This window comes from Erythrolamprus reginae, chromosome 6, assembly GCF_031021105.1.
Source record: "Erythrolamprus reginae isolate rEryReg1 chromosome 6, rEryReg1.hap1, whole genome shotgun sequence".
Lineage (NCBI taxonomy): Eukaryota > Metazoa > Chordata > Lepidosauria > Squamata > Dipsadidae > Erythrolamprus > Erythrolamprus reginae.
The window spans coordinates 95,589,178-95,659,923 of NC_091955.1; the positions used below are offsets into that span (position 1 = coordinate 95,589,178).

A 70,746-nucleotide genomic window follows, 5' to 3' on the forward strand; every position below is an offset into this window, starting at 1 on the left:
GGGGAATGGCAGGAAACTGGCTGGGCCTTCGTGCCACTCTCAAATTTCCTGGGAAATTTTTCCCGGCTCGGGTTCTTAAGTAGAAAATGGCAAAAAAATCTTGAACACCCGGTTCTTATCTAGAAAAGTTCTTAAGTAGAGGCATTCTTAGATAGAGGTACCACTGCTTATCTAGAAAAGTTCTTAAGTAGAGGCATTCTTAGGTAGAGGTACCACTGCTTATCTAGAAAAGTTCTTAAGTAGAGGCGTTCTTATATAGAGGTACCACTGCTTATCTAGAAAAGTTCTTAAGTAGAGGCGTTCTTAGGCAGAGGTACCACTGCTTATCTAGAAAAGTTCTTAAGTAGAGGCGTTCTTAGGTAGAGGTACCACTGCTTATCTAGAAAAGTTCTTAAGTAGAGGCGTTCTTAGGTAGAGGTACCACTGCTTATCTAGAAAAGTTCTTAAGTAGAGGCATTCTTAGGTAGAGGTACCACTGCTTATCTAGAAAAGTTCTTAAGTAGAGGCGTTCTTAGGTAGAGGTACCACTGCTTATCTAGAAAAGTTCTTAAGTAGAGGCGTTCTTAGGTAGAGGTACCACTGCTTATCTAGAAAAGTTCTTAAGTAGAGGCGTTCTTAGATAGAGGTACCACTGCTTATCTAGAAAAGTTCTTAAGTAGAGGCGTTCTTAGGTAGAGGTACCACTGCTTATCTAGAAAAGTTCTTAAGTAGAGGCGTTCTTAGGTAGAGGTACCACTGCTTATCTAGAAAAGTTCTTAAGCAGAGGCGTTCTTAGATAGAGGTACCACTGCTTATCTAGAAAAGTTCTTAAGCAGAGGCATTCTTAGGTAGAGGTACCACTGCTTATCTAGAAAAGTTCTTAAGTAGAGGCATTCTTAGATAGAGGTACCACTGCTTATCTAGAAAAGTTCTTAAGTAGAGGCATTCTTAGGTAGAGGTACCACTGTACTGCTGTGATCGTGTTTGCGGCCTTCCCAACTGGCTTCTGACAAGCGTAGCGGATGGGGGGAAATGGGATACAACCTTGCGACTCGCTTAACAACAGTAATGATTCTCTCTGATGCTCTCTGAGCAGCGTTGTATTGTTTATTTTGTTTTATTTATTTCTTTTGTCCAATAAACAATAATGCACAATGAGGGTTATAGAGGATATAATCAGGTGGAATGTAGTAAAGGGGAAATAGAGGAGAAAATAAAGGAGTGAAATATAACTATGAGAGAATAGCAGAAAAAGATAAAGGTATAGAAGAGGAGATATAGGAGAGACAATTGGACAGGGGACGGAAGGCACTCTGGTGCACTTATGTACGCCCCTTACTGACCTCTTAGGAACTTGGTGAGGTCAACCGTGGACAGTCTAAGGGTAAAGTGTTGGGGGTTAGAGGATGATACTACAGAGTCCGGTAATGACAACTCGATTACTAAGGTCGTATTTTTTACAGTCAATTTTGGAGCGGTTAATATTAAGCTTGTAACTGTTGTGGGCTCTTGTGTTGTTGTGGTTGAAGCTGAAGTAGTCTTTGACAAGCAGGACATTTCAGCGTATGTTCTTGTGGGCAATACTTAGATCATGTTTGAGGCGTCTTAGTTCTAAGCTTTCTAGACCCAGGATTGTAAGTCTAGTCTCGTAGGGTGTTCTGTTACGGGTAGAGGAGTGAAGGGCTCTTCTGGTGAAGTATTTCTGGTGAAGTAAGGTCTTTGTCTTTCTCTCCTTCAGGGAAAGGCAGGGGCTCTTGGGAGCAAAGGCAGCAAGGTAAGCCTCAGCGTTCCAAAACAGCATCCGAGAAATCAACCAGAGTCGAAGGCTTTGCCGCCTTCAACGTCCCAATTTATTAACAGGGCCACATTAGCACAACCGGAGAAACCCGAATCTAAAGCTACGAGGGTGTCTCCCCCTGGGTTGGAGTTCAGTTCCTTGCATCAAGTGTTGGTTATGACCTATAAAGCCCTTCATGGCACCGGACCAGATTATCTCAGGGACCGCCTTCTGCTGCACGAATCCCAGCGACCAGTTAAGTGGGTCTTTTCCAGGTCTCGTCAACTAAACAATGTCACTTGGCGGGATCCAGGGGAAGAGCCTTCTCTGTGGCGGCCCCGGCCTTCTGGAACCAACTCCCCCCCAGAGATCAGAATTGCCCCCACCCTCCTTGCCTTTCGAAAGTTGCTTAAAACCCACCTCTGCCGTCAGGCATGGGGGAATTGAGATATTCTTTCCCCCTAGGCCTTTACAATTTTATGCATGGTATGTCTGTATGTATGTTTGGTTTTTTATATTATAATGGGTTTTAATTGTTTTTAGTATTGGACTATTGTTACACGCTGTCTTATTATTGCTGTTAGCCGCCCCGAGTCTCCGGAGACAGGCGGCATACAAATCCAATAAATAAAATAAATAATAATAAAAATCTCCTCCAGAGGTGGATTCTTATCACCGGCGCTACCGGTGCGCGAAGACAGTTTTTGCCCTCCGCAGGCTCCTAGAAAGGCCCTGAAGCCTGGGGAGAGCAAAAAATGGAGATGGCATTGTTTCCAGGAGTGTGGGGGGGACACACACGCATGCATGGGGACCCCACGTGGACTTTTGGTTGTGAGCACCAGCTCCCTGCATTCTCCCCCTACCACCGTCACTGCACTAGCATATAAAGCAGTGGTTCTCAATTGTAAAAATATGTCCCAAGGCGCCAGAATAGAAGCTCTAGTTCCTAACAAAATGGGAAATTTGTCTTTTCCCATGGTCTTAGGTGACCCCTGTGAAACGGTCGTTCGACCCCCAAATGGGTCCTGACCTCCAGGTTGAGAATCACTGATATAAAGAGAGCAAATCCCACTCCCTTCTAGCACTGATGATGTTATCTAGTTTGGTAATAAAACGTTTGCAAGTAAAAGGGCCCTGTCTGCAGAGATTCTGAGAAGCTGTAATTAGTAAGTCTGTGAAACCGGAGAATTCTTCTCTCACGAAGGAATGCACCCATCGCTTTGATCTTTGGCAGCAGCCTCGCTGCAGAACTATTATCTCTTAATTCCCCTCACTGAGAAATTGCCACGATTATCTCACATGCATGACTTTGGCTTGTAAAAAATGAGATTTTTTAATCTAAGCAGATTGATTTGAAATATCAGTGATTAGATTAGATTAGATTTATTGGATGTATATGCCGCCCCTCTCCGCAAACTCGTGCGTGGATTTCTATTTTGTTTTCAAGTTGCACAGGGTTGGGATAGAACAACATCTGGGAATTCTGGGTATTTCTTTGCATAACTCCATATTTTCTGGCTGCTTTGCAGGGTGAGAGCGGTCTCGGCAAACTGGGTCCCAGAGGCTACCAGGGTTTTCCTGGCCCACAGGTAGGATGAGCGGCTCACCAGGTTCTCCGCCTTCTGTTCCTCCAGGTTCTGTTTTGAACGTCTTGAAAATTTAACTCAGGCCCAGATCTTCAGCTTGGGTGTATGCTGGAGGGGCTGGCCGAGAACCAAAGTGGGTGGGGCCAGAAACCTCAGGAAGTGAGGCCAAAGAACCAAAGTGTGGGGGGGGCAAGTAATAAAGAGGGTGGAGTCACAACCAAAGTGGGTGGCATCAAAAATAAGAGTGGGTGAAGCCAAGAACCAAAGTGGATGGAGTCCATAAATTAAATGGAGATGGCCAAGAGCCCAAGTGATTGTGTGTGTGTGTGTGTGTGAGAGAGAGAGAGAAAATGATGAGGGTGGGGCCAAAAATCAAAGTGGGTGGGGCTAGAAACCACAGTAGGTAGGGAATTCTGGGAGCGAATCTTCAGAGGAGCGGCATACAAATCTAATAGATTATTATTATTATTGTTGTTGTTATTGTTGTTGTTGTTGTTGTTATTATTATTATTATTATTATTATTATTATTATTATTATTATCTGAAGTCCACCCATCTTCAAGTAGCCAAGTTCGAAAAACTTTGGACCAGTAGTGGGTTGCTACCACTACGGTAGAGGAGGGTGCACCAGTAGCGATCGCTCCGTGTGCAGCTTCAGTTCAAAAACATGCATGCGCGCTCCTCCGATGGATGCAAGACAACCCCCTATATGGACAGGAAGAAGTGGGTGTAAACGAGACATAGAAAATTCTATATAAGATGATTCTTGTAGTTAGGTACCTTTACCTTCTAAGGTTCACGGATATTTTTCCCGTGACTTCTCTTGGTCCCTGTATGATACTGTATGTCATGCTGGAATCTTTGAAATCTTTATGTTATGTTTGATATATGTTTCTATGATATATATATATCATGTGGTTAATAAAGCTTTTTAGCTTTTATTCTCTTGGTCTGGGGAATTTTTCTTACATTTTTGCTTTTGCGCATGTGCAGGAAACAAAATCATGCGAGGGGACGTGCGCAGAAGCAAAAAAAAAAAATCACTTAAATCTCGCACGCATGCATGTCCCCTAGTGAGATTTTGCTTTCTGTGCTTGCACAGAAGCAAAAACATTGGGACGCACATGTGCGCATGCACGAGAACCGAAGCTGCGTGCGCAGCGCACCAATAGCAGTGGTCATGGGAATCCGCCCCTTCATTGGACTGAATAGATCTTCTCCCGGGATCCTTTTCTCTCACACCTTACATTTTCCTCTCGGACAACAAATTTTGCAGAACGTTGTTGTGTCGCTTTGCGCAAACCACGAGTGCATTCTTGTGACAGTTTTGTGTCCAGTGGTGCTCTCCCTCTCCAGATGCCACTATGACGGCTCAGATTAAAATTCTCCTCTTCTTCCTAACCCTCCGAATCCAGCCCCTCTTGCAACCTCCGTAGAAATGAATATTAAATAATGGAGGCCTCTGGATACGTATCCAAACAGCGGGGGGGTTTCGGGCCCGGCTCACACCCAGCGCTGAGCGAAGGTGTTTAAAAATTAGCAAGCCAAATATCTTTATTTCTCTCGGCGCTTTGAATACGATGGCATATAAATAGGGCATTAAAGAATAATGGGCGAAAAGGCGGCCGGGGAGAGCAACTTTAGGCCGCCTGCAGAATTTAAATTTGACAGGACGGTATTAAAATATGAGATTAATTCATTAGAAGTTCAAACAGAGTGAGTCAAGGTTGCGGCGAGCTTGTCTGAAGGGAAATAAATTGCCGCGGCCTTTTGCTGAAGCGTTTTAATTCACAACTTCGGAGTTCCGTTCATTTATTTATGCTCTTAGTTCTGGGCCTTATTGTTTTTATAAATAACCCAAGGCGACGAACAAATGCCTTATTTGTTTTGTTTTATTTTATTTTGTTTATTTATTTATTTTTGTTTGTTTGTTTCTTTGTTTCTTTGTTTCTTTATTTCTTTATTTGTTTATTTGTTTGTTTGTTTGTTTCTTTATTTCTTTATTTCTTTATTCCTTTATTCCTTTATTTCTTTATTTCTTTATTCCTTTATTCCTTTATTTCTTTATTCCTTTATTTCTTTATTTCTTTATTTCTTTATTTCTTTATTCCTTTATTCCTTTATTTCTTTATTCCTTTATTTCTTTATTTCTTTATTTCTTTATTTCTTTATTTGATTCGACTTCAACGCCGCCCAATCCCGAAGGACTCAGAGCTGCTTCCAACAATATAAAATACCAAACCCCCCCCCCCCCATATTTTCCTCACAACAACAACAACAACCCTGTGAGGTGAGTTGGGCTGAGAGAAAGAAAGAGAGAGACTGGCTCAGAGTTGCTCAGCTGGCTCTCGTGCCTAAGCTGGGACTCGAACTTGCTGCCCAAGGCGACGAACACCCACCCACCACATCTTCCTATTCCCCTCGGACCAACTGTGACCACGAGATCTTTTTCTGCCACCAATCTTCTATGTTTCTATGTTTTCTATGCATACTTTTGTCGGATGGCTGTTCTGTTTCTATTCCTGCGTAGCTTCTGCTCCGGCAATCTCACGCTACTCACAAGAGCCTACAAAACTTTTGCCAGACCCATCCTTGAATACAGCTCATCTGTCTGGAACCCATACCACATCTCGGACATCAACACCCTTGAAAACGTCCAAAGATATTTCACCAGAAGAGCCCTTCACTCCTCCACTCAAAACAGAAGACCCTACGAAAATAAACTAACAATCCTGGGCCTAGAAAGCCTAGAACTGCGGCGCCTAAAACACGATTTGAGTATTGCCCACAAGATCATATGCTGCAACGTCCTACCGGTCAATGACCACTTCAGCTTCAACCGCAACAACACAAGGGCACGCAACAGATTCAAACTTAATATTAACCGCTCCAAACTTGACTGTAAAAAATATGACTTTAACAATCGAGTTGTCAAAGCATGGAGCTCATTACAGGACTCAATAGTGTCAACCCCCAACCCCCAACACTTCTCCCTTAGACTCTCCACGATTGACCTCTCCAGGTTCCTAAGAGGCCAGTAAGGGGCGTACATAAGTGCACCAGTGTGCCTTTCGTCCCTTGTCCAATTGTCTTTCCTTTATCTCATATATCATATATATTTTCTTCCTTTCATATATCTTCTCCTCTATTTTATATTTTTCTTTATATATATTACCTCATGTCTGTTCTCTTCTATGTATTGTGTATTGGACAAAATAAATAAATAAATAAATAAATAAATTCACTTTCATCCTCATAGCTTCTTTCACATCTCTTAAATCAGGGAAATTAACAGCTCCTGAGTTTACAATTCCAGAGGCTGACAGGGAACACCCACGACATTGCTTAGCCACAGAAATTTGGTGTTCGGTTGCATTAAATCGAGGACTAGTTAAAAGCAGTGTTCCCCAAGGTAGTGTACTGGGACCAATGCTCTTCATTCTCTACATCAATGACCTTTGGGATTACATCACAAGCAACTGTGTCCTCTTCGCCGACGATGTAAAACTCTTCAACACCACCGATAACACAACTACTCTCCAAAAAGACCTTGACGCTGTTTCTGAGTGGTCTAACACATGGCAACTCCAAATCTCAACTAGCAAATGCTCTGTCCTACACATTGGGAAGAAGAATCTGAACTCCAAATACGAACTGAATAATCAAATTATCACAGATAACCCCCACTCGGTTAAAGACCTTGGTATATTAATAACAAAAGATGTAAGTGCCAAAGCCCACTGCAACAATATAGCCAAGAAGGCTTCAAGAGTTGTAAACCTAATCCTACGTAGCTTCTGCTCTGGCAATCTCTCACTACTTAACAGAGCTTACAAAACTTTTGCCAGACCCATCCTTGAATACAGCTCATCTGTTTGGAACCCATATCGCATCTCAGACATTAACACCCTTGAAAATGTCCAAAGATACTTCACCAGAAGAGCCCTTCACTCCTCCACTCGAAACAGAAGACCCTATGAAAATAGGCTAACAATCCTGGGCCTAGAAAGCCTGGAACTACGGCGGCTAAAACGTGATTTGAGTATTGCCCACAAGATCATATGCTGCAACGTCCTACCGGTCAATGACTACTTCAGCTTCAACCGCAACAACACAAGAGCACACAACAGATTCAAACTTAATATTAACCGCTCCAAACTTGACTGTAAAAAATATGACTTCAGTAACCAAGTTGTCGAAGCATGGAACTCATTACCGGACTCCATAGTGTCATCCCCAAACCCCCAACACTTTACCCTTAGATTATCTACGGTTGATCTATCCAGATTCCTAAGAGGTCAGTAAGGGGCGAGTACAAGTGCCCTAGAGTGCCTTCCGTCCCCTGTCCTATTGCTCTCCTATATCTCCTACACCTTTCTTCTATTCCTATATCTCTTCTTCTATTCTTTAATTGATATGTTCTATTACTATAACTTCTCTTTCTATTCTTTCTTAGATATATTTTACTATGAGTATCTCCTCTATAAGCTTCATCATGTATTTTACTATGTGTATATAGATATATACTCACTAAAACCCTCATTGTGTATTGGACAAAATAAATAAATTAAATAAATAAAAATAAATAGTCTATAAAATTTTGGGGGACGTCACATATTTAGAACCACTAATGCCAATGTTACTTCTTTTGAACAGGGCGAAGAAGGAACTGTCGGTCTTCGGGGGCCTCTGGGCATGACGGTAAGCTTGCCTGGAAAATTCTGGAGCCCATCAACACACTGAAAGGAGGAGCCAAAGCATGCGAGGCCCTGTCTTAATTATTTTACATTTTATACATGGATTGTTCAATTGAATAATGTATTCTTTTTTAATTTTTTAAATGTTTTGGCACCATTGCTTTTAGCGTGCTGTAAGCCACCCAGTTTCGTGCGATAGACAGCATGATAGGCAGCGTAGAAAATAAAACGAATGAAACAATAAAATGTAAAATATAATATAAATAAATAAATAAAATAAAATAAGGGAATAAAATAAAAGAAATTCAATGAAACATAAAAGAATAAAAAGTAAAACAATTAAAATAAATAAAATATATAAAAGAAAATAAATAAAAGAATGTAAAATAAAAAAGAATAAAATAAAATAAAAGAATAAAAGAAAATAACAGAATGTAATATAAAATAAAATAGATTTTGTTCCTTTCTTTTCCAGGGAGAGAAAGGCCCTGGTGGTTTAAAAGGAGAGAAGGTAAGAAGAACAAAATTTAAACATGCATAAAAGCAAACTTTTATTTTTCTGATTATTTTTATTTGTTTATTTATTTATTCATTCATTCATTCATTCATTCATATATTTATTTATTTATTAGATTTGTATGCTGCCCCTCTCCGTAGACTCAGGGCGGCTCACAACACAATAAAACAGTTCATAACAAATCTAATAATTTAAAATTTAAAATATTTTAAAAACCCCATTATTAAGCAGACATACATGCAAACATACCATACATAAATTGTATAGGCCCGCGGGAGACATCTCAGTTCCCCCATGCCTGACGACAAATGTGGGTTTTGAGGAGTTTACGAAAGGCAAGGAGGGTGGGGGCAGTTCTAATCTCTGGGGGGAGCTGGTTCCAGAGAGTCGGGGCCGCCACAGAGAAGGCTCTTCCCCATTGTTGAGTTGACGGAACCCGGAGAAGGCCCACTTTTTGATATTCCTAGAACCACCAGTTCTATTGGGTTGTAGCCAGGGGCGGGCCAACATTCCCGGCCTTATCGGAATGGGCTGGGAGCGTGCGCGCACTAATAATAATAATAATAATAATAATTATTATTATTATTATTATTATTATTATTATTTATTAGATTTGTATGCCGCCCCTCTCCGAAGACTCGGGGCGGCTCACAACAAGCGATAAAACAATATTGTACAGGCACAAATCTAATATTAAGAAAAAACTAAAAACCCTATCAATTTAAAAAACCAAACAGCACATACATACCAAACATAAATCATAATAAGCCTGGGGGAAAGGTGTCTCAAATCCCCCATGCCTGGCGGTATAGATGGGTCTTAAGTAGTTTACGGAAGACAAGGAGGGTGGGAGCAGTTCTAATCTCCGGGGGGAGTTGATTCCAGAGGGCCGGGGCCACCACAGAGAAGGCTCTTCCCCTGGGGCCCGCCAGATGACATTGTTTAGTCGACGGGACCCGGAGAAGGCCAACTCTGTGGGACCTTATCGGCCGCTGGGATTCGTGCGGTAGTAGGTGGTTCCGGAGGTATTCTGGTCCAATGCCATGTAGGGCTTTAAAGGTCATGACCAACACTTTGAATTGTGACCGGAAACTGATCGGCAGCCAATGCAGGCCACGGAGTGTTGTAGAAACATGGGCGAATCTGGGAAGCCCCACGATGGCTCTCGCTGCTGCGTTCTGCACGATCTGAAGTTTCCGAACACTTTTCAGAGGTAGCCCCATGTAGAGAGCATTGCAGTAATCGAACCTCGAGGTGATGAGGGCATGAGTGACTGTGAGCAATGACTCCCTGTCCAAATAGGGCCGCAACTGGTGCACCAGGCGAACCTGGGCAAACGCCCTCCTCGCCACAGCCGAAAGATGATGTTCCAATGTCAGCTGTGGGTCGAGGAGGACGCCCAAGTTGCGCACCCTCTCTGAGGGGGTCAGTAGTTCCCCCCCCCCCAGGGTAATGGACGGACAGATGGAATTGTCCTTGGGAGGCAACACCCACAGCCACTCCGTCTTGTCTGGATTGAGTTTGAGTTTGTTGACACCCATCCAGTCCCCAACAGTCTCCAGGCACCGGCACATCACTTCCACTGCTTCGCTGACTGGACATGGGGTGGAGATGTACAACTGGGTATCATCAGCCCAACAGCCGAATCTCTCACGAGGACACACGTGTATGACATTTCCGGGGGGGGGGGGGGGGGGGTTGTTTCTGTGCATATATACATTACCTTACAACCATTAAGATTTAAGATATCACATTTTCCCTTTCTTATCATATTTTTAATGAATTTTGACCACGTGGCCACGGGATTGTTGCCATGATTGAAAGTGTGAAATACAGACTCCTAAGTCACTTTTTTTCAGTGCTGTTGTTAACGTCGAATGGTCACTAAATGAATTGTTGTAGTAAGTCAAGGAGGACCTGTAAATACCTGAGTAATGAAACTGACACCCATCCATCATTCATTTTCAGGGTGACGTTGGTGTTCCTGGTCTCAAAGGAGAGAAAGTAAGGGGGGAAGGGTCCAATTTGGGGTGGGCTGGAGTTTTTTTTTTAAAGAGGGGGGCTATATATTATATATTTACTATATGTATAGCCAATATAACTCTCATTGTGCAATGGACAAAATCAATCAATAGAATAAATAAATAAAATGTTTCTCTTGTATATTGAACCCCAGGGAGATCCGATCACAATCTTTGGGCCTCAAGGCTACAAAGGCCACAAAGGAGATCCGGTAAGTTGTGTTGACTTGATTGTTGTTGGGAATAAAATATTTGACTTCTTTAAAGTTGAGATGGGGAGCATTTGGAGGAGGGGGTAATGTTCTGTTCCTTTCCCGATTAGGAACATCTTATATGGGCGTCCGATGTAGGTGAAAGGCACCAGAGCACGTAGCCAGAATGAGACCGGTCCAATATGTTCATTGATATGTTCCTATATCTTCTATTCTATTCTTTCTTAGATATATTTTACTATGAGTATCTCCTCTATAACCTTCATCATGTATTTTACTATGTGTATACCCACTAAAACCCTCATTGTGTATTGGACAAAATCAATCAATCAATAAAAATAAATGTTAGAAGAAACAAGCAACTTGGGCGTCCTCCTCGATCCACAGCTCACATTAGAGAACCATCGTTCAGCTGTGGCGAGGGGGGCGTTTGCCCAGGTTCGCCTGGTGCACCAGTTGCGGCCCTATCTGGACCGGGACTCACTGCTCACAGTCACTCATGCCCTCATCACCTCGAGGCTTGACTACTGTAATGCTCTCTACATGGGGCTACCTTTGAAGAGTGTTCGTAAACTCCAGATCGTGCAGAATGCAGCTGCGAGAGCAATCATGGGCTCCCCCAGATATGTCCATGTCACACCAACACTCCGCAGTCTGCATTGGTTGCCGATCAGTTTCTGGTCACAATTCAAAGTGTTGGTTATGACCTATAAAGCCCTTCATGGCATCGGACCAGAATATCTCTGGGACTGCCTTCTGCCGCACGAATCCCAGCGACCGGTTAGGTCCCACAGAGTGGGCCTTCTCCGGGTCCCGTCGACTAAGGAATGTCATTTGGCGGGACCCAGGAGAAGAGCCTTCTCTGTGGCAGCCCTGGCCCTCTGGAACCAGCTCCCCCCAGATATCAGAGTTGCCCCCACACTCCTTGCCTTTCGCAAGCTCCTTAAAACCCACCTCTGTCGTCAGGCATGGGGGAATTGAAATTTCCCTTCCCCCTAGGCTTATAGAATTTATACATGGTATGCTTGTATGTATGAGTGGTTCTTTAAATTGGAGTTTTTTAGATTATTTTTAATATTAGATTTGTTTACATTGTCTTTTTATACTGTTGTTAGCCGCCCCGAGTCTTCGGAGAGGGGCGGCATACAAATCTAGTAAGTAAGTAAGTAAGTAAGTAAGTAAGTAAGTAAGTAAGTAAGTAAGTAAGTAAGTAAATAAATAAATAAATAAAAAGCTTTACAGATAGAAGATAATATGTGTAGCTCGGGCGGAACTGTGGCAGTGATGGCGAAACCTTTTTTGCCCGGGTGCCAAAAGGGCCTATGCTCATGCCCACACCCATAATGTGCAATGGCCTCCCTCTGCACATGCGCACCCAACCCCTGCCTTTTTATTTAGGGGGAACGGGGTCCTTCTGGCTTTGATGGCGACAAGGGCGAGAAAGGGGAAGATGGGCCGTTTGGAGAAAAGGTATCTCTGTCTCTTTAATTTTGGGGGAGGATGGGAAAAGTTATGTCTCTGTCCAAGTGAAAAGCTGTGATCAAAATTTCCTAAGTGGCACAGCAGTGGCACATTCTACCTGTTAGATATGTGAGTCTTTGCACTAACAGAACTTAGTAGAGTTGTTGACTTTTTAAACATTTTCAGCACCACTCCAGCTCAGCTTAAATAGAACAGCGAACAGACTTCTGAAAGTCTGACTTGTTCGAAGTGTATAAAATCCTGCATGGGATAGAAAAGGTGGATAGAGAAAAATTATTTTCTCTATCACACAATACTAGGACGAGGGGGCCCTCCCTAAAGCTCATAGGTAAGAAAGTGACGACAAATAAAGGAAAATATTTCTTCACTCAGAGGGTCCTTGGCTGATGGAATTCCCTTCCAGAAGAGGTCGCGACAGATGTCAGCCTTGATAGCTTCAAGGCAGGATGAGACAGATTCATGGATGCCAAGTGTATCCATGGTGGTTATTGAAACGGATGTCCATGTGCCGCCTCTGTGTTGGTTGAGGCAGGCAGGGTTCCCTTGGGTCCCATTTGTTGGGGGTCAAGGGAAAGGGAGGGTTTTGCCTTCTCTTCCTGCTCAAGATCCCCATGGACAATTGGTGGGCCACTGGGTGACACAGAATGCTGGACTCGATGGGCTTTGGCCTGATTCAGCAGGGCTCTTCTTAGGTTCTTATGAAAGCTCCTTTTGTACTGTGGCTCTCAGAGCGCCAACCAATCACAATGATTAACTTCCTACTCAAAAAAGGCCTCTTGTATTTAGCCAATCAGGCTTCAGCATCAGCCTTCCTGGCTGGTCATAAGTTGAGGACTTTGCATTTCTGGTGGGGTTGTAAGTCGAGGGCTTAACACTCCCCTCCTAATCAAAATATAGGCAGTCCTCAACTTACGACCACGACTGGCAACAGAATGTCCATTTCCATGGATGAAAAATTATCTTTATTTTTGTCTTTTTCCACTAGGGGATGAAGGGAGATCCTGGGGCCAAAGGAATCATGGGGTTTTTTGGCAGAAGAGGACCGGTGGGGCAGAAGGTCAGTGAAACAACCCCGATATTCGGATGAAATACATTTAGACTGGCAAGTTCGTGATGCTCTTTGGGACATTTAAAATTCTCCCTGTAATTTTGTTTTCCTGGGCAGGGAGAAATTGGAGAACTAGGCTTGGTGGGATTTGCTGTAAGTTGAAAGTCATCTTATTCCTCCCTCCCTCTTTCCTCCCTCCCTCCCTCCTTCCTTCCTTCCTTCCATTGATTTTACCGTAAGTTGGGTGTCTATTCATTCGTTCGTTCTTTCGTTCATTATTTTGGATTTATTATAAGTTGGGTATCATCTTATTCATTCATTCATTTATTCAATATTTTGGATTTATTATGTTGGAAATCATTCCGTCCTTCCTTCCTTCCCTTCTCCCTCCCTCCTTCCTCTCTTCCTTTTCCTTCCTTCCTTCTCCCTCCTTCCTTTCCTTTCTTCCATTGATTTTCCTCTAAGTTGGGTCTCATCTTATTTATTTATTCATTCATTCAATATTCTGGATTTATTGTGTTGGGAGTCATCTTATTCCTTCCTTCCTTCCTTCCTTCCTTCTTTCCTCCCTCCCTCCCTCCCTCTTCCTTCCATTGATTTTGTTGTCAGTTGCAATCTTGCAATCACAACTGCAGTGATTTATTTAACCACTAGTGGAAGAAATGGAACAAATTTCACTAACCAATTGTCTTGATTAACCACAGAAATGTTAGGACCCCGGTGATGGTTGTAAAGTCCTTCCCCCTAGGCCATTACAAGCTATAATAAGGGTCTTTAGTTGTTTTATTATTGGATTGTCACATGCTGTTTTTATCATTGTTGTTAGCCGCCCCGAGTCTACGGAGAGGGGCGGCATACAAATTAAATAAATAAATAAATGAAAGAAAGAAAGAAAGAAAGAAAGAAAGAAAGAAAGAAAGAAAATTGAGGACCAACTGTATTTCTTTCTCCCGTGCCATACTCGGCTGCCTTTTCTGCTTCATTGATGATGTCCTGTTTGCTCTTTCCAGCCCTTGATCAATCATCCCCTTTTTCCTAAATGACCTTTATTGAGGCTTTCTGCATCTTCATTTTATTTATTTTTGGTGCACTTAAAAGGCCAATATCAGAGGATAAATATTACCAGCTGCTTGCCTGGCTAGGCCCCGGGCCTTGTTTGTTAAGGGAGAGGCAGATTTCCGCAGCTATCGGTGTGCTAAGCTTTCATTCCAGCAAGATTTTACTTCTGCGCATGTGGGGGGGAGGGGAGGCGCACAGGTGCGAGATTTTGACAGGTAATGTGGCAAAAGAAAGAAACAGCCCTTGGGGAAAAGGAATCCTCAATCTGAGTATTGCATTGGCAGTTCTGTGTTAGCAAAAACTTCAGAAGAGAAGGATTTAGGGGTCGTGATTTCTGACAGTCTCAAAATGGGTGAGCAGTGTGGTCGGGCAGTAGGAAAAGCAAGTAGGATGCTTGGCTGCATAGCTAGAGGTATAACAAGCAGGAAGAGGGAGATTGTGATCTCCTTATATAGAGTGCTGGAGAGACCACATTTGGAATGCTGTGTTCAGTTCTGGAGACCTCACCTACAAAAAGATATTGATAAAATTGAACGGGTCCAAAGACGGGCTACAAGAATGGTGGAAGGTCTTAAACATAAAACGTATCAGGAAAGACTTCATGAACTCCATCTGTATAGTCTGGAGGACAGAAGGAAAAGGGGGGACATGATAGAAACATTTAAATATGTTAAAGGGTTAAATAAGGTTCAGGAGGGAAGTGTTTTCAATAGGAAAGTGAACACAAGAACAAGGGGACACAATCTGAGGTTAGTTGGGGGAAAGATCAAAAGCAACATGAGAGAATATTATTTTACTGGAAGAGTAGTAGATCCTTGGAACAAACTTCCAGCAGATGTGGTTGGTAAATCCACAGTCACTGAATTTAAACATGCCTGGGATAAACATATATCCATCCTAAGATAAAATACAGGAAATAGTATAAGGGCAGACTAGATGGCCAGGAGGTCTTTTTCTGCCGTCAGATTTCTATGTTTCTATGTAACCCCAAATTGCCAAAATCTTGCACGCATGTCCCCTCGCGAGGTTTTGCTTCCAGCGCATGCACAGAAGCAAAACCACACTGAGATGCGCGCACCAATATTGGGTTGCTACATGGACGGGGGGGAAACACCGTTCCGGTAGTGAAAATGGAGCTGCGCATCACCGGTGGGCAGGCGGGCGCAGGCACATTGGAACAAGATTTGGTTCCTGCGGATGTGCAGGAAGCCAATCGCTATGTGAGGACATGCGGGCGTGTGAGATTTCAGTGATTTTTGCCACAATTTTTTGCTTTTGCGCATGCGTGGCAGCAAAATAGAAACATAGAAACATAGAAGATTGATGGCAGAAAAAGACCTCATGTTCCATCTAGTCTGCCCTTATACTATTTTCTGTATGTTATCTTAGGATGGATCTATGTTTATCCCAGGCATGTTTGAATTCAGTTACTGTGGATTTACCAACCACATCTGCTGGAAGTTTGTTGTACTACTCTTTCAGTAAAATAATATTTTCTCACGTTGCTTTTGATCTTTCCCCCAACTAACTTCAGATTGTGTCCCCTTGTTCTTGGGTTCACTTTCCTATTGAAAACACTTCCCTCCTGAACCTTATTTAACCCTTTAACATATTTAAATGTTTCGATCATGTCCCCCTTTGGTGAAAATGATCAAAAACGTATGTTTGCACCTCTTCTCACACAAGATTTGGCTTCTTGAACATGCTTCACACATGAGCAGCCTGCCCGCTCCATTGTGCCATGAGCAGCACCTCCGTCGCGAGCGGGCTGCCCGCTGCCCTCCCCCCTGCGCCGCCGCCCGATTGCCGTGAGCAGCCTGCTCAAACCTTACTTTGTGCCTTGTGCCTCCTTCATGGGCACCAGGAACATGGGCCATGATGCAGGGAGCAGGCCAGGTGGCCCCAAACTCTGGCCACGTGGCCTGCTCTGTGCTATCCCGTGTCGCAGGCCTTCCAAGAGTGAGATGCCCGCGGAGCGGGAGAGCAGAGGGAAGGTCACGCAGCCAGTTCGTGCACATCGCGCGAACATCCTTCCGGCAGCGAGATTTGGGTAAAAATTGCCGATCTCTTTTGCTTACCGGAATTGTACTAGTTGTATTTTATTTTATTTTATTTTATTTTATTTTATTTTATTTTTATTTATTTTATTTTTATTTATTTATTTATTATTTTATTTATTTTATTATTTCATTTCATTTCATTTCAATTTATTTTATTTTATTTTATTTTATTAATTTATTTATCTATTTATTTATTAGATTTGTATGCCGCCCCTCTCCGAAGACTTGGGGCGGCTATATATGTGCACGGCGCTCCATTTCCACTACCAGAGCGGCGTGTCGTCCCCCCCCCCCCCCAATTCTGGGCAGGGCTGATCCCTGGATAGGAAACTGTGCATTGGTAGTACCAGCCAGATTGCGCAATTTGCGCATGACTGCTCCAGTGGCAGTCCTATGGGCGGTCCTATGAGTAATTTTTGCGAGGGGGCATGCGCACGCGAGAGGTTTTGGTTGCCATTTTGACTTTTTTGACCCTCTTCCTGTGGATCCCCCAGGAGAATTGCAAAACGGGGCAAATCTGCGAGTGTTTTTTTAATAGTTCGGGCACATCTGTGTTGGTTTTTCCTCAAACGTCTCCCTGCAATGCAAGCATCACTTAAAATAATAAAGAAAGATAACTTGCTACTTATCTTGTTCTAAAGAGAGAGAGAGAGAATAAAACAGAAGGCAATAAATATCTTTTTCTCGCCTAACAAATTGCTGAAAATTGATGTGCTATTAGGGGCTGTTGATTCACCGCGTAATCTGCCTGAGCGAACATCTACACCTGCCCTTTCCGCTCATTTACCTTGGAAAGAGGTGGCGGGGGCTGTCATCGGATTTTTAATTCCAAAGGAAAGGAATGGATCACGTGAAAGGGATCGTGGGTCTCTCTCACCCTCTGCTCAGTTACGAGGCTTATTTTGTCTCTCTTTTTCACTCTTCTTTTTCCTATCTTCTTCCAAAGTGATCATCTTTCTTTTTCTTTCTCTATCCATCCATCCCCCCATCGATCCATTTATCTATCATCTCTTTCTCTCTCTCTCTCTTCATTAATCCATCCATCATCTATCAATATCTATCTACCCATCCATCCATCATCTCTTTCTCTCTATCCATCTCTCTATCATTATTCATTTATCTATCTACCTATCTATATCTCTCATCTCTTTCTATCATCTTTATCTATCTAGCTTCATAATCATTATCTATCTATCTGTTTATCTATCTATCTACAGTATCTTTCCATCCATCATCTCATTTATATTATTTATATTTATAGTATTTATATTTTTATTTTATGTGTGTGTGTGTGTGTGTAAGTATGCATGTATATATATATATATATATTGTATGTATGTGTATATACAGAGAGAATATACAGTACGTTTGTGTATATATACAGACAGAAAAAGAATATATATAGCTGCCCAGCAACGGTATGGCTAGCTGATGAGAACTAAATAGCTTGCAAAAGATCTATACTAATCTCTCTTTATTTCTTTATCAGTAAAATGTAAAGTTTAATACATACGTGTGTGTGTATATATGTAGATAGATAGAGAGAGAGAATTGTCCTAAAATGTCAGTTCTAGGTATAGTTAGAGATAAAGAGATCATAGTACTCACTTAATGACCTCTGGAAAAAAAATTAAAATCAAATGTAGTCACCTAATGACCAGTCCACCACACACTATGGCCATAATTTAGGCTCATTGTAGTCATAAACTGAGGACTTCCTATATTTCCTATACTTTATCTATAGGCCCTATGAATGTTTCTTATTCATATTTTAGTTTCTCTACCCAGATTTCAAAGCCCCTTTTCCAGTTTCCCAGATCTGGATTGTGATTAAATCCAATTGACTCCTTACAGGGAACTGCAGGCCTCAATGGGAGGAATGGAGCGAAAGGGGAAAAAGGAGATCGAGGCTTGCAAGGGCAAAAAGGAGAGCCGGTAAGGATTTTTAGAACCGTGGGGTCTGACTCTTGGGTGCTACCTGAGCTTGGTTGAATGCACAGCCCCAATGCACATCTTCAAATCCAATCGGCAGTTAGATTCTAGCAAAACCAGACGTGAAAGTTAACGATCTTTGATATTGCCGTTGTGAGCCGCTCCGAGTCTCTGGAGAGGGGCGGCATACAAATCTAATAAATTATTATTATTATTCCACTGAACCTTCACAGAACCCAAAGTTAAAGAAGAACCCCAGAAAGAAGCAAACCAGTTATTGGTCAGAGTTTTTTTAATTTTTTAATTGGGAGTTTAAAAAAAAACATATACAATATCAAAACCACAATGCAAAAACTAAACAATAATGACTGATAATGAGTGAATGATAATGAATGTTTTAAATTATATTAGGATTTTTAGGGTTTTTAAATTATATCAATTGAATTTAGATGTACAGTACTATTATGTTTTCTTATACAGTGATACCTCGTCTTACGAACTTAAATCGTTCCATGACCAGGTTTGTAAGATGAAAAGTTCGTAAGATGAAGCAATTTTCCCCATAGGAATCAATGCAAAAGCAAATAATGCCTGCAACCCCATCCCAAAAGCAAATGCCTTGCGCCGCTAGGAATCCCCGCCTCCGGATTTTTGTTGCCAGCCGAAGCGCTGGGATTCCCCTGAGGTTCCCCTCGCTGGGAAACCCCAACTCTGGACTTCCGTTGCCAGCCGAAGCGCGGGGATTCCCCTGAGGTTCCCCTCGCTGGGATTCCCTTCATTTTTGCCGGAGGCATCCCAGCGGCGGCAGCTCGGGTTCATAAGGTGAAAATAGTTCGGAAGAAGAGGCAAAAAAATCTTAAGCACCGGGTTCGTATCACGAAAGGTTTGTATGAAGACGGGTTTGTAAGATGAGTTATCACTGTATATGTTGTGAGCCGCCCTGAGTCCTCGGGGAGGGGCAGCATACAAATCCAATTAATAAATAAATAATAAATAAATGACAAAAAAAGGAAAAATAGAAGAGTTATTCGCATCGTTTAACCTATTATCATTCTTAGGGTTAGTGCTTAATAACTATTTATATTTAATTGTAATTAGTCTTAAAATTATTAAAGTTAAATAATTTATGCTTTCTATAGTTCACTCCTCATTTACATCATAAACAGTCTTCAATTTTGCACAGATATTGGTCAGTTTTATTTTAGCAACTGAGCAAATTTTATTATGCTTCTCAAAATTTTATTGTGGGCTGGGGGCGTTTAGGGAGGTCGGTCTGTATATGAGTTTGGCTGTTTTTCTTCCTCCCAAAGAAGAATTGCGTTGATTGTGTCTTTTTTTAGGGCGAAAAAGGACTTCCTGGAATGGCTGGAGACACTGGGAGGAAAGGTGCAAAGGTAATGTGTGTTTGAAGGCAAGGATTTTAATCTGGAGTTTCTCAAACCTGTTCCGGTCAAGCTGAATTGACTCCAAAAACTCTCTTTTCAAGGCTTTGATTTCCAAACGAGTAAATCTTACACTGGGCAGATTGTCACAGTTACAATGCTGCTATGCGAACACACATGCCAAATCTCACAAGCTGAGTTTGCAAAGCTATAAATCCTTTCTAATGAGTGGGGGAGAGCCTCCATGCCAGCGTCTTATCTCCGAGTCATGTTGAATCTAAATTTGCACAGTTTGTCATAATTATATCAAAAGCTTACTTCTCAGAAGCGAGGAATGCCGACCATATTCCAAAACGCAGCTTGCACGAAAGCTTCTTCCTTGCCGCTACCTTTCAGGATATGACGCATTGATTGATTTACACAGTTCTAAATTGCAGATTCAAAAACTTTTCCCCAAACATCTCCTCCCTTCTTTTTGTGAATCTCCTAAACCTCGGATCCACCCAGGGGCTGTCAGCTACCCCCACCACCACTCTGCAGATGAACTGCTTTCCATGCTAATGTCTAACTCATTTTCACCTACGCCCTCATCTCCACTGCTCTCCGACAACTCTCTTAAATCAGGATACGTGAAAGCTCCTGTCTTTTCGTCTTCCTCTGAATCTGACATTTCCTGAGGCTGACAGGGAATACTCACAACAAAACCTGGCTACCGGAAAGAGGAGTGGACTCCAATTCCCAGAATTCCGCAGCCTGCCAATTTGCTCACTCCAATTCCTTCGAGTTTCCCCCTGCAGTTTTCTTACTTGCCATATTTTTTCGGAGTATAAGACGCACCTAGGTTTTGGAGGAGGAAAATAGGGGAGAAAAATCTCTGCTACCAGTTCGCCCAAATTGGTCAGAACCAGCAAAATACCACATCCGTGCACGATCGTGTGATTAAAAAACTTGGCCTCTGGTTCATATTTATGATGGTTGTATGAGGAAGCGAGATTCACTTAACAACGGAGGCAAGAAAGTTTGTAATAATGGGGCAAAACTCAATAAGCAAATGTCTCGCTTAGGCTCAGAAATTCTCCGGCTCAATTGAGGATCGCCCTGTTAAAAATCTCATTCCGACTGTCTTTATCCTCAGGGCTTACGCGGTTTGCAAGGAAAGACGGGATTTCCCGGGTCAGATGGAGTGAAGGTAAGCACCCTCTCGGCCTTTCCTGATTAAATTACAAAATACAGTGGTACCTCTACCTAAGAACGCCTCTACTTAAGAACTTTTCTAGATAAGAACCAGGTGTTCAAGATTTTTTTGCCTCTTCTTAAGAACCATTTTCTACTTAAGAACCCGAGCCCGGAAAAATTTCCCAGGAAAATTAAGAGCAGCATGAAGACCCGGCCAGTTTCCTACCATTGCCCCTGGGTTTCTCTCTCTGGTGCAGTGTATTTGAGGCAGCCTTGCACCGGGTGTATGGGAGGCGCATGCTCCTCCTTGCTGCCTCAGAGTCCCCTCTTTAAAAAAAAAAAAAAGCCTTAATGTTTTGGATTTTTTTGATTCCTCTCCCCTCCCCTTCTTCCTTCGGCAGCGACTGTCCTCCTCCTCCTCCTCCTCCTCTTCCTCCTCCTCCTCCTCCCACCCAAATTCCAAGCTTTTGTTTATTTCCTAATGGGTTTGCAGGCATTATTTGTTTTTATGTTAATTCCTATAGGAAAAATTTCTTCTACTTACAAACTTTTCTATTTAAGAACCTGGTCACGGAACAAATTAAGTTCTTAAGTAGAGGTACCACTGTTGTTGTAGTAGTAGTAGTAGTAGTAGTAGTAGTAGTAATAATAATTAATTTAATTTAATTGACTTACAATAATAATAATAGTAGTAGTAATAATAAGTAATTTAATTTAATTTAATTTAATTGACTTACAATAATAATAATAATAACAACAATAACAACAACAACAACAAAGTTAGAAGGGACCTTGGAGGTCTTCTAGTCCAACCCGCTGCTTAGGCAGGAAACCGTACACTACTTCAGACAAGTGGTTATCCACCATCTGCTTAAAAACTTCCAGTGTTGGAGCATTCACAGCTTCTGGAGGCAAGCTGTTCCCCTGGTCAACCGTTCTGACTGTCAGGAAATTCCTCCTTAGTTCTAAGTTGCTTCTCTCCTTGTTTAGTTTCCATCCATTGCTTCTTGTTCTCAGCTGCTTTAGAGAATAGTTTGACTCCCTCTTCTTCTTGGCAACCCCTGAGATATTGGGAAGCTGCTATCATGTCTCCCCTGGTCCTTCTTTTCATTAAACTAGCCATGCCCAGTTCCTGCAACCATTCTTCATATGTTTTAGCCTCCAGTCCCCTAATCATATTTGTTGCTCTTCTCTGCACTAGAGTTTCAACATCCTTTTGGCATCGTGGCGACCAAAACTGGATGCCGTATTCTGCATGCGCAGGAGCAAAAAAATAGCCAAAATCTCTCTCACACACCTGTCCCCTCATGCGATTTTTGCTTCCTGCCCATGTGCAGAAGCAAAACCACGCATGCGCACGACAAAAGGCACCCAAAGCTGTGCATGCAGCTCATCTTTTGCTACTGGTGTGTGGCATCCTTCTTCATTCCGGTAGTGACCCACTACAGCTCAGGGTCACCTGAGTGGTGTAAATGGCCCCTGTGGTCTGCAATTTTATTTTTTTTTGGAAATCGATTCAAACTCTGATGCCATTTGAAGTCACCTGGATGACTGAAGATGTCTATAGATGTTGACGTAATGAGTGGGCTGTCCCAGCTGAGCCTCTCAGAGACGGTGGGCCCTGGCTGCTTCCAAAGGGGAGCGATGATGCAACTAAGAAGGGTTGAGTCAAGACTGAGTGGGTGCCGAGAGAACGTGGCCTGACTGTTGAAGGATTGGAAAAAGAAGCGTCTGGAAGAGAGGATAGGTGGAGAAGAGGATGGAGGAGGTTGGAGAAAGAGAGGGAGAAAAAGACAGAGAAAGACAGAGAGAGAGAGAAAGAGAGAAAGAGAGAGAGGAAGACAGAGAGAGAGGAAGACGGAGAGAGAGAAAGAGAGAAAGAAAGAGAAAGAGAGAGGAAGACAGAGAGAGAGAGAAAGACACAGAGAGAGAGAGAGAGAAAGACACACAGAGAGAGACAGAGAGAAAAGAAAAACACACACAGAAAAAGACAGAGAGAGAGAGACAGAAAGGGAGGGAGAGAAAGAGAGAAAAAGAAAGAGAGAGAGAGAAAGAGAGAAAGAAAGAGAAAGAGGGAGAGGAAGACAGAGCGAGAGAGAGAGAGAGAGAGAGAAAGGCAAACAGAGAGAGAGAGAGAAAGAAAGAAACAGACACACACAGAAAAAGACAGAGACAGAGACAGAAAGAAAGACTGAGACACCCACACAGAGAACTGGGCTGAGAACTGGGCCAAACTGGGAGCAACCTGCCCGGACCCCTGCAGGGCAGTTTTCAGCTTGTCCCAACAATTTCAGGGGGCTGTTGTATAATCCCAGGGGGAAAAATATGGGCATGTGGCCCATGTTTTCATGGATGTCAGACTTTAATTTTAATAATAATAATAATAACAACAACAACAACAACAACAACAACAACAGAGTTGGAAGGGACCTTGGAGGTCTTCTAGTTCAACCCCCTGCTTGGGCAGGAAACCCTACCCCACTTTAGAGAGATGGTTATTCAACATCTGCTTAAAAACTTCCAGTGTTGGAACATTCACAACTTCTGGAGGCAACTTCTGTTCCATGGATCAATTGTTCTAACTGTCAGGAATTTTCTCCTTAGTTCTAAGTTGCTTCTCTCCTTGTTTAGTTTCCACCCATTGCTTCTTGTTCTATCGCTTTCGGTTTACAGGGCGAAGCTGGCATCACTGGCAAACCAGGAATCCCAGGGGCCGAAGGAATCCAGGGGTCAAAGGTAAAGCTAGACTAGACGACTGGACTGGACTGGACTGGACTGGACTGGACTGGACTGGACTGGAATGGAATGGAATGGAATAGAATAGAATAGAATAGAATAGAATAGAATAGAATACAATACAATACAATACAATAGAATAGAATACAATAGAATACAATAGAATACAATAGAATACAATAGAATACAATAGAATACAATAGAATACAATAGAATACAATAGAATACAATAGAATACAATAGAATACAATAGAATAGAACACAATAGAACACAATAGAACACAATAGAACACAATAGAACACAATAGAACACAATAGAACACAATAGAACACAATAGAACACAATAGAATACAATAGACCTTGATAGATATTGATAAAATTGAAGGGGTCCAAAGACAGGCTACAAAAATGGTGGAAGGTCTTAGGCATAAAACTTATCAGGAAAGACTTCACGAACTCCATCTGTATAGTCTGGAGGACAGAAGGAAAAGGGGGGACATGATCGAAACATTTAAATATGTTAAAGGGTTAAATAAGGTTCAGGAGGGAAGTGTTTTTAATAGGAAAGTGAACACAAGAACAAGGGGGCACAATCTGAGGTTAGTTGGGGGAAAGATTAGAAGTAATGTGAGAAAATATTATTTTACTGAAAGAGTAGTAGATGATGCTTGGAACGAACTTCCAGCAGACGTGGTCGGTAAATCCACAGTCACTGAATTTAAACATGCCTGGGATAAACATATATCCATCCTAAGATAAAATACAAGAAATAGTATAAGGGCAGACTAGATGGACCGTGAGGTCTTTTTCTGCCGTCAATCTTTTATGTTCTATGTTCTATGGAATAGAATAGAATACAATAGAACAGAAAAGAATGGAATGAGAGAGAAAATAGAATGGAATGGAATGGAATAGAATAGAATATTTATATAGACTAGACTAGAATAGAATAAAATAGAATAGAACAGAATGGAATAGAATGGAATGAGAGAGAATATAGGGAATATAGAATAGAATAGAATATTTATATAGACTAGAATGGAATAGAACAGAATGGAATAGAATGAAATGAGAGAGAATATAGAGAATGTAGACTAGAATAGAATAGAATAGAATAGAATAGACCAATGTAGAATGGAACAGAATAGAATATTTATACAGACTAGACTAGACTAGATTAGTGTACAACAGAACAGAACAGAACAGAATAGAATATCTATATAGGATAGAACAGTGTTTCCCAACCTTGGCAACTTGAAGATATTTGGACTTCAACTCGCTGGCTGGGGAATTCTGGGAGTTGAAGTCCAAATATCTTCCAGTTGCCAAGGTTGGGAAAAAGGGGGATAGAAGAATAGAACAATGGAGTATTGCATGCACAGAAGCAAAATCTCACTGGGTCACACCCGTGGGCCCGCCAGCCAGCCAAAACTGTCTGCACAGTTCAACTTTTACAACTGGTGCAGCGTCCTTATCGGTACCAGTAGGAACCCGATACTGGACTAACCATGATTAGAAGCAAAGCCCTTTAAATGCAGTTTAGATACTTGGCTTTCAGGAGGAGTTTTTATTTTTAATTCATTTGATCAAGCTGACCTTGAACTTTTGCACTCTGCTTAGGGCGAGCGAGGTTTGTCTGGCACCGACGGTCCCAAAGGAATTTTTGGGCAGAAAGGAGAAAAGGTGAGTTGTGCAGAGGTCACTTCAACAAAAGTCAGTTCGGACTAGGACATCCATCAACCCTTGCAAACCAGGTTACACGGAGCCATGCGTGCTCTGGGGAGGTCACATTTCTCCCATGATGTTTTGTTCAGGGCGGTCTCTCTCTATGCCCTGGACGGCACCTTTAACCCTAGGTTGCTCCAAATGTCTGGTTCTTATGACATTATGACCTGTTCTTATGACAGAGTCCATCGGGAGTTGGGCAGCTTATAAATCCAATAAAATAAAATTATCTTCGAGGAGGCTGCTTCCAGCATCCAGTTCTGGAGACCTCACCTACAAAAAGATATGGATCAAATTGAACGGGTCCAAAGACGGGCTACAAAAATGGTGGAAGGTCTTAAGCATAAAACGTATCAGGAAAGACTTCATGAACTCCATCTGTATAGTCTGGAGGACAGAAGGAAAAGGGGGGACAGGATCGGAACATTTAAACATGTTAAAGGGTTAAATAAGGAGGGAAGTGTTTTTAATAGGAAACTGAACCAAAGAACAAGGGGGTACAATCTGAGGTTAGTTGGGGGAAAGATGAGAAGCTACGTGAGAAAATATTATTTTACTGAAAGAGTAGTAGATGCTTGGAACAAACTTCCAGCAGACGTGGTTGGTAAATCCACAGTCACTGAATTGAAACATGCCTGGGATAAACATAGATCCATCCTAACATAAAATACAAGAAATAAATAAATATGTTAAAGGGTTAAATAAGGTTCAGGAGGGAAGCGAACACAAGAACAAGGGGCCACAATTGGAGGTGAGTTGGGGGAAAGATCAGAAGCTATGTGAGAAAATATTATTTTACTGAAAGAGTAGTAGATCCTTGGAACAAACTTCCAGCAGACGTGGTTGGTAAATCCACAGTAACTGAATTTAAACATGCCTGGGATAAACATATATCCATTGTAAGATAAAATACAATAGGAAATAGTATAAGGGCAGACTAGATGGACCATGAGGTCTTTTTCTGCCGTCAGTCTTCTATGTTTCTATGTTTCTATGAGCTTTTATTGATTTCTGCCATCCAGAGGCTGCTCTGATTGTCTCTGGAAAGCCTGGGTGGTCTATTTAAAATAATAAAATGAGGCTGGCTGCTGGAATAATCCAGAATGTAACATCTAAAAGCATGAAGGTGCTAGCAGATGGTCAGGTATTAGGGTTATGTAGGTTGCACTCTGACAGGTTGGGTAGGGGGAAGAAGTGGTTTTAACATATTTATATTTTTATTTATTTGTTTTGTCCAATACACAATAATACACAATGAAGGTTATAGAGGAATGTATTAAAGAAAAAATAAAAGAGAAAATATAGGAATAAAAATATAACTATGAGAGAATAGCAGAAAAGATTTAGGGATTGAAAAGAAGATATATGAGATAAGGAGAGACAATAGGACAGGGGACGGAAGACACTCTAGTGCGCTTACGCACGCCCCTTACTGACCTCTTAGGAACCTGGTGAGGTCAACCATAGATAGTAACAATAACGTGTTTGGGGTTAGGGGATGATACTACGGAGCCCGGTAGTGAATTCCACACTTTGACAACTCGATTACTAAAGTCGTATTTTTTACAGTCAAATTTGGAGCGGTTAATATTAAGCTTGAATCTGTTGTGTGCTCTTGTGTTGTTGTGGTTGAAACTGAAGTAATCTTTGACAGGTAGGACGTTGCAGCATATTGGTTTGATCGTTGCTAGAAGGGAGTGGGGTTTGCAGAGGACAGGGGAAGAAAGCCATCCAGCTTTAGCACAAAAGAATCCTGATAAGGCAAAACCCCACCAATCTATGCAGAAATTGTTGCGCTGATGGAAGTCCCACCAAAATCTGTATTTCTGGAATTTTGATCCAGTCTCATTCCCCGGGAACAACAGAGGGGGGGGGGGGGGATCTTCGGCTTGACAAAAAAAATCACATTTAAAAAAAAAATTAAAAATGTTTATTTATTTATTTTTTTAAAAATTAAAAATAACACTATTGTTATTTTTCTGTGGCAATCTGCAGGGTGCTAAGGGTGTTCCTGGCTTGGCTGGCTTCAAGGGCCAAGGGGGCCTACTTGGCAAGTCTGGTGTTGCTGGGCCACCAGGGAACCGAGGACCACCAGGTGATCCAGGATCGCAGGTAAGAAGGAAGTGTTGTCTGCCATGCAATTTTTGATACCCTCCCTCACTACAGGCAGTCATAAAACTTGTGAGCATAATTGAGCCTCAGATTCCTGTTGCTAAGTGAGACGCTTGTTCATGTCTCACTTTACGACCGTTTTTGCAACGTCGGTTGAGTGAATCCCTTCAGTTCTTAAGTTAGGAACACCGTTGTTAAGTGAATCCGACTTCCCCATCGACGTGGCTTCACAAGGAAGGTCGGAATAGAATAGAATAGAATAGAATTAGAATAGAATAGAATAAAATAGAAGGGATGGGATGGGATAGGACTTTGTCTTTGGTGCAGATGCTCTCAATGTACATAAAAGAAAATATTTTTTAAAAAGCATCTAAAAACCCATCATAATTAAAAACCATACAACACAAGCATACCACCCATAAAGCTATATAAGCCTGGGGGAGATGTCTCAGTTTCCCCATGCTTGGCGATACAGGTGGGTCTTAAGTAATTTATTTATTTATTTATTGGATTTGTATGCCGCCCCTCTCCGTGGACTCGGGGCGGCTAACAACAGTGATAAAAACAATGTAAAAATCCAATACTAAAACAGCTAAAAAACCTTGTTATAAAACCAATCATACATACAAACATACCATGCATAAATTGTAGAAGCCTAGGGGGAAAGAATATCTCAGTTTCCCCATGCCTGACGGCAGAGGTGGGTTTTGAGGAGCTTATGAAAGGCAAGGAGGGTGGGAGCTATTCTAATCTCTGGGGGGAGTTGGTTCCAGAGGGCCAGGGCCGCCACAGAGAAGGCTCTTCCCCTGGGGCCCACCAGACGACATTGTTTAGTCGACGGGATCCGGAGAAGGCCAACTCTGTGGGACCTAACTGGTCGCTGGGATTCGTGCAGCACAAGGCGGTCCCTGAGATTTGCGAAAGACAAGGAGGGTGGCGGCAATCCTAATCTCCGGGGGGAGTTGATTCCAGAGGGCCGGGACCGCCACAGAGAAGGCTCTTCCCCTGGGGCCCGCCAGACGACATTGTTTAGTTGACGGGATCCGGAGAAGGCCCACTCTGTGGGACCTTGTCGGTCACTGGGATTCGTGCGGCAGAAGACGGTTCTGGAGGTATTCTGGCCTCTGCACGGATTCGTCTTTTTATTCACACCACTTTCCACCTGGGACCTGCCTAAATTTCTCAGTCAACATCACATTTAAAAAAAAACCCAAAACTTAAAACTATTAAACGCGACTCCTTAAAAATGGAATAAATCCAGCGATGGCATCTCAAAGCTTCCGCCCACAATAATCGTGGGGGCCGTCGCCTCTCTACGATCTTCCTTGTTCCATTTATTAAAGCGCATTTACTCCTGGGAATTTTTTTTCCTTTCCTGACAGTCAACTGGAATTTAAATTTAGTCTTTTTGTTTCAATCCATTATTCATCTCCTGCACTTTAGAATGAGAAAGAGAGGGGGGAGGGAGATAAAAGCAGGTTTTTTTCCTGCTTCGGATAAACTTTTACGCTTCTTTATTGTGTAGCTTAAATCCCCATTAAATCAGTGTTTCCCAACCTCTGTAACTTTAAGAAGGGCGGACTTCAACTCCCAGAATTCCCCAGGCAGCCAACATGAAAGCCAGCTGGATGACATTGGGCCAATCACCGGGAGACTGGGAGTTCTAGTCCCGCCTTAGGCACGAAAGCTGGCTGGGGGCTTTTGTGAGGTCTAGTGCCAAGTCTCCGGAGAGGGACGGCATACAAATCTAATACATTTTTATTATTATTATTATGAAAGCTGGCTAGGTGCCTTTGGGCCAATCACCAGGAGACGGTGAGTTCTAGTGTAACCTTAGCTATGAAACGTGTCTGGGTGACTTTGGCCAATCACCCAGAGACTGGGCGTTCTAGTCCCGCCTTAGGCATGAAAGCTGGCTGGGTTACTTTGGGCCAATCACAGGAGACTGGGAGTTCTAGTCCCACCTTAAGCATGAAAGCTGGCTGGGTGCCTTTGGGCCAATCACAAGGAGATGGTGAGTTCTAGTGTGGCCTTAGCTATGAAACTTGGCTGGGTGCCTTTGGGCAAATCACCAAGCGACTGGGAGTTCTAGTCCTGCCTTAGGCACAAAATCTGGCTGGGTGCTTTTGTGAGTTCTAGTGCCGCCTTAGGCATGAAAGCTGGCTGGGTGACATTGGGCCAGTCACCAAGATCACAACACCTTGTAAATGCCAACAAAGTCTTCTTTTCTGCTTTCAGGGTGAAAGAGGAAGACGAGGGAGACCCTCACTCTGCCTCCCGGGACCCCCAGGGATTCCTGGCAAGAAAGGAGGAACGGTGAGGATTTGGTCATCAAGAGAGTAGATCTGAAATCCTGAAATTTGTACTTCAGGGGAACGATGTTCCATTAAAGAAGGGGCCACCACCAAGAAGTCCTTTTTTGTAGTCCCATTGGTTGTACATCCCTAATCCATGCAAACATACATGTACTGTACTATCTTCCTTTCCTGGTGGGCCAGGTGGATCTTCCTTCCAAGCTTCTCAAGAAAGGGCCTTCAAACTTGGCTACTTGAAGACTTGTGGACTTCAAGTCCCAAAATTTCTTGGCCAGCTTTGCTTTAAGATTTGAGGACTTCAACTTCTAGAATTCCCCAGCCAGCAGAGCTAAAGTTGAAGTCCAGCTATCTTCCAGTTCTCGAGACAGCTGGGGAAATCTGGGAGTTGAACTCCTCAAGTCTTCAAGTTGAACTCTATGAGTAGTTCTTCAACTCCGCGTAGGACCAGTCTGATGTTGGGACATCTTTGGCTACTACTGGCGTCTTTTCAACAGGGAGAAGAAGGTCTCACTGGCCAGAAGGGAGAAAAAGGAGAACCAGGAATTTCTGTAAGTGACGGTACACCCAAGTCGCCTTTCCTTTCTCTCTCTCTCCTTCCATCGTTCCTCCCTTTTTTCTCTCATTGCTCTCTTTTCCTTCCTTCCTTCCCTTCCTCTCTCTTTCCCATTCCTTCTAGTCTTCCTTCCTTCTCTCTCATAATGCACTTCCCCTTCCCCTTCTCTCCTTCTTTCATTTCTATTTCCCCTTCCTTCTTTTTCTCATTCTCTTTCTCTCTCCCTCCTTCCTTGCTTCCTTTTCTCTTTCTTTCTTTCTTTTTCTCTCCCTTCCTCCTTCCTGCTTTCTTTTTATCTTCACTCTCTTTCTCCTCCACTCTCTCCTTCCTTCCTTCCTTCCTTCCTTTCTTCCTTCCTTTTTTCCTTCCTTCCTTTCTCCTCTCTCTTTCTCTTTTCTCCATTCCTTCTTCCTATCTTCTTTTTCTCTTCACTCTCTTTCTTCCCTCCCTTCCCCTCTCACCTCCCAGGACAAACAATATTTTCTTCCCCTGGCAGCTGTAGAAACACAAGAGCGAACACTTGAGAGAGTGTGCAAACACAGTAGAGTGCCAAGGTTCCAGGTAGAGTTGGAAGTTCACATCCCTTGTCCACCCCCACCCACAAACCTGTCACGCTGCCCACTCAGATTCTGCCAGCGTGGCAAGTCCTCCTTCCACTTCCACCCAGGTGGGTGGGCATAGGATGACCTTGAACCCCTTGAAGGAATCCTTTGTGCTCCCTCGTGAAAACCACCCCTCCCAAGTTCCCATCAACATCAGATCTTCTACAGATAGTGTAGCCAGCCGTTAATTTATCCCCAACTTCTGCACCGGTGTGATTCAGGGCAGCCCAAACCTGGTTCTCGTGGTTCCTTTTGGGGGAGTGGGATGACCCCCCCCCCCCCAATTTCCTGAGCTGAGGGGCCTGGTTGAATTTCCCTGTCTCCCTGACACTGGAACGAACCTGCCATTGGCTTTTGCACACTGATGGGACTTGGAAAAAAAAAACTGAAGAAGGGAGAGAAACTGACCGGACCATTCCTGTTGCGGAATCTTAAGCTCAGCTTTTCTGCTTCTCTGCCCAGGCGGAAGACGTGAAGGTCATTGTCAGGAGCGAGATGCGCAGGAAGGACGGTAAGGGGCTGTAAATTGGATCGGTTTGAATGGCAGCACATCCCTGGACGGGCCGAGGAAATGTCGTCCTCTAAGAAACGAGCCAGAGCGTAGATGAAGCTGGGAGGGGGGCGACCTCTGACCTTAGTGGTGGGCGGGAATGGCTTTCCTGCAGAATCTTAATTTAAAACAATCCGCACAGAATAAAGTGACAAGTCGGTGATTTATTTTCACATCACAGCTGAGCTCTGGGCTTCTGGTTCTCTTAGTTTCTCCATCTTGCCAGCTTGGGACTGGGTGGACTTCAACTCCCAGAATTCCCCAGACAGCTATGCTATGCTGGGGAATTCTGGGAGTTGAAGTCCAGCTATTTTCAAGTTCTTAAGGCAACTGGGGAATTCTGGGAATTAAAGTCCATTCGTCTTTAAGTCCTTGAGACAGCTGGGGCATTCTGGGAGTGGAAGTCCATTCCTTTTTCAGTAATTAAATTAAATTTCAAATTAAATAAAATAAAACATTTAAATAAAAATTTAAATTTTAAATTAAATTTTAAAAAATTAAATTAAATTTCAAATTAAATTAAATAAAAAATTTAAATAAAAATTTAAAGTTTAAATTAAATTTTTAAAAAATTAAATCAAATCAAATTAAATTACGAATGCTTCTGTTGGCACCCAGCCTTCAATATTATTTATTTATTTATTTATTTATTTATTTATTTATTTATTTAGTTAGTTAGTTAGTTAGTTAGTTAGTTAGTTAGTTAGTTAGTCCAATACACAATGAGGGTTTTAGTGGGTATATATCTATACACACCTAGTAAAATACATGATGAAGGTTATAGAGGAGATACTCATAGTAAAATATATCTAAGAAATAATAGAAAAGAAGGTATAGTAATAGAACATATCAATGAAAGAATAGAAGAAGAGATATAGGAATAGGAGAAAGGTATAGGAGATATAGGAGAGCAACAGGACAGGGGACGGAAGGCACTCGAGTGCACTTGTACTCGCCCCTTACTGACCTCTTAGGAATCTGGATAGGTCAACCGTAGATAATCTAAGGGTAAAGTGTTGGGGGTTTGGGGATGACACTATGGAGTCCGGTAATGAGTTCCACGCTTCAACAACTCGTTTACTGAAGTCGTATTTTTTACAGTCAAGTTTGGAGCGGTTAATATTAAGTTTAAATCTGTTGTGTGCTCTTGTGTTGTTGTGGTTGAAGCTGAAGTAGTCGCCGACAGACAGGAGGTTGCACAGTGTAGTTTTGAACACTTTGAAATCTCCTGAATATTGCAAATACCTCTCAAAAAAACCCCACCTTTTTGTGTGTGGGGGGGGTGTCTGCTTTCACAGTATGCAACGGTGAGTCACAATAGAGGAGCCCTCCAAGCTGGCACTCAAACAAGATGGCCTTGGACCTTCCAAACTGTTGCTCCGCCTCTTGGTTCTTGCTGTCCATCCTCCTCCTCGTACCCTGAGGATGCTGGGATTAAGAGAGAGGAGGACGAGAAGTCCCTGCGACATTCTCACGTTGGCAATGAAAAGTCCGGTGTCCTGATCCTTCCCTCTTCTTCCTTCCCTGCAGACCGAAGCATCTGTGCAGCCAAACAGCCGGCAGAGTCCGGTGTCCGTTCCTTGGCAAATTCCCACCGGATGGCAGAGGAGGCCCCACTGTCCAAAGACCCTGCAGAAGAAGACCCCCAGCAGGGCAAACCCAAAGAAGGCAGCCAGGAAGGTACTGGACTGGCATTGGGGAGAAAACCCCCTCATTTGAGCCTTCAAAGTCCCCCTGGCAGCCTTCAGCCTGTTAGCCTCTCTCAGCCGAACCCACGTCAACCATTCTTTGATTTCATCATCATAATAATAATAATAAATACTTTAGGTGTTGTGGCAGCCCATCATGACCCATGGGTGACTTGCGGCTCATTTATTTGCACGCCCCCATTAGCTGCAAGTTCCCCCTTGCCTTGAGGGCAGCTGCTGGGGGGAGCCTCACACAGGTAATGGATGGGTGGCCTTCCTGGGAGGAGGTGGATCACTGGCTTCCTTCCTTCCTTCCTTCCTTTCTTCCTTCCTTCCTTTCTTCCTTCCTTTCTTTCTTTCTTTCTTCCCTTTCTTCCCTTTCTTGCTTCTGTCTCTTCCTTCCTTCTTTCCTTCCTTCCTTTGCTTGCTTGCTTGTTTTCTTTCTTTCTCTTTCTTTATCCCTTTCTTTCTTCCCTTTTTTCTTTCTTACTTCCTTCTTTTGCTTGCTTGCTTGTTTTCTTCCTTCCCTTCCTTCCCTTCCCTTCCCTTCCTTCCTTCTTTCCTTCCTTCCTTCCTTCCTTTGCTTGCTTTCTTCCCTTTCCTTTCTTTCTTCCCTTTCTTTCTTTCTTCCTTTCTTCCTCCCCTTCTTTTTTTTCTTTATTGCTTGATTTTTTTTCTTTCTTTTCTTTCTTTTTCTTTCTAACTTCCTTTCTTCCTTTTCTTTCTTTTTTGCTTGTTTTCTCTTCCCTCCCTCCCTCCCTCCCTTCCTTTTCTTTCTTTTTCTTCTTTCTTCCTTCCTTCCTTCTTTTCCTTCCTTCCCTCCCGCCAGTTTAGCAGCCTGAACTGGGGCTTCTCCTGCCTTGCAGATCCCTGCGCCTGGCCGATGGACGAGGGCGGCTGCCTGCAGTATGTGGTGCTCTGGTATTTTCACCAGGGAACGGAGAACTGCCGTCCCTTCATCTACGGAGGCTGCGGCGGGAACGTGAATCAGTTCCCCTCCAAGCAGAGCTGCGAGCGGAGGTGCAAGAGAGGAAGAGGTGAGCTGGAGCCCAAGAGGGGGGGGGGGCAAAAATTGAGCGATACTGAGGAATGATGGATGATAATGTCAAAGAATGGGTCCGCTTGGTTCTTACGTTCTTGGTTGACTTTGGGCCAATCACCAAGAGACGGTGAGTTCTAGTCCCACCTTAGGTATAAAAACCCATTGGGACAATCAAAGACGGAGAGTTCCAGTCCTGCCTTAGACATAAAAATCCATTTGTTGACTTTGGGCCAATCACCAGGAGACGGTGAATTATAGTCCCGCCTTAGGTGTAAAAATCCATTGGGTGACTTTGGCCAATCACTAGGAGACATTGACATCATAACTTCAAGTAGTCACTAAGCGAACAGTCCTACATCGAGGACTACCAGTAGTTTTATTTATTTTATGATCGAAACATTTAAATATGTTAAAGGGTTAAATAAGGTTCAGGAGGGAAGTGTTTTTAATAGGAAAGTGAACACAAGAACAAGGGGACACAATCTGAGTTAGTTGGGGGAAAGATCAGAAGCAACGTGAGAAAATATTATTTTGCTGAAAGAATAGTAGATCCTTGGAACAAACTTCCAGCAGACGTGGTTGGTAAATCCACAGCCACTGTATTTAAACATGCCTGGGATATACATAGATTCATCCTAAGATAAAATACAGGAAATAGTAGAGGGGCAGACTAGATGGATCATGAGGTTTTTTTCTGGCGTCAATCTTCTATGTTTCTAAGATTTTTATTATTTTTATAAATAGCTCAAGGAGGTGACCCAACGAAATAATTCTTTCTCCTCCTGTTTTCCCACAAAGCAACTGTTGTGGTTCCGTCTGAGGCCCCTCAGGGAACGGCTGATCTTCTGTCGGTTTCCAGCTCAGAGGGAGAGGATGAGGAACAGGAGGTGCAGGCAGACGAGGAGGAGGAATCCCAGGCTGAAGAAGAGGGAGGACACCCAGAGTCCCCCCAGAGGGAGCTCTCCCCAGCAAGCAGCCTGGATTCCTTAGAGGAAAATGCACAAGCCATAATTGATCTGCGACAGAGAAGAGCTACACAGCGAAGGGACCAATTGGCTAGGTACTTTCAGCATTAAAGAGGCAACAGCTGGGTTTGGGTGTGGTGCTCTTTGGAAAGGCTAAAAGGCAGACCCACCCTTCCTGGCTTGTGGAGTTTTATCTTTGAGAGTCTTGGGACCTGGCTGTGAACTTTGGCGTCTTGGAATCCTGGTTTGTGCCTTTGACTACTGAAATCTTGGGGTGGGTGTGCCAGCAAGAAGCTTGCTGTATTGTCTGGACATCAGGACTCTGCTGTAAAGTCTTATAGCCTGTCTGTTGGGAAGAACAGGTTTTCCTCTGTGTTTATTTTTTCCAGCTATAAAGTACTTTTGCTTTTACCAGAGTGTCTGGCTGTTTTTTTCCAGTTGGTGTTGAGGTCTGGGGGAACCCAGACAGAACAGCAACGTGGGAATGGGTTGGTGGGTTGGCCTGAAAGAAGCAGAGAGACCGGGATGGATTCATGGAACATCTGGAAATATCAGATGTAGCACCTGTTTCCTGGCTCCTGGCCCAAAGTCACCCAATCGATTTTTCAGCTAAGGCGGGACAAGAACTCACCGTCTCCTGGTGATTGGCCCAAAGTCACCCAGCTGCCTTTCATGGCTAGGGCGGAACTAGAACTCCAATCTCCTGGTGATTGGTCCAAAGTCACCCAACCAGGTTTCATCAGTAAAGCAGGACTAGAATTCCCATCTTCTGGCCATTCGTCTCAAAGCCACCGATCTAAAGGCTTTTGTGCCTAAACTAGAACTCACCGTCACTGGGTTTCTACCCTACAACCTCATTCTCTAGACTTGAACATCTTCAGCTTCAACCTGAATTTTATTTTATTTATTTATTTTATTTATTTATTCATTTGTCCAATACACAAATATATAGGAAGAAAAATAGACATGTGATAATATAAAAGAGGGTGAAAGTGAACTTAGAGGAGAGGATATATGAAAGGAAGAGAATATATAGGATAGTTGAAAGAAAGGAAAGACAATTGGACAGGGGACGAAAGGCACACTAGTGCACTTATGTACGCCCCTTACTGACCTCTTAGGAACCTGGAGAGGTCAATCGTGGAGAGTCTAAGGGAGAAATGTTGGGGGTCAGGGGTTGACACAATTGAGTCCGGTAATGAGTTCCACGCTTCGATAACTCGATTGTAGAAATCATATTTTTTACAGTCAAGTTTGGAGCCGTTCGTATTAAGTTTGAATCTGTTGCGTGCTCTTGTGTTGTTGCGGTTGAAGCTGAAGTAGTCATTGACCGGTAGGACGTTGCAGCATATGATCTTGTGGACAATACTCAAATCGTGTTTTAGGCGCCGTAGTTCTAGGCTTTCTAGGCCCAGGATTGTTAGTCTGCTTTCGTAGGATGTTCTGTTTCGAGTGGAGGAGTGAAGGGCTCTTCTGGTGAAATATCTTTGGACGTTCTCCAAGCTTCCTAAGGATGAATTTGTCCGTCCCTGCACGCTATCAGTTTCTCCCTCTTCCAGATCGCTTTAAAAAAAAATATTAAATTTTCTTTGTGGTTCCTCCCCCCCACCTTCTCTCCCAGGAAGGTGACCATCTGCAGAGCCAACAGGTGGAAAGCAAAGACAATCGTCTCCCAATTGTACAGATGGCCAACAGCTGGATGCTTCTGCCCCTGGAATAGTCTGTAAACAACATTTGTGTTAATAAATCCATTTTGAAAAAAAAAAGGATGTGTTTATTGACAAAAGGCAGGACAGTTGTCGTATCCTCTCCTGTTATTAGCTTTGTCCAGGTGCCAGAAGCACACACTCGTTTAGGAACCGTTCCAAAGTTACGACGGCACTGAGAAAAGTGGACCTATGAGTGTTTTTCACAGTTAATGGCTTTTGCAGCAGCCTCAAAATTGAAAAAGATATTCTGACTCCTTTGCTCATTAGTGTCCACTTCGCTGACCTTTCCACATTAATTAGGAGCTGAAGAGGAGACAATTAGCAGGCAATCTTAAGCAATTTGTTCCAGATGTGGGATTTAATGAGGTCAACAGAAACCCTCCATATTTGATGTGGACGTCTTCGAGTCCTGCGCCCTCTTCAGGAGACCCTATAGCACTGCAGACAGATAATCGTCCTATCTCTTCTGTCTGCCTGTCTGGCTGTCATCTACCTATCTACTTACCTTACCTGTCTATCATATACTTTCTATCTATCTACCTATCTATCTATCTATCTATCTATCTATCTATCTATCTATCTATCTTCTGATATTTCCCCCAACTAACTTCAGATTGTGCCCCCTTGTTCTTGTGTTCACTTTCCGATTAAAACACTTCCCTCCTGAACCTTATTTAACCCTTTAACATATTTAAATGATGTTTCGATCATGTCCCCCCTTTTCCTTCTGTCCTCCAGACTATACAGATGGGAGTTCATGAAGTCTTTCCTGTTATGTTTTATGCTAAAGACCTTCCACCATTTTTGTAGCCCGTCTTTGGACCCGTTCAATTTGATCCATATCTTTTTGTAGGCGAGGTCTCCAGAACTGGACACAGTATTCCAAATGTGGTCTCACCAGCGCTCTATACAGCGGGATCACAATCTCCCTCTTCCTGCTTGTTATACCTCTAGCTATGCAGCCAAGCATCCTACTCGCTTTCCCTACTGCCTCACAGCACTGATAGATAGATAGATAGATAGATAGATAGATAGATAGATAGATAGATAGATAGATAGATAGATAGATAGATAGATGATAGATAGGTAGGTAGGTAGATAGATAGATAGATAGATAGATAGATAGATAGATAGATAGATAGATAGATGATAGTGTTGGCTATTCCTGCCAGTTTGGTGTCATCCCTTCTCATGGCATGAACCAGGTCTCCTGTCTTAAACAGTGGGTTGGACTAGATGACCCTCTGATGTCCCTTCCAGCGAGACATCTGTGAATTTCGCCCCATTTTACGAGTTCTCTTGGCCTAAGTCGTTCGAACGAATCCCTGCAGCTGTTAAGTTAGCCCCACGGACGTTCAGTGAATCGAATTAAGTCCCAAGTCCCTTTTTTTACCATTGTCACTCCGAACGGTCACTAAAGCAAACTATGATAAGTCCTAAGGACACCTGTATATTTTCCTGGTTGAAGAAACTTAGGAAAACACCCTCCTGTTGCTGTTATATTTTGCAAGGCTCTTAAGCCAGCCAGGGAAAAATAGATAAATTTGAGAAATGCCAGCCATAAATCCTGTAATAAAATTTCCTCCACATCCTTAAAAAACCCCACAAACTCCCCCTCCCATGCCTCTGTGGCATCTCCTGCCCAGTGACGTTACTAGCCAACATAATTTCATTCCAAAGAGAATCCTCCCTTTATCCAAAGCTCTCTCACTTTTCGGATTTACGTTATCAAACCATTAACGTATCATTTCCTCTCTCTCGGTCTCTCTCCCTGTCCCCCCCCCCTATATAAATAAATAAATATCTACCTATCTATATATATGTGTGTGTGTAAATATATATATACATATATATCCCAGGCTGGAAAGCAGGTGTTTTTCCTGTAGAGAACATTGCAAGCCAGTTTCTCCAAACAAGACTCCGAAGGAAGACAAACCGAGTTGGGATCACCTGTTGGGGATGCCTTCAGTCTTGACCTAGAAGACCGAGCCAGACTTAACAGGTGCACACCTTGATTTAAAAAAAAAAACATTTTCAGGTACGTGAATTTCAGCTTGCCTGCTTTTTTCTAAGGGGGGGAGGAGAGAGAGGAAACCTGGCAACTTGGCAAAATAAAAAATAAAAAGGGTAGAAGAGTAGGAAAAAAGATTGCACAGGTAAGGCAGGGGAGAAGATGAAGTTTAATTAGCCAGAAAGTAAAATTTTAACCAGAGGATGTGAATAATTCAGCCTTTTAAAGGGGGTTGGGGGGGGGATCGCGTTGCCAAATGGAGGGAGGGAGGGAGGTTTGTTTGTCGTTTGCAAAATTGGGGCTTTTGACTTGCAATTTTTTTAAATCGTCGCATTAATCTTCGGAAAGATTAAAAGATAAAAAGGGGCGAGTACAAGTGCACTAGAGTGCCTTCCGTCCCCTGTCCTATTGCTCTCCTATATCTCCTATTCCTTTCTTCTATTCCTATATCTCTTCTTCTGTTCTTTCATTGATATGTTCTATTACTATACCTTCTTTTCTTTCTTACATATATTTTACTATGAGTATCTCCTCTATAACCTTCATCATGTATTTTACTATGTGTATACCCACTAAAACCCTCATTGTGTATTGGACAAAATCAATCAATCAATAGATAAAATAAAAATAAAGAGACATCACACGCTGCTGGGAAACAGAGAGAAGACTTTCAGAGATGCCTAACCTGGTGGACGGGAGAAAGTGGTGGGAGTGGGACCCCAATTTTTTGGGGGGGAGAGGTTTTGCCAAAATAAGGAGGTTCGAACTAATATAGGAGAACTAGTTGAATTGCTTCTTTTTCGATAATTGGTTAATTTCCAAAGAGATTATTCAAAGCAGAGGGTCAAAAGGAGATTTGGATTAAGAAATCCTAATTAATTAATTGATTAATTAATTAATTAGAAACCCCATTCCTAAGATGTCTCTATAGGCTGGGCATAAGCGCACCAGTGTGCCTACCGTCCCTGTCCTAATGTTATTTTTTATTCGTATGCATTTCATGTATTAATGTTTATACTTATGTCTGTTATCTAATAACATGCTTGATGAATAAACAAAAATAAATAAATTATAAATTTTCTACGGGGCATCCTTGAAACTGGCTTCACGGGGAGATTTTCCTGCCCCAAACCAGTGTTAAAACCAGTTAAGAGCAGAACGTGGCTCCAGAAATATATTCAACATCCAAAGTTATTTTGCAACAGCGTGGGAAATAATTTTGGGAAACACAGTATTTCCTCTCTTATTTCCCCTCTAAGGCGTTTTTAGTCCTTTAAATTCATTCTAAAAATCTAGTCCATAATGTGTTTTTTAAAGGGATTTCTCTAGGTTTACACACGTTATTATTTTGAAGCATACCTATGCTTAAGAGGTGTACATTTTTATGATGTGCACATATTATTCATTTAAATTATATCCCCATTTAAGGGTTGCATGTTTTAAGACATGCATATATCATTTTTAAGTTTACCCATGATCAATATATGCATATTTTAAAGCAAGCAAATGATATTATTTTTTCACGTATACCTGTACATGTTTAAGGGATGTGCATATGTTATTATTTTTGTAAAGTATACACATATTTAAAGATATATTGATTTTTTGACCCTAATGAATATTTGACTTTGACTTATTGAAAGAATGTACATTTTTAAGATATGTTGTTATTTTTACAGATGCACATGTTTAAAGAATGTGCATGTACTATTTTTGTACATATATTTAAGATCTACACATTTTTAAGGTATATACATAAGGGCTTTTTTAGGTAATATGTTTAATATATGAACATTTTATATGTACACATTATTTTTTTTAAAATAATATACACACAGAGGTATGTAAGATATGCACATGTTTAAGGCATGCAATTATTTTTTAATTATACACATGCTTAAGATATGCACATTTTTAAGGTATGCATATTATTATTATTATTATTTTAAGTAATTGAAAGGCAGGCATGAAGCAGTATCTCTGTTGGAGGTCTGAATTCAGTGCCTTCCTTATTATATGGTCTCCTGAGCTTCTACAGAGTGCTAAAAAAAGATCGAGCAATTAAGTCAAATATTTTCAACCTTAGCAAAGATAAGAGCTGTGGGCTTCAACTCCCAAAATTCCCAGACAGTTAAGGTGGAGGAAAAAATGGAATTAATTAGTAGAAGAAAGTTGATTAAAGATTCATTAAAGAGTATAACACATCTAATACAGTTGGATGGGCAACTATCAAAGAAAGCTAGCAACATTTATTAGATGTGAAGGCACAAACTAGGTTTATTAAGATATCCGTAAATGGGGAAACTTGTTTCTGCCTAAAATTGACCTGGCCAGAACTGGCAAAAAAGATAAAGCTTGTTAAAGGAAGGAAGTGGGAAGGAGGGAGAAAGGGAGAAAGGAAGAGAAGGAGGAAAAAAGAAGGAGGGAGGGAGAAAGAAGGGTGGATGAATGGAAGGAAAGAGGGAGAGAGAGCAAGGAAGGGAGGAAAGAGGGAGGGAGGGAAGGAGAAAGAAAGGAAGGGAGAGATGGAAGAAGGAAGGAATGATGAAAGAAGGAGGAAGGGAGAAAGTGTGGATGAGTGGAAGGAAAGAGAGGGAGGGAGGAGGGAGGAAGGAAAGAGGGAGGGAAGGAAGGAAGGAGGAAGAAAGGAAGGAAGGGAGAGAGGGAAGAAGGAAGGATGCAGGCAAGAAGGAGGGAGAAATGAGGGTAGGTGGGTGGAAGGAAAGGGAGAGAAAAGGAGGAAGGTAAGAGGGAGGGAAAGAAGGAGGAAGGAAGAAAGAGAGGGAAGGAGGAAGAAGGAGAAAGAAGAGAAGGAAGGGAGGGAGGGAAAGAGAGGGAGGAAAGGAAGACAGGAAGAAATGAAGGGGGATAGAAGGAGGAAGAAAGAAAGAATGGGGGGGAGGGAGGGAAGTAAGTAAGTTGTGAAGTGCTTTTTTCTTAACAAATGCCTTCTGTTTTTCTCGGGCTAATTTATTCTGGAGTAAGAAGAACAGAGCTAAGATGTAAAAAGCCTTTAAATTATACGTGGGCCTTTTTTTTTTTTTTTTTTACAAAATAAATGGTAAGATTCATAAATCTGTAAGGAATCCCTAGGGAATTCAGGAAAAAAGAACTCGAGATGGAGCTGCCGTCTGATGAAATTCAAAACTCCGTTGTGGGAGACATTTAAACAATAAGATAAGAAGTAAAAAACTTTTCGGATCAGAAATGTGAAATCCAGTTTGCTTAAAACGCTTTTATCTGCTCCAGTCGAGTTATGATCACAACTGACCCCAGAATTTCTGTTAAGTGAGACATTTGATAAATAGATAGATGATAGATTGATGGAGAGAGCGAGAGATGAGAGAGATGATGGATGGATGATAGAGATAGATAGATGATACATACATACATACATACATACATACATACATACATACATACATACATATGAGACAGAGAGAGAGAATAAAATAGCCAGTTCACATTCAACTTGTGAACAATCGGGACATTCACAAATGTTCTTACATCAACATTTAATTTCTTTTCCATTTACTTCAGTAGGAAGCATCCTGCACCTGAATTCTCTTTTTCTGAATGAGTGGAAGGCCATCTTTTTCAACTCACAAAGTTTATTAAAAAGCACAAAAGCACCTGCCTTCTTCATAAAATCTGCCAATGACCAAAGTTGCGACCAAACTATGCTGGCTAATAAATTAACCGTGTTTATTGAATGGCACATCGAAAGGAACTGCAGTACCAGATAACAGCCACACGGTGGCGCCCAGTAATAAAAAACCCATATAAACGCTCCAAGAATAAATTATTATTATTATTATTATTATTATTATTATTATTATTATTATTATTTTAATCTGGAACATTAGAGAACATTACACTTCGTGCCGCCGCCTCCTCCTCCACATTTTCCCCAACCCAAAGACGTATCATTTCCACTTATGATAATGACAACCATTAAATAAAATGAGAAAAACAAAAAAAACCTGCCACTGCTATATTATTTTATTTTTTAAAAATACTGCTTTTTTAAAAGACGTTATCCAAATGGCAACAATTATTTTCATTTCATGTGCCTTGAGGGATGAAAAAGGAACACCTGACAAATGTATCTTGCTTGATTCACATGGGTTTATTATCTGGATCTCCTGCTTGGAGAGAGAGAGAGAGAGAGAGAAAAAAAAATCCCACCCCAGATTACAGGAGCAATTTTTTTTAAATGTAAAGTCTAAAATTGTCTCTCTGGATGTGCATACAGAACAGAGGGGGTGCACGGTGGGAGATGCCACAACTGGACACCTGGACACAAGAACAGTTTTTCCCCGAACACCATCACTCTGCTAAACAAATAATTCCCCCAACACCGTCAAACTTTCTACTAAATCTGCACTTCTATTCTACTAGTTTTTCTCATCATTCCTTTCACCCATTTCCTCCCATGTTGACTGTATGACTGTAACTTGTTGCTTCTATCCTAAGATTTTTATTAATATTGTTTCTTCATTGCTTATTTGACCCCTATGACGATCATTAAGTGTATTCTATTCTACTCTATTCTACTCTACTCTACTCTACTCTATTCTATTCCAGTGCAGTCCAGTCCAGTCCAGTCCTATTCTATTCCTATCCTGTCCCATTTTTTCTTTTTTCTTTTCTTTTCTTTTCTATTCTATTCTTTTCTATTCTATGAAATGAAAAATTGAAGGGAAAAAAAGATGGCAGCACCCATAGGACTGACACTGGAGCGGTTGCGTGCAAATTGCGCAATCTGGCAGCCGCTACAAGTATGCTGCAACCGTCATAAATAGGAGCCATCTGAATTTGGCTCTCCGGGTCCTGGGATAAGCTGTATGTTGGTTGAATAGAAGAAATACTTAAATAATAGAATATATTATATAGTATTATATAGCTAAAAAAATGGAAATAATAGGAAAATATAAGCATACTGGGGGGGGTTTCTGTATGATTTGATTAGCAAAGGTTTTTCCCCGGAGACTTCTGATAAGAGCAGAGCGGCAATAGCTCCTACTCTTCATTGTATGTTTGTTGTTTCTTTTGTGTATGTCGCTGTCTTGTTTTGTCCTGATAAAAAAAAAAAAAAATTAAAAATTCTTTAAAAATGGTGGTGTCCATGGACCCCAAACGAACCCACCTCAATGATCATATTTTGTATGGACTGAGCTCCTGTAGAAATTTAGCCAGGATCCTCCTCAGGGCCCGTGTTCATAAACCTTCTCTCCTTTTTTGGTGGCACAGGCTCCATGGTAACCATGACCGCCTCCCGGCTTCTCCTCCTTCTCCTGGTTCTCTCCACCGCCAAGAGGGGCTTGTCCTTCGACGCCGATTCCTTCTTCAGCTGCCTCAGCTCCGCTGTCTCCCAGGCCAAGGAGGACCGCGTGGCGGAGAACGGCGTCCTGGAGAAGAGGACGTTCGTGGTCCCTCTGGAGGCCGACGACTCCAACTCTGTGGAGGAGGACGTGGGGATGATGACGGAAAAGGGGAAACGGACTTTCCCGGCTGTCACGCGCTATGTCTCCCTCACCAAATCCAAAGGGAAGGCGTCGCAAAACCAGGCCAAGAACGACCGGCGTGCTAAGTTTACGCTTTCCTTGGATGTCCCCACCAACCTCATGAACATCCTCTTCCACATTGCCAAGGCCAAGAACCTGAGGGCCAAAGCCATCACCAACGCTCAGCTGATGGCCCAAATCGGCCGGAGGAAGTGATCGGGAAGAGTCGGGAGAGATGGCCTAGGAGTAGGCCGCAGCCTCACTTCCAGGCCTTTGGAGTTGGGATTGTCCGCTGTCATATGCCAGAGATGGTCTCGTCTCCGTCTCTTGAAGCTCTCTGACCTTCTTTCCTCCTTTCTCTCCTTGTCCTTCCTTCTCTTTCTTTCTTTCCTACTTCCTTCCTTCTTTTTTCCTTCGTTCCTTCTCTTTTTTTCCTTCCTTCTTTCCCTTCCTTCCTGCCTGCCTGCCTTCTTTTCATCTTTCCCTTCCTTCCTTTCCTTCATCTTTTTCTTCCTTCCTTTCAGCTTCCATTCATCATCTCTTCCTTCCTTCCTTCCTTCCTTCCTTCTCTTTCCTTCCTTCCTTTCTTCTTTCCTTCCTTCTCTTTCCTTCCTCCTTTCCTTCCTTCTCTTTCCTTCCTTCTTTCTTTCCTTCCTTCCTTCCTTTCTCTCTCTTCTTCTTCTTCTGAAATTTCACCAACTGAGGAACTTTGGCTAAGTGGAGTTGCCAAAACACAAATGTGAAGGAGAAAAACATTCCTCGCTTGATACATGACGCAGGTCCCAATTAAAGCACATTCTCTTGAGTTTCTAATTCTTTCTTTCCTTTTACTTTTTCTCGCTGACCACGCCAGGTCACTTATCAAGGTTCCAGGTAACAGCCAAATTATAAAATGTTCCTCAAAGTTCCAATTTATTGCCGGAGCCCATTTTGGCACCTACGCTAGGAAACCTAAATCTAAATTTCCCATCCAGTGCAAAGTTCCCTTGTCCCTCCGCCCACAAACGTGTCACGTTGCCCATTCAGACAGTGCCAGCATGGCAACTCCTGCTTCCACCCAGGTGGTGGATATAGGATGAGCTTGAACCACTCAAAAGAATACTTTGTGGCTTCTCTTATAAAAATCCCCCCTCTCGAGTCCCCATCAACATCAGGCCTTCTACAGATAGTGTGGCAAGCCGTTGATTCATCACCAACGTCTGCACTGGCTTGATAGTCATTAATATCTGACCCAGAACATTGGCCAAAACCAGCTTAGGTTGCCACAAGGCTCATAGGAATTCTGAATGGTGGGATTCCTTGGTGGTCTCATGGTGGGGTTTTTTGAAGATGTTTCTTGACCCAACCAGGGAACATCATCAGTTTTAGAAGGGAGAAGGGTTTCTGGAGAGAGGAGGAGGAGGAGGTGGTGGGGAAGGAGGAGGACTGTAGAGTCTTTGGGGCTTTGAGGTTGGTGGTTTTCTTGCAGACCCAACTAGGGAACATAATCAGTGCATAGAAAGGAGGAGAGGAGGAGGAGGAAGAGGAGGAATGTGAGGTCTTTGCTGGTGTCTCAGCTGTTGGTTTTCTTTCAGTAATGTTTCTTGACCCAACCAGAAAACATTATCAGTGCGAGAAGGGGGTGGAGTTTGCAGAAAGGGAGAGGAGGATTGTGGTAAAGGAGAAGGAGAAAGAGGAGGAGGATGGTGAAGGGGAAAGAAGGAAGAGAAGGATAAGGAGGAGGAAGAAGATGGCAGTGAAGGAGAAGCAGGAGGAGGAGAGGAAGAAGGAGGAGGAGGAGGAGAAAGAAGAGAGGAGGAGGAGGAGAAAGAGAAGAAGGGAGGATTGTGGTAAAGGAGAAGGAGAAAGAGGAGGAAGATGGTGAAGGGAAAACAAGGAAGAGAAGGATAAGAAGAAGGAGGAGGAAGATGGTGGAGAAGGAGAAGGAGGAGAGGAAGAAGAAGAAGGGGGAGGAGGAAGAGGAGGAAGGAGAAAGAAAAGGAGGAGGAAGATGGTGGTGAAGGAGGAGGAGGAAGAGGAAGAAGGGGAGGAGGAGGATGGTGGTAAAGGAGAAGGAGAAAGAAGGAGAAGGAGAGGAAGAAGAAGGGGGAGGAGGAGGATGAAGGAGAAAGAAAAGGAGGAGAAGGAAGTTGGTGGTGAAGGAGGAGGAAGGAGGAGGAAAGGAGGAAGAAGGCAGGAAGAGGAGAAGGAGAAGGGAGGATGGTGGGGAAGGAGAAGGAGATGGAGAAGGGGAGGAGGGAGGATGGTGGGGAAGGAGAAGGAGAAAGGAGAAGGAGAGGAAGAAGAAGAAGGGGGAGGAGAAGGAGAAGGAGAGGGAGAGGGAGAAGTGTATTTGTAAAGTTCAATTGGTCATTAAACGAACCAAAGTCCAGGACCACCTGCATGAACATTCATGGCCGCAGAGCAATCTAGGATGAATTTTCAGATCCAGAGCAAGAGCTGAAGGCAGAAGAGAAAAACACAACCGAGATTCCCAAATCTGCTGTAAATTATTGAATTCCAGTTCTGGCTTCAGATTTGCACATCGGTTTCAGAGATAAAGAAACTTCATTGCGTTGCAGTTGTTATTAACCAGAAAGGAAGAAAAAAAAGAGGTGGATCACATATCACAAGAGAGAAGGGAACATTCTAAATTAACACTCCCTGCTCAAAAATGTTTCCTGAATTTATGAGCAGAACTCCCCTTTTCCAAAACCATAAATTGTAATTTTTGTGGTACCGACCTCAAAGTCCAGATTTCCGCAAACAATTTTTTGGCTAGCCTCGTGGAGAAGAGTCAAAAATTGTTCAAAATCATGGTTAGGTGTGGAGTTCCAACGTTTATAATGGTGGATGTCCTAGATCCAGGGTTCCAGAAATGCTTTGCTGGCAAACTGCTATTATTCTTTTAAACCCATTGAGCAGAGATGCAGCCGTCTGAAAAGACCGTGGAGATCTGTAAGTGTGTGATCAAACAATATTATGTCATGGAGGAATGTTTTAATTAGCTTTGAAGCTCCGCTGCAACCCGCTTCTTACCTCTTAGCCAATTTAACTGGGAAAGCTGCCAACGTGGACTAAAACACCTGACCTTGCTTGTATACATCCTGTTTTAAATACAAATGTGTTTGATGTGAAATCTCTGTGTGTGGATTCTCCCTTTGTTCCGATCCAAGTAAGCCTGTGCAGAACAGAAGGAAGGAAGGAGAGGGAGGGAGGAGGAAAGTTGGAAGCATTGAAGGCTGGAAGGATGGATGAATTGAAAGGATGGATGGATGGAAGGAAGAAAGGAAGGAAGGTGTTGTGGTTGGCTCTGGCCCAGCTCCTGCCCCAGGGAATGGGGAGGTGGATGCAGGGGGAAATTCAACATGTCACAGGCCTGTGTTATTGCCGATAGAGTCAGTTCAGAGTTTAGTTTTCTCGAACGAAGAAGAAGGTGGGAGTGACTCGGCAGAGGAGGGCTTGGCACACAGCCAAGGCAGTCAATCTCCCTTATCTTCCATTGATTCAGATGATGACATGTTGGACCCACGCAAGCGCAGAATTATGCGTAGAAGAGACCAAATAAGAACATATTACAGGAAATAAGGGAGGCCACCTGTGTTTGGGTGGGGCTCCAGTAATTAGGGCTGCTGCTATAAATAGCAGCATGTGGGTTTGGCCATTGTGGAAGAATATCTGTTTGCAGTTCATCAGGAATCCTGGGTTGCTGGTTTCTGGACTTTGTTGACTTTTCACCACTTTGAAACCAAAGCAGAGCAAAGTGTGTTTCACTTCGTGGAAGAAGAAGGGCTGTGACTTTCTTCACAGCTGCAAGCTAAGTACTTACGAACTCATAATGGACGTGTACAAACTACCCAGTTTTTTTGGGAAGAGTGCTCTTTGCAATACAAAAAGAGTGCTTAGTTTATTTTGAATTTTGTGATAAAGAACATTGTTTTGAATTTCCAAACGTGTGTGTGTCTGAAATTTGTACCCTTCAATTTTCGGGAGGCTCCTATCAGAGAGCCCGACAGAACAGAAGGAAGGAAGGAAGGAGGGAGGGAGGGAGGGAGGGAGGAAGATTTGAAGGATTGATGATTGGTAAAGGAGGGAGGGAGAGAGGAAGGAAAAAAGTTGGAAGCACTGATGGCTAGAAGGAAGGAAGGAAGGAAGGAGGGGGAGGGAGGAAGGAGAGGGAGGGAGGGAGGAGGAACGTTGGAAGCATTGAAGGCTGGAAGGATGGCTAGAAGGATGGCTGAATGTATTGAAAGGATGGAAGGAAGGAAGGAAGGAAGGAAGGAAGGAAGGATGGAAGGAAGGAGGGAAGGAGGGAAGGATGGAAGGAAGGATGGAAGGAAGGATGGAAGGAAGGAAGGAAGGATGGAAGGAAGGAAGGATGGAAGGAAGGAAGGATGGAAGGAAGGATGGAAGGAAGGAAGTCAAAAGGTTGCAAAAGGGAATCACATGACCCCAGGCAATATGACCATAATAAATACGCATCAGTTGCCCAACATTTGAATTTTGACCATGAGACCATGGGAAACCGTGACTGTGAAAAACGGTCTGTCATTCACATTTTAAGTGCTGTTGTAGCTCTGAACAGTCTCTAAATGGAACTCTCGTAAGCTGAGGACTACCTGTACAATAATGCCAAGCCAGAACGGAGACTTCAAGGATGGTTTGGGATGCCACTGGTCTCCACTCCCAGCCATTCAACCTTGAAGCAGCATCTCAGGCAGATACAGTGAACTTTCCATTTCCCGCAAATCTTCCCCCCTGCCACCCGCTCCTCTCTCCCCCACCCTCACCCCCAATTCACGGCAGGCTGCTGCGTGGTGGGATGCAGTGGCATGATTCCTACCGATAGGGTCCAGAGTGCCACGCCCATAGGAACCCACCAATGATGCAATTTTTGGCGATTTTTTTCTCGGTGTCTCCTGAGATGGGATGAAGAATCAAGGTCGACATTCAGACGAGGGCTTCTTCCAACATGGAGACACAGTTAGTACTATAGAAATATAGAAGACTGCATTGAATGTTGTATGTTATGTGTGTTGTGGTTTTTTTTTGAAAATTAATAAAATATATTTTTTTTAAAAAAGAAATATAGAAGATTGACGGCAGAAAAAGACCTCCTGGTCCATCTAGTCTGCCCTTATTTCCTGTATTTTATCTTAGGATGGATCTATGTTTATCCCAGGCATGTTTAAATTCAGTGACTGTGGATTTACCAGCCACATCTGCTGGAAGTTTGTTCCAAGCATCTACTACTCTTTCTGTCAAATAATATTTTCTCATGTGGCTTTTGATCTTTCCCCCCAACTAACCTCAGATTGGGCCCCCTTGTTCTTGGGTTCACTTTCCTATTAAAAACACTTCCCTCTTGAACCTTATTTAACCCTTTCACATATTTAAATGTTTCGATCATGTCCCCCCTTTCCCTTCTGTCCTCCAGACTAGACACATGGAGTTCATGAAGTCTTTCCTGATAAGTTTGATGCTTAAGACTTTCCACCATTTTTGTAGCCTTTCTTTGGACCTGTTCAATTTTATCAATATCTTTGTACCTAATAGTTGGGTTTGGCAATACAGTATATAAAGAATATATAAACGAATGCTTGTATGTATTGTATGTATTGAAGCACTATGGCTTTAAGAGTAAGTGTTGGGAATTGCCACAAGAGGGAGCCAAAAGCATGATTCTCTGTGTGTTTTTCTGCTCAATTTGTGCTGATTCATTGTGCCTGTTGTAGTAAGAACTGTGCGTTCAATGATAGTTTATATATTTGTAAGATATACAAGTAAGGCTTGTAGTATTGTTAATGTATTGAGAGATATTGACTGATTTGACTGTGTATAACTGGACTGTTTAACTCGACTACAATATTGGCTAAAAGTACCCCCATTTTTCGGAGTATAAGATGCACCCTTTTCCTCCCTAAAAGAGGCTGATAATTAGGGTGCGTCTTACACTCTGAATGTAGCTTTTCCCCTCCCCAGCCCTAATTAGCTGCTAACGATCTTCCAGCTCTTACCTTGCAGGCTCTTTCATTGTTACTCTCTGTGAAGAATGTTTTCCAATCCCTAAGTCTTTGCAGGGTTTTTTCATTACCCTAACTTGCTCTGAGTAAGTTTCTTTCCAGCCCTAACCAGGTGCTAACAATGTTCCCAGCTTTTACCTGCTTGCAAGCTCTTTCATTGTTACTCTCTGAAAAGAAGAATGTTTTCCAAGCCCTAAGTATTTGCAGGGTTTTTTCCATTGCTCTACTTGCTCTGAATGTTTCTTTCCAGGTGCTAATGATGTTCCCAGCTCTTACTGGCTTGCAAGCTCTTTCACTGTTACTCTCTAAGAGACCCCCCATCAACTGACCAATATCTATGATAGGAACCAACGTCTCCACGTCACAGAGAAACCCACCCTGCTGAATGCAGTCAGTCAGTTAAGCTTTTACTGGGGGGAATTTGATACCACTGAGTCTTTTGCAACCCAGAGAGGGGCTTTCCCTTGTCTGAATCCGTTTTCTCCTGGGACGATAAAGGTGGGTTTCGTTTCGGTCAGGCAGGAAAGGGTCAGCGGCTCCCACCGAATGTTCGTTGCAGGCCATGTCTGAATCCTCGGAAGGGGCTGGTTTTTCAAATCATCTGCAACAAAAAAGAAATGGAAAAGTGACTGTGCTAGCTCTGTTTCCAGGTAGTCCTCAAATTACGATTGCAACCGAGCCCAGGACGTGTGTTGCTAAGAGAGAAATGCATCAAGCGAGTGGCTTTCCTCGCCACATTTGTTAAGCGGATCACTGCAGTTCTTAAATTAGCCACCCTGTTGTTAAGTAAATCTGGGAGCAACATATATTGGCCTAGGGGTTGAAGCTAATCACCATCCGTTTGGAAGGTTGAGAGTTCAATCCTAGGTAGTGGGGAGAGAGAGGTTTCTCTCTTCCCCGAGTGCAAAGAAGAAAAAGAGCCGGGGTGTCGCAGTGGTTACAATGCAGCACTGCAGGCTCCTTCAGCTAAACTGCTAGCTCTAGTTCAGCGGTTCAAATCTCACTACCAGCTCAAGGTTGACTCAGCCTCCCATCTTTCTGAAGTGGGTAAAATGAGGGTCTAGATTGTTGGGGGCAATAGGTTAACTCTGTAAACTGCTTAGAGAGGGCTGTAAAAGCACTGTGAAGCAGTAGATAAGTCTAAATGCTGTCATTTATCATCTATTCTATCAGCTAGCTATCTATATATATTTATCTGTCTGTCTGTCTATCATTTATCATCCATCTCTTTCTCTCTCTCTCTGTATCTATCTATCCATCAATCCATCCATCCATCCATTGATCTATCATCTATCTATCTATCTATCTATCTATCTATCCATCCATTGATCTATTATCTATCTATCTATCTATCTATCTATCCATCTATTCATCCATCCATCCATTGATCTATCATCTATCTATCTATCCATCCATTGATCTATCATCTATCTATCTATCTATCTATCTATCTATCCATCTATTCATCAATCCATCCATCCATCCATTGATCTATCTATCTATCTATCTATCTACCTACCTACCTACCTACCTATCATCCATCCATCCATCTATCTATCATCTATCTATCTAGAGCCAGGGTGGCGCAGTGGTTAGAGTGCAGCATTGCAGGCTACTTCAGCTAACTGCCAGCTCTAGTTCAGCAGTTCAAATCTCACCACTGGCTCCAGGTTGACTCAGCCTTCCAACCTTCCGAAATGGGTCAAAGGAGGATCCAAATTTTGGGAGGTAATATGCTTACTCTCTGTAAACTTAGAGAGGGTTGTAAAAGGACTATGAAACAGAGATAGATGGATAGATAGACAGGTAGACAGACAGACAGACAGACAGATAGAAAGACAGATTCAATAGAGCCATGGTGGCACAGTGGTTAGAGTGCAGCACTGCAAGCTATTTCAGCTAACTGCTAGCTGTAATTCAGCAGTTCAAATCTCACCACCGGCTCAAGGTGGACTCAGCCTTCCATCCTTCCGAGGTGGGTCAAATGAGGACCCAGATTGTTGGGGGGCAAGAGGCTGATTCTGTAAACCGCTCAGAGAGGGCTGTCAAAGCACTAGGAAGCGGTATATAAGTGTAAATGCTAAATGCTAAAAAAAACCCTGCTGCGAACTCCATGTGGCGTCAGGAAGGGCATCTGGCCAGGAAACCCCCAGCTCCATCCGGTCGGCCCCGAATCTACCCCGAATTGCTTAAGGGCTGAGAGTCGTAGAAGGAGAGTATGTTAAGTGAATCAGGCTCCCCCCCACGCCTGTTGACTCGGCTGGGCCTGAAGGTCACTGAAGCTGTTTTCCAAAGCACCTGAAGGCCAGACAAGGAATAATGGATGGAAACCGATCAAGGAGAGATTCAACCTGGAAATAAGGAGAAATTTCCTGACAGTGAAAACAATCAACCCCTCGAACAGAAGTTGCCTTCGGAAGTTGTGGGAGCTTCATCCCTGGAGGCTTTCAAGAAGAAACTGGACTGTCGTCGGTCAGAAATAGTGCAGGGTCTCCTACTTGGGTGGCGGGATTGGACTAGATGATCTCTAAGCTCCCTTCCAACTCCATTAATCTGTTAATCTTACCTAGTCTGGAATGAAGGTGTAGCTGAGGATACAACCTTAGCAAACGCTTCTCGGCATAGTTCTTGGAAAAACGGGCTTCACCTTTGAAATCTTTCTTGCTGGTGAACCTGCTGGAGAGACCAAATCCATCTGTTGAGAACGCGGCAATGTCTTTCTTGCCCATTCAGGAACCCCAATTGGACCCCAGAATATTCAGAGGGCTAATGGAAGATTTGCTAAACAGGAGGAGGAGGAGGAGGAGGAGGAGGAGATGGAGAAGGAGAAGAGGAAGAGGAAGAAGAAGAAGAAGAAGAAGAAGAAGGAGGAGGAGGAGGAGCAGAAGAAATGAAGAAGAATTAGAAGAAGAAGAAGAGGAAGAAGAAGAAGGAGGACCAGGAGCAGAAGAAATGAAGAAGAAGAAGAAGAAGAAGAGGAAGAGGAAGAGGAAGAGGAAGAAGGAGGAGGAGGAGCAGGAGCAGAAAAAATGAAGGAGGGGAGAAAAAATGAAGAAGAAGAGGAAGAGGAACAGGAAGAAGAAGAGGAAGAGGAAGAGGAGGAGGAATAAGAAGAAGAGGAGGAGGAGGAGGAGGAGAAATGAAGAAGAAGAGGAAGAAGAAGGAGGAGCAGGAGCAGAAGAAATGAAGGAGTAGGAGGATAAGAAATGAAGAAGAAGAAGAAGAAGAAGAGGAGGAAGAAGAAGAGGAAGGAGGAGAAGGAGGAGCAGAAGAAATGAAGGAGGAGAAGAAATGAAGAAGAAGAAGAAGAAGAAGAAGAAGAAGAAGAAGAAGAAGAAGAAGAAGAACAGGAAGAAGATACTTAGATACTTGGTTGATACCTAGGATGCTGGCACTCATAAATGTTCACTTGACTAAGTTTCATTTTTAATGAATAAAAGAGATACTAATAATGGTGATGATAATAATAGTAATAATGATGATGATGATGATATCCTCATCTCCATATCTAGGATTTCAGATCAGAAGTAAACACATTTGTGGATGTGCAGCATCAACTTCTTACAAGTAACGATGTGACGATCGAAACGAGAAAGGGAAAACTAATGTCCAAGGGGATTCCGTGCTACGAGTCAGTTACCAAGCATCCTGAATTTTGATCATGTCACACACACAAACACACACACGGAGTCAGTGCAACAGTGTGAAAGTGTGAAACAGGGTCCTACATTGCTTTTCCTCCACAGGATCGTTGTAACTACAAACAGTCACTAAACGAACCGTTGTAAGCCGAGGACTGCCTATCCGGGATCAGCTTGGAAGAATTGCCACCTGGCCTGGAGATGGAGCCTCTCGCCTCACAATTGGGAGGCTGTGAGTTCGATCCCAGGTAGCGGCAGATATTTCTCTCTCTGGGCACATTGAGAATTTATCCGCTGAACAAAACTCCGTATTGGCGACAGGAAGAGCAATGGGCCAGGAAAGCCCTCTGCTAGCTCCATTCAGCTGCCCAGACTCCACCCTCTGACGGAAGGGATTATGGGGTGGTTAAATGAAGAGGACGATCTTTTGAAGTGGCTTGAACAGGAAAGGAAACCCATAATGCACAGCCTGTAGGATTTGGTACCTTAATTGCCTGGGGATTTTCAACTTCTTCGTTTCCAGCCTGGAGGGTTCTTTGGATGTGACCCCCACTGGGGGTAAGTAGCGGGGGGTTTGGCCCCGGAAGCCCTGCGGGAAAGGCTGGGTAGGAAAGGGGGGAGAGTGGTCAGTGCCCTCGCGAAGTGGGGGGGGGTTGTAAATCAGTCCTCGACTTACGACCATTCCTACATCCTCCTCCCTCTTTCATGCTTCCCTTCCACTCTCCTTCCCTTCCTTTCCTCCCTTCCTTCCCATTCCTATGTCCTTCCCTCTTCCCTCCCTGCCTCCCTTTTTCCTCCCTCCCTCTCATCTTCCCTCCATTCCTCTCTCCCTCCCTCCCTCCCTCCCTTCTTTCCTTCCCATTTCTATGTCCTGCTCTCCTCCCTCCCTCTCTCTTTCATGATTCCCTTCCTCCCTCTCTTCCTCCCTCCCTTTTTCATTCTTCCCCTCCACACTCCTTCTTTCCCTCCCTTCCTCCTTCCCTCCCTTCCCATTCCTATGTCCTCCTCCCTCCCTCCCTCTTTCATACTTCCCTTCCACCCTCCCTCCCTTCCTTCTTTCCTTCCTTCCCATTCCTATGTCCTTTCCTTGTCCCTCCCTGCCTCCCTCTCTCTCTCCCTCTTTCCCTCCATTCCTTCCTCCTTTCCTCCCTCCCTCCCTCCCTTCCTCCCTCCCTTCCTCCCTCCCTCCCTTCCTCCTTCCCTCCCTTCCCATTCCTATGTCCTCCTCCCTCCCTCCCTCTTTCATACTTCCCTTCCACCCTCCCTCCCTTCCTTCTTTCCTTCCTTCCCATTCCTATGTCCTTTCCTTGTCCCTCCCTGCCTCCCTCTTCCCTCCCTCCCTCCCTCTCTCCCTCTTTCCCTCCGTTCCTTCCTCCTTTCCTTCCTCCCTCCCTCCCTTCTTTCCTTCCTTCCCATTCCTATGTCCTCCTCCCTCCCTCCCTCTTTCATACTTCCCATTCCTATGTCCTTTCCTTGTCCCTCCCTGCCTCCCTCTTCCCTCCCTCCCTCTCTCTCTCCCTCTTTCCCTCCGTTCCTTCCTCCTTTCCTTCCACCCTCCCTCCCTTCCTTCTTTCCTTCCTTCCCATTCCTATGTCCTACCCTCCTTCCTCCCTCCCTCTTTCCTGCTTCCCTCCCTCCCTTCCTTTTATCTGGGGGGGGCAAAAGAGACCCCTTACCCTCCTGGATAAATCTTTGGGGAAGTACTGGAAGGGGGTGGCCCGGTGCTGGCCAGAAACGAGCAGAGGGAGGGGGTTGTTGGTGACGATCAGGGCCGTCTTGTCCTGGTTGAATTCTGAAGACCTCAGCATGAGGGAAATCTCGTGTCGGTGCTGCTCCAAGCGCTCCTGGAAATCCTCGTCGGTCAGAGGGATGAAATACTGGGTCTGCGAAGAGACACGGGAAGCCGGTGAGAATGAAAGGCATCTGTTTCAGGGTCTTCAGAATTCGGTTTTGAGGTCGTGGGAGGAAGGAAAGAGGCCCTTGAGGTCCAAAAAGTCAAAATGGCTGCTACGGCAGAAGGACGGAAGTTCGCCCCCTTTAGACCTGAGGGAGGTATGGCAGGGGCAGATTCCTCTTACTGCTATCCTGTACATATCTGACAAATAAATCAATAAATCAATGAATCAATGAATTAATAAATCAATGAATTACTGAATTAATAATTCAATGAATCAATGAATCAGTGAATTAATAAATCAATGAATCAATGAATTAATAAATCAATGAATCAATGAATTAATAAATCAATGAATTAATGAATCAATGAATCAATAAATCAATGACTCAATGAATCAATAAATCAATAAATCAATGAATCAATGAATCAGTGAATCAGTGAATCAGTGAATCAGTGAATTAGTGAATCAGTGAATCAGTGAATCAATAAATCAATGAATTAATAATTCAATGAATCAATGAATTAATAAATCAATAAATCAATAAAAATTATTCCATTCTCTACGAGGGGCAGAGTTTCCCACAACATACATTTACACTACACATGACACAGAGAAACCTCCAAGCAGCCTCAGCCACCCTCTAAAAGAGTGACAATGACCAGCTGCCTGCAAGGAGTATCAATCCTTCCATTCCCACCATCCAATCAGAGCCGAGGAAGCTTCGAGGAAGAGAAGCAAAATGTCTTCGAAGAGAAAGAAAAAAAACAAAGGAAGTCCAGTTTCCTCTTGGAAAAATCACCTTTGGGATGACTCAGAATCTCCATAGACATCCCGTTTTTTAATTATTATTATTTGGAGAGAAACCTTGGCCTCTTCTCCGCTTGTGAGCGATCTCCAGTGGATCTTCTCCCTTATCTCCTGTCGGAAGGCTGGGCCGGGGAGCTCCACCAATCAGGTGCCTCGGCTTTGACCCGGGCATTGTGAGGTGCTACCTCTGTGCACCTCACAACTGAGTAAATTCCTCGGATGAGAAGCTAAATATTAAGACGCCACAACAAATTAAGGAGGTCCAGTTGATTTTTGAAAAGTCTGCATAAGCCCAGGGGCTAGGGAGGGATTATTAGGAGCTTGAACCCTTTGTGAAGGACGATCGAGTCGAGGCAGGCATGGCCTTCTTAAAATAAATAAATACATTTGTGCAGACATAACAAATGCGTGGATTTGAATTCCCAGAATTTCTCAACCATCTCAACAACCACAACAGAATAGAAATACAAGTAGGAATAGAAACATAGAAACATAGAAGACTGACGGCAGAAAAAGACCTCATGGTCCATCTAGTCTGCCCTTGTACTATTTTCTGCATTTTATCTTAGGATGGATATATGTTTATCCCAGGCATGTTTAAATTCATTCACTGTGGATTTATCTACCATGTCTGCTGGAAGTTTGTTCCAAGGATCTACTACTCTTTCAGTAAAATAATATTTCTCATGTTGCTTTTGATCTTTCCCCCAACTAACTTCAGATTGTGCCCTCTTGTTCTTGGGTTCACTTTCCTATTAAAAACACTTCCCTCCTGGACCTTATTTAACCCTTTAACATATTTAAATGTTTCGATCATGTCCCCCCTTTTCCTTCTGTCCTCCAGACTCTACAGATTGAGTCCATGAAGTCTTTCCTGATACGTTTTGTGCTTAAGACCTTCCACCATTCTTGTAGCCCGTCTTTGGACCCGTTCAATTTTGTCAATATCTTTTTGTAGGTGAGGTCTACAAATAGAATAGACTATTTATATAGAATAGACTATTTATATAGAATAGAATAGAATAGAATAGAATAGAATAGAATATAGGGTAGGGTAGGGTAGGTAGGGCAGGGCAGGGCAGGATAGGATAGGATAGGAAAGGATAGGAAAGGAATAGAATAGAATAGAACAGAACAGAACAGAACAGAATATTTATATAGAATAAAATAGAACATAGCAGAACAGAATAGAATAGAATATTTGTATAGAATATAATAGAATAAAATATTTAAGAATATTTTAGAATAGAATAGAATATGGAGAAAAATTCAGGCACACAAGGATTTTGTCTTTGGTATATATAGTCTCAGTATCTCTTTTTATTTTTGATGAATGTATTTTGTTCTCCTACATAAGGAGAATAAAATACACTCATCAAGAATAAAAAGATAAAACACTTAGCGAATTTAATAATTTAGTGAATTCGTTGTTGATTACTGCATCAATAACTTGAAGATGGATGGGCTTCGACTGCCAGAATTCCCCAGCTCTCTTAACAACTTGAAGAGAGGTGGACTCAAACTCCAATAACTTCCCAGCCATCTCGCAACTTTAATTTAATTAAATTAATTTAATGTATTAAATTAACTTTGAAGCTGCCCATTAAGGCATGTGGACTGCAACTCCCAAAATTCCCCAGACAGCTGGGAGTTGAAGTCCTCTCGTCAGTTTCAAATGTTGTTTCCTGCAGCCTTTCAGTTGCCTCTGCTTCCTTAAGTAGACAAGGGGAGTGGCCAATTAGTCCCTAGTCTTACTCTCGAGGAGACTTACTCTGGAGTAACCACTCCTGCCTCTTGGCAGCTCTACGTGCCCATGCTTTAAGGAGAGGCTCTCATCTTCTTCCTCATCACTGCTATGAGGGGCTGGAGGTCCCGAAGGCCCTGGCTGAACCTCTGCCTCTGGCCCCGAGTCCGTGCCATCCTGCTCACTGTCGAACTCGAGTACCGGCTGCACAAGTCACTGGCACATCACCAAGTCGGCCTCCTCTCAAACGGGTTCGGCTATCAGCCGCAAACGCCGCTGGCGGGCCACAACATACACCAAAATTTGCTTCCTTCAGTTAAAAAAAAGAAAGAAAGAAATTTATTTACCAGATTCGGATGGGGAGCTAAATGCAACTCAGGTGCCAAATAGAAACTGCTCATCATGCGCAGATTTCAACCTGTAAATAAAATTTAAAAATTGTAAATATTTTCCTCCCCGGTTGGAATGAAAATCCAGGTCTTGCCACCAACTGGGAAAAAGATGCAGGAGAAACGAATTGGAAGCGAGCTGAGCTTAGACAGGAGGTCTCCATTTATTTAGGAATCAGAAGCGAAATAACACAGCAATTGGTTCTATCTATCTATCTATCTATCTATCTATCTATCTATCTATCTATCTATCTATCTATCTATCTATATGTCTATTTCCTCTCTGTCTGTATCTATTATCCATCTCTCTCTCTCTCTCTCTCTCTTTCTCTGTCTCTATCTATCTTCTATCTTCTATCTATATCTATCTATCTATCTATCTATCTATCTACCTACCTACCTACCTATCTACCTATCTACCTATCTACCTACCTACCTTCCATCTATCTATCTATCTATCTATCTATCTATCTATCTATATCTATCATCTATCTATATCTATCTATCTATCTATCTATCTATCTATCTATCTATCTATCTATCTATCTATATCTCATCTATGTATATCTATATCTATCATCTAATCTATCTATCTACCTACCTACCTACCTTCTATCTATCTATCTATCTATCTATCTATCTATCTATCTATCTATCTATATCTCATCTATCTATATCTATCTATCTATCTATCTTCTATCTATCTATCCATCTATCTATCTATCTATATCTATCATCTATCTATATCTATCTATCTATCTATCTATATCTCATCTATGTATATCTATATCTATCATCTAATCTACCTATCTACCTACCTACCTACCTTCTATCTATCTATCTATCTATCTATCTATATCTATCATCTATCTATATCTATCTATCTATATCTCATCTATCTATATCTATCTATCTATCTATCTATCTATCTTCTATCTATCTATCTATCTATCTATCCATCTATATCTATCATCTATCTATCTATATCTATCTATCTATCTATATCTATCATCTATCTATATCTATCTATCTTATATCTATCTATCTATCTATCTATATCTATCATCTATCTATATCTATCTATCTATCTATCTATCTATCTATCTATCTATCCATTTAATCTATCTATCTATCTACCTATCTATATCATCTATCTATCTATATCTATCTATCTATCCATTTAATCTATCTATCTATCTACCTATCTATATCATCTATCTATCTATATCTATCTATCTATCTACCTACCTACCTACCTACCTATCTATCTATATCATCTATCTATTTCTATCTATCTATCTACACTCTACCCCTCTCTCTTTCTCTATCTCTCTTTCAAATTCAAGGATCAGTTTCTCATCCGAATCCTGCCAAACCCAGGAAGATGAACCTTAAAGGTAACAATTGAAGTCACTGGAAATCTCATGAACTCTAACTAGCCGAGCTTGGGCCCAAGGCAAAGTTGCAGATCAAACAGAAACACCCCAAAGAGGAACAAATTTCACCTGGACAGGTACAGACAAGAATTTGGAACAATCTTAAGCTGGCGAGGAGCAGGAGAACCTCCAGAGAATGTCCCTTAGCAGAACCTCACAAGATTTGAGGCGGTCTGGGTATCTAGTGGCATCCAGTGGCATCCCTAACAACCATCCAAGGTCCTTCATTTGCAGATGTGGGGGCTGTCCACCACACCGACTGTCAATTTGGGGAACGGCGGTTGTGGGTCAGCCATTCTGGATTTAGTGTACGAGCGGCAGTTGCGACTGTTACAGGAGGATTTGCAAGATTCCACTTGGAACAGGAGACTTCTGTCCTGTGATACTGTTGCATGGAACTGTGGGATCAAAAAGGGCTTCAGGGCTCACGCAGCTCTGCTTTTCTGTTGGGCTCTCTGGTAGAATCCTCCCAAAAATTCACGGGTACAAATTTCAGACACACACACATTTGAAAATTCAAAACAATGTCCTTTATAATGAAAATTCACTTAACCTAAGCCCTCTTTTGGTATAGCCAAGAAGAGCACTCGTCTCCAAACAAACTGGTAATTTGTACAAGTCCCTTATCAGTTCTGTGATACTTAGCTTGCAGCTGTGAGGCAATTCACAGTCCTTCTTCTTTCACAAAGTGAAACACACTTTGCTCTGGTTTAGTTTCAAAGCGGGGGAAAATCAGCACACAAAAGGTCAAAGTCAGTAAAGCAGTCACGAAACACAACGATCAGATAATCCTCCACAATGGCCAAACCCACAGGCTGCTATTTATAGCAGCCTCGCTAATGACCACAGCCCCACCCAACCACAGGTGGCCTCATTTTCTTTGATAATAATCTCTCAGTTGTTGCTGCCTATGCATCGCTCTCCGCATGTGTGGCTGTATCATTAACTCTTGTTCCGAATCCAAGGAGGAGCTAGATAATTGATCTCCTTCTGAGCTGTCTGCCCCACTCTCCTCCTCCCTGTCACTCATGTCTTCTTGGTCAGAGGAGCCTTCATCAGCAGATTCCACCAGGGGCAAAACAGGCCTGCAGCATGTGGATGTCTCCCCCACATCCACAGTCCTTGGGGCAGGAGCTGGGCCAGAGCTAACCACAACAACAACAACAACAACTAGACACAAGGAGAGTTTTTTCCCCGAATGCCATCACTCTGCTAAACAAATAATTCCCTCAACACTGTCAGACTTTTTACTAAGTCTGCACTTCTATTTCTACTAGTTTTTTCTCATCGTTCCTATCACCCATTTTTTCCCACTTAGGACTGTGTGACCGTAACTTGTTGCTTGTATCCTTAACATTTTTATTAATATTGATTGTTTCCTCATTGCTTATTTGACCCTCCATGACAATCATTGTTTCTTACCTCTTTTCTTTTATGTACGCTGAGAGCATCTGCACTAAAGACAAATTCCTTGTGTGTCCAATCACACTTGGCCAAGAAAGAATTCTATTCTATTCTATTCCGCTTCTTGGATGCTTTCCGAGAAACGCTTTCCAAGAAAAACCAGCTGCTTCTTGAAAAAAGGACAAGCATGACCTGGATGATTGAAAAGACATCTGGCTGAGGAAGGTAAAACTGCTTGGCATTTCTGTTGCCGGATTAAACCCTTGACCGGCAGATATTTATTTTATTTTATTGATTGATTGATTGATTTTGTCCAATACACAATGAGGGTTTTAGTGGGCATACACATAGTAAAATACATAATGAAGGTTATAGAGGAGATACTCATAGTAAAATATATCTAAGAAAGAACATAAGAGAAGATATAGGAATAAAACATATCAATGAAAGCATAGAAAAAGAGATATAGGAATGGAAGAAAGGTATAGGAGATATAAGGGAGCAACAGGACAGTGGACGGAAGGCACTCTAGGGGCACTTGTACTCGCCCCTTACTGACCTCTTAGGAATTTGGTGAGGTCAACCGTGGATAATCCAAGGATAAAGTGTTGGGGGTTTGGGGATGACACTAAGGAGTCCAGTAATGAGTTCCACGCTTCGACAACTCGGTTACTGAAGTCATATTTAATAACAGTCAAGTTTGGAGCGGTTAATATTAAGTTTAAATCTGTTGTGTGCTCTTGTGTTGTTGTGGTTGAAGCTGAAGCAGTCGCTGACAGGCAGGACGTTGCAGCATATGATCTTGTGGGCAATACTTAGACCTTGTTTAAGGCGTCTTAGTTCTAAGCTTTCTAGGCCCAGGATTGAAAGTCTAGTCTCGTAGGGGATTCTGTTTCGAGTGGAGGAGTGAAGGGCTCTTCTGGTGAAGTATCTTTGGACATTTTCAAGGGTGTTAATGTCTGAGATGCAGTATGGGTTCCAAACAGATGAGCTGTATTCAAGGATGGGTCTGGTGAAAGTTTTGTAAGCTCTGTTAAGTAGTGAGAGATTGCCAGAGCAGAAGCTACGTAGGATTAGGTTTACAACTCTTGAAGCCTTCTTGGCTATATTGTTGCAGTGGGCTTTGGCACTTACATCTTTTGTTATTAGTATACCGAGGTCTTTAACCGAGTGGGGGTTATCTGTGATAATTTGATTATTCAGTTTGTATTTGAAGTTCAGATTCTAGGAAAGAGCATTTGCTAGTTGAGAGCATTTCCTTTTTGTTACCTCCCGTAATAACATAAAACTCTTTGATCCACCGAAGGGATAAAACCTGAACTCTCCAACTGCAGCTGCTAATTCGCTGGGCCTTTCAGGGCAAAGGTCCAAGCGGGACCAGATATAAACTGGATATGTCTAGTTTCATGAAAAGAAAGACGAGGGGAGACATTTCCTGGATTAGCAAGCAGAATGCAAGAGATTCGGACACACCAAGAGTGACCGTTCTGATATATACACTGCTCAAAAAAATAAAGGGAATACAGTGTTCCCTCGATTTTCGCGGGGGTTACGTTCCAAGACCTCCCGCGAAAGTCGATTTTCCGTGAAGTAGCGGTGCAGAAGTAAAAACACCATTTTTGGCTATGGACAGCCAAAAACTACCCCCACGCACCCTTTTTCAAGGCAGCGCAAGGAGCCAGGCTTGAAATTAGGGCAGGGAGCGATGAAAGTGCGGAGGCCTGCAAAGATTGCTTTGAATGTCAGCTGCCCCCGCCCCCCCAGCGCCTCCGGCCCCCTCGCCGCTACCGCCCGCCCGCCCGATCCACCCCTCTCACTGGCTTTCTTGGGACACGGGTCCTCCTGCAGCAGCGCTGGCGGCTACGGCTTCTCATCCTCCTCATTCGGCCGGTAGCCGCTCTGAGCACTTTGAGAATGCCCGCCCCACCCCTCTCACAGTCCCTTAGCTGAGAGCGCTTTCGTCCCAGCTATCAGCAAGGGGGCTGCAGGAGAGGTGGGGGCAGGCGTTCTCACAGAGAGGGAGAGGGAGAAAGAGAGAGAGAGCAAGAGGGGGGAGAGTGGAAGGTAGAGAGAGAGAGAAAAATGATAGAAAAAGGGAGAAAAAAAGAGAAATGAGAAAATGATTGAAGCAGAGAATGACAGGAAAGAAAGAGAAAGAGAGAGAGAAGTGACTCTTGGTGATGACGTATGACGTCATCGTGTGGGAAAAACCGTGGTATAGAAAAAAAACCGCGGAGTATTTTTTAATTAATATTTTTTGAAAAACCGTGGTATAGCCGTTTCGCGAAGTTTGAACCCACGAAAATCGAGGGATCACTGTACTCAAATAACACATCCTAGATCTGAATGAATGAAATATTCTCATTGGAATATTTCATTTGCACAACTATTCCATTTGCACAACAGCCTGTGAAATTGACTGTCAACCGGTGTTGCTTCCTAAGTGGACAGCTTGATTTCACAGAAGTTTGATTTACTTGGAGTTATATTGTGTTGTTTAAGTGTTCCGTTTATTTTTTTTTGAACAGTGTATTTCTTTGAAATTTACAGCTTTTTTTAAAAAAAAAACTTTATTTATTCAGTTTTTTGTTTTTAAAGACATCACAATAATTTTACACAAGTCAATACCTGTCTCTTATATTATATCCATTTTATAATCTACTATTATTGTTTATATTTACAGTGTATTTATATACTGTATATTATTCATATTTACATAGTTCTAATTTCTGATTAGTTCCGGTTTATTTGTTTGTTTGTTTGTTTGTTTGTTTGTTTGTTTGTTTATTTATTTATTTACTTACTTACTTACTTATTTACTTACTTACTTACTTATTTATTTATTTATTTATTAGATTTGTATGCCGCCCCTTTCCGTAGACGCGTTTATTCATTAGAATAGTTCTAATTTCTAATTCTAGAAGACTGACGGCAGAAAAAGACCTCATGGTCCATCTAGTCTGCTCTTATACTATTTCCTGTATTTTATCTTACAATGGATATATGTTTATCCCAGGCATGTTTAAATTCAGTTTCTGTGGATTTACCAACCACGTCTGCTGGAAGTTTGTTCCAAGGATCTACTACTCTTTCAGTGAAATAATATTTTCTCATGTTGCTTTTGATCTTTCCTCCAACTAACTTCAGATTGTGCCCCCTTGTTCTTGTGTTCACTTTCCTATTAAAAACACTTCCCTCCTGAACCTTATTTAACCCCTTAACATATTTAAATGTTTCGATCATGTCCCCCCTTTCCCTTCTGTCCTCCAGACTATACAGATTGAGTTCTGACCTCAAATGACCAAAATGCCATAGCCCACTGCAACAACATCACCAAAAAGGCTTAACTTAATAGCTTCTGCTCTGGTAATCTCACACTACTAACCAGAGCATACAAAACGTTCGCCAGACGAATCGTTGAATACAGCTCATCTATCTGTAACCCACACCGCATTTCGGACATAAACACTCAAGAAAATGTCTAGAAATACTTCACTCTTCCACTCGCAATAGAATACCGTGCAGAACTAGATTTACAATCCTAGGCTTAGAAAGCTTAGAACTACATCGCCTTAAACACGACCTAAGCATAGCCTATGAAATCATCTGCTACAATGTCCTTCCTCTCAACAACTACTTCGGCTTCAACCACAACAACACACGAGCACACAACAGATATAAACATAAAGTAAACTGCTCCAAACTTGACTGAAGGAAATACGACTTTAGTAACCGAGTAGTTGATGCATGGAACTCATTACCAGACTCTGTAGTATCATCACCTAACTCCTAAAACTTTACCCTCTTAGATTATACACTGTTGACTTCTCCCGATTCCTAAGAGGTCAGTGAGGGGCGTGCATAAGTGCACCAGCGTGCCTTCTTCCGTCCCCTGTCCTACTGTTTCTCTCTTACTAGCATCATGTATATAAACATTGTTATATCTTTGTATACCACCAATATTTCCTTGACAAAACAATAACATAAAAATAAAATAAAAAATAAAATGTATCCAAATTCCAATATTCGAATTGTTGGAAGTGCTAAGTAGAGTTAGGCACCTTCCTTCACCAATGGTGGTGTTGTCCCAAAGCTAGAGGGTTCTGGAAAATGATACAAAAATGGATACAGGAAATAATAGGAACGGAATTAGAGTTTATTCCAGAACAATTTTTATTAGGAATTAGTAACAAACAATATAATAAAAAAACTCAATTTTTAATAATAACAGTAGCACAGATCTCTTATGCACAGTATTGGAAAAACAATATAGTACCACCAGAAAACACAGTCATAGATAAAATACACTGCTCAAAAAAATAAAGGGAACACTCAAAGAACACACCCTAGATCTGAATGAATGAAATATTCTCATTGAATACTTTGTTCCGTACAAAGTTGAATGTGCTGAAAACAAAATGAAATTGATTGTCAATCAGTGTTGCTTCCTAAGTGGACAGTTTGATTTCACAGAAGTTTGATTTACTTGGAGTTATATTCTGTTGTTTAAGTGTTCCCTTTATTTTTTTTGAGCAGTATATACAGATGTGCAGAAATGGATTAGGCTCACGATGGAGATCAAAGGATTAAACAACTCAGAATATTATGGTATAAATGATGTAATTGGATGAGAAACCATTTATAAAATCTGGGATATAGTGTGAAAGAACATATGAAATTTTTGACTCTGTTCCGGAGTAAAAATCGGGAAATCTTAAGGGAAACACAGCTGTGAAATCTGCTCCACTTTTCTTGTTCCCTTCGATGGGACTTGGAATGTAAATTCTCCAGAAAGTTGGCCATTGTACAAAATTCAGATTAGAATTCCCGTTTGGCCCCGAATTACTTTTGGAAAGGAATTCTGAAAGTCTGTATACTGACATTGTGTTTGTTATCTCAGAATAAACAGGACCGTATTTATCCTAGCAACTGTCTCCACATGAGTTTGAAGAGGGCATTTTTTGACATCTGCATTCAAGATTATGCATTGGGGGAGCACAGCTGATTTTCCTGAGAAATTCCCCTCGAAATGTTTATGGGACATTTCACAAGTTATTCACGTCTGTTCTTGTTTTATGATGTATTCTAGCCACCCTGAGTCCCTGGGGCGTTGGGGGGCATAGAAATGTAATTTAACAAACAAACAAACAAATAAATATTATTATTCTCATCCTTCCCGTTTGGAAATATTGCCCGTTGCCTTTTGGGTTTCTGCTATTTTTTAATTATTATTTTTAAATTTTATTTGACGGCACTCTGGGTTAGCAGAGAGTTTAGCGAGCAACTTTAGGGAGAAATCCACTTTCAAGCAAAAGTGGGATATAGATCTTGGTAAGAGAATTTTTTAAAAATAGGAAGTTTTAGAAATGTAGATTTTTCTGAAATGTTGACTTCCTGGGGGGGGGGTGGAATGAAAAATGGGGAGAAAATATTAATTTGGCTACTGCAACAGACATTCCTGGAAAAGATTAATTAATATGGTTTAAGGTGCAAAGTTAGAAACCAGGAGGCAGTGAGTTATACTCCTGCCGTGGCTGGGTGGCTTTGGGCCAATCACAGGGAGATGGTGAGCTCTAGTCCCGCCTTATGCATTACAGCTGGCTAGGTGACTTGGAGCCAATCACCAGGAGACAGGGAAAGGAGGAGAGGGAGGGAGGGAGGGAAGGAGGTGGAGGAGAACTGTGGGTCCCTTGTTGCTCTTTGAGCTTGGTGATTTTATTGCAAACATTTCATCACCCAACTAGGTAACTGCATCAGTGCTGAAAGGAAGAGGGTTTGCTGCCAGTTTATATGCAACCTTTGCCCTGTGGGTGGCGGCAGTGGTTTGAGTAGGCTTTCCTCCTTGAGCAAGTTCCTTGAGTAAGCTATTGTGTTCTGCGTATATCAATCAATCAATCAATCAATCAATCAATCTACCTACCTACCTCTATCTGTCTGTCTGTTTGTTTGTTTGTTTGTGTCTGTCTGTTAATCTATCCGTCTATCTATCTATCTATCTATCTATCATTTATCTATATCTATCTATCTCTCTATCTATCTCTATCCATCTATCTATCCATCCATCCATCATCTCTCTCTCTCTCTCTCAATCTATCCATCTCTGTCTGTCTATCTGTCTGTCTGTCTCTCTCTCTCTCTCTCTCTCTCTATCGCCATCCATCCACCATATATATATATATATATAAATCTATCTCTATTTCTCTCTCTCTCTCTCTCTAGCTCCATCCATCCATCCATCATCTCTCTCTTTCTCTCTCTCAATCAATCTATTTGTCTATCTGTCTGTCTCTCTCTCTCTCTATCTATCTATCTATCTATCATATCTCTCTCTCTCTATATATATATATATATATCTCCATCCATCCATCCATCTATCATCTCTCTCTCTCTCAACCTATCTAGGTCCATCTATTTTTCTGTCTGTCTGTCTGTCTGTCTGTCTGTCTGTCTCTCTATCTATCTATCTATCTATCTATCTATCTATCTATCTATCATATCTCTCTCTCTATATATATATATATATATATATCTCCATCCATCCATCCATCTATCATCTCTCTCTCTCTCAACCTATCTAGGTCCATCTATTTTTCTGTCTGTCTGTCTCTCTGTCTACTTTTTATTTTTTTTATTTATTTATTCATTTGTCCAATACACAAATACATAGGAAGGAAAATAGACATGTGGTAAAATATATGAGGGTAAAAGTGAACTTAGAGGAGAGGATATATGAAAGGAAGAGAATATATATGATAGGTGAAAGAAAGGAAAGACAATCTAAAGCTTTAAAAAAAAAAATCAACAGAAGCGACTCCCAGCGCATCCTTCCCACCCACCAACTCCCCCCGGATAACCCGGGCTAACCCGGTTTACCGGCCCGAGCGCGCCAGGGAGGTTCCCCTTCTGGTCCGCCGGGAGAGGTCCCTAGCCCCCAGCCGGCCAGCCCGGGGGCCAGGACCCCCGCCCGAGCCCCCGGGTGGCTTTCTCGCCCTTGCGACCCCCGGGGCCGGGCATCAGGAGGGGGGGTGTTCTTCCAAGCGGCCCTCTGCCCATGCTCAGAGAGACCTTTGCCCCCCCTCCGTCTAGAGAGTCCCCCCCCGCGCATTCTTGCGCGTAATCCCCGCCCAGGGGCGCAAAGCGAAAGAGAAAGCAACAGTAGGCAGCACGATCCGATAGAAGTGCCGCCGTCGCTGCTGCTCTTGCTGCTCCTCCGCGACGGTGCCATGCGACGGTGCCCTGCGACCCCCGGGCTGGGGAAGCGTCCAGGCTCCCTTCTCGGAGCCCCCGGGTCTCTGCTGTCCGGGCGGCGGCTGGTCCTGCTGATCCTGCTGCTGGGCTTCTTCTTGGATCGGGCGGCTGCTGCTGCTGCTTCCCCCGCTGCCGCCGCCTTCTCCGGTGCCGGTAAGTGGGGCACCGGAGCGTGTGCAGAGCGTCGCTCCCTCGAACTCAGGGCCGGTGGGGCTTAGCTCTCTCAATCTATCTATCCCTGTCTGTCTGTCTGTCTGTCTGTCTCTGTCTGTCTGTCTCTGTCTCTGTCTCTCTCTCTCTCTCTCTAACTCTCTATCTCTCTATTTCCATCCCTCCCTCCCTCCCTCCCTCCCTATCCATCCATCCATCCATCCATCCATCTATCTCCATCTATCCATCATCTCTCTCTCTCTCTCTCAATCTGGCAGGGTTGTTGTTGGCAGGATGGGTTTAGAACACCTGGAGAGTCCAAGCAAAACACCTGGAGGGTCCAGCCAGCAGTGGGGCATCTGTGTTGCCGGAGCCAAGTCAAATTGGAGGTTTTGTGCCTTGCACTTGAACTATGTCCCTATATCCTACCTGGTAGGGGTGTTGTTGGGATGATGGGTTTCAAACACCTGGAGAGTCCAGCCATTGGTGGGGCATCCGAGTTGCCAGAGCTGAGCTGAGTTGGAGATTTTTGATAGTGTGCCTGGCGCTTGAACTATGTCCCTGTGTCCTACCTGGCAGGGGTGGCATTGAGATGATGGCTTTTGAGTACCTGGAGAATCCAGGTGAAACACCTGAAGAGCCCAGTCAACAGTGGGGCAACCGGATTGCCGGAGCTAAGTCGAATTGGAGGTTGCGTGCCTGGGGCTTGAACTGTGTCCCTGTGTCCTACCTGGCAGGGGTGTTGTTGGCAGGATGGGTTCCGAACACCTGGAGAGTCCAAGCGAAACACCTGGAGAGTCCAGCCAGCGGTGGGGCATCTGGGTTGCCAGAACCAAGCTGAGTTGGAGATTTTTGATAGCATTTCTGGCACTTGAACTATGGCCCTGTGTCCTACCTGGTAGGGATGTTGTTGGATAGATGGGTTTCAAACACCTGGAGAGTCCAGGAGAAAGGTAGGTAGGAAGACAAGAAGTCCGATACAGGTAGTTTTGGACCTGGCATTACATCTGGATTTTTTTTAAGGGCCTGTTCTTTCAGACACTAAATGAATAACTTAGTGACCAAACGTACGGGCACTGAAAAAAAAGGGACTTGAGCCAGGTTCTCACATTTATGACCGTCTCTAAAGGGGATCAAAGGTCCGATGCTTTGCAACAGATGTATGCAGGCAGACCTCGACTTACGACTAACGAGCCTGACGTTTCTGTTATTAAGTGAGACATTTGTTAACTGGGTTTTGCCCCATTCTACGACCTTTCCTGTCACCGTTGTTAAGTGAATCACTGCTGTTCTTAAGTGAGGGACACGGTTGTTAAGTGAATCGGGCTCTCTCTCTCTACTTGGCTTATTGGGACCCGTCGTAAAACGGGATCGTGTGACACACACCCCCCCAGGGATGCTGCGACATAAGTGTTCATCAGTGGCCAAGTGTCTGAATGTCAATCACAGGACCATGGAGATGCTGCAATGGTCATAAGTCCGAAAAATGGTCCCAAGTTACAAAGTGACGTCGCGGCTTTGAACGGGCGCTAAATGAACAGTTCTTTTTAATATGTTTGTGAGTGGCACAGGAGAAGGTTTGG

The 70,746-nt window shown here is 42.8% G+C and overlaps 4 protein-coding genes across 5 annotated transcripts; 3 read left to right on the forward strand and 1 right to left on the reverse strand.

Annotated features, from left to right (window-relative positions):
* The first annotated feature begins 13,467 nt into the window (after window positions 1-13,467).
* On the forward strand, window positions 13,468-31,497 carry LOC139169156 (collagen alpha-2(VI) chain-like). The gene is made up of 9 exons (XM_070754983.1): window positions 13,468-13,472; window positions 18,293-18,373; window positions 19,711-19,764; window positions 20,888-20,941; window positions 23,602-23,664; window positions 25,286-25,348; window positions 27,386-27,502; window positions 29,741-29,818; window positions 31,435-31,497. The coding sequence occupies exons 3-9, from the start codon at window positions 19,732-19,734 to the stop codon at window positions 31,495-31,497; spliced, it is 471 nt and encodes a 156-aa protein (XP_070611084.1). The 5' UTR covers window positions 13,468-13,472; window positions 18,293-18,373; window positions 19,711-19,731.
* A 1,561-nt stretch (window positions 31,498-33,058) lies between these two features.
* Window positions 33,059-36,900, forward strand: LOC139169085 (kunitz-type serine protease inhibitor HNTX-852-like). Of its 2 annotated transcripts, none has more exons than XM_070754892.1 (3): window positions 33,059-33,202; window positions 34,077-34,247; window positions 36,839-36,900. In XM_070754892.1, exons 1-3 carry the CDS (start codon window positions 33,121-33,123, stop codon window positions 36,844-36,846), a joined length of 261 nt encoding a protein of 86 aa, XP_070610993.1. In that variant the 5' UTR covers window positions 33,059-33,120; the 3' UTR covers window positions 36,847-36,900. The 2 variants fall into 2 exon arrangements, with proteins under 2 accessions (XP_070610993.1, XP_070610992.1); XM_070754891.1 differs by lacking the exon at window positions 36,839-36,900 and adding an exon at window positions 35,051-35,525.
* A 7,304-nt stretch (window positions 36,901-44,204) lies between these two features.
* UCN3 (urocortin 3) lies at window positions 44,205-44,660 on the forward strand. Its single transcript, XM_070754893.1, has one exon. The coding sequence runs from the start codon at window positions 44,205-44,207 to the stop codon at window positions 44,658-44,660; it is 456 nt and encodes a 151-aa protein (XP_070610994.1).
* Window positions 44,661-50,843: 6,183 nt separating this feature from the next.
* On the reverse strand, window positions 50,844-68,691 carry TSGA13 (testis specific 13). Its single transcript, XM_070754894.1, has 6 exons — window positions 68,639-68,691; window positions 58,884-58,954; window positions 55,764-55,970; window positions 54,573-54,688; window positions 53,013-53,122; window positions 50,844-51,047 (listed from the first exon to the last, which is right to left on the reverse strand). Exons 2-6 carry the CDS (start codon window positions 58,938-58,940, stop codon window positions 50,854-50,856), a joined length of 684 nt encoding a protein of 227 aa, XP_070610995.1. The 5' UTR covers window positions 58,941-58,954; window positions 68,639-68,691; the 3' UTR covers window positions 50,844-50,853.
* Window positions 68,692-70,746: the final 2,055 nt, after the last annotated feature.

Coding starts and splice junctions, on each gene's coding strand:
- LOC139169156 (XM_070754983.1), top strand. CDS start 19,732: ATGGCTGGAGACACTGGGAGGAAAGGTGCAAAG. Junction 20,942..23,601: donor CCGGGTCAGATGGAGTGAAG/GTAAGCACCCTC, acceptor TTCGGTTTACAG/GGCGAAGCTGGCATCACTGG. Junction 25,349..27,385: donor TTGGGCAGAAAGGAGAAAAG/GTGAGTTGTGCA, acceptor GGCAATCTGCAG/GGTGCTAAGGGTGTTCCTGG.
- TSGA13 (XM_070754894.1), bottom strand. CDS start 58,940: ATGATGAGCAGTTTCTATTTGGCACCTGAGTTGCATTTAGCTCCCCAT. Junction 54,689..55,763: donor CCAAAGATTTATCCAGGAGG/GTAAGGGGTCTC, acceptor TTTCCTACCCAG/CCTTTCCCGCAGGGCTTCCG. Junction 53,123..54,572: donor AAAATCCCCAGGCAATTAAG/GTACCAAATCCT, acceptor TGGTCTCTCCAG/CAGGTTCACCAGCAAGAAAG.
- LOC139169085 (XM_070754891.1), top strand. CDS start 33,121: ATGGCAGAGGAGGCCCCACTGTCCAAAGACCCTGCAGAAGAAGACCCC. Junction 33,203..34,076: donor CAAAGAAGGCAGCCAGGAAG/GTACTGGACTGG, acceptor CCTGCCTTGCAG/ATCCCTGCGCCTGGCCGATG. Junction 34,248..35,050: donor GAGGTGCAAGAGAGGAAGAG/GTGAGCTGGAGC, acceptor TTTCCCACAAAG/CAACTGTTGTGGTTCCGTCT.
- UCN3 (XM_070754893.1), top strand. CDS start 44,205: ATGACCGCCTCCCGGCTTCTCCTCCTTCTCCTGGTTCTCTCCACCGCC.